Below are 60,948 nucleotides of genomic sequence, written 5' to 3'. Positions count from 1 at the left end.
GTTCTTTTTTAAGGCACTCCCCCAAAGACAGTCCCAGTAAAAGATCCAGGGCAAAATACAGCCCATTCAAAGGAAAAAATCTTTGACACTTTGATGTAAACTCAACTGTTCCACCACTGTTTGCCTTTACCCAGAAGGGTCCTGTGGGCAGCAGAGCCCAGGTCCACAGATGCCAAAGGCCACCCCAAGTTTACAAGTTAATAACTCTGGGCAACTTCAATTCCTACAACAATCAGGCCTTGGAGGACCCAGGTGCTTACAGCAGTGTCAAGTTCCTTGTTAATCCTATATAAAGCATTTCTGTTTGTCACTGAGTCGCAGGGGAATTGAAAAAGAGCTCTTGTTAGAGCAGGGGGAGTCCAGTCACCAGCCCAACCACCCCAACAGGACCAAGCCACCACACAGCAGTGTTCTGTCAACCCACACTGACCCCTGGTTAAGCAATGCCACCCCTCTTCCAGGTAAATAACTTGCTTGCTTTTAATTACACTTTAGAAAACCAAAAAGGCACCAGTTTACATTTAAGGGTTGTACAATCCACACAGTGTCAGCTTTGAAAATGGCACCAATCCACTTCAGTTCTTAAAAGAAAATGAGCAAAATAGCATCCTGTAAAAAATAAAAAATAAGTAAAATCACTGGTTTACACATCTGCACCTGTGTAGCAGATTTACAAACAAACTCGTGAGACAGATTTTATTCCAAACTGAAACAAAAGTCTGATCCTGACAGTTACCAAGTGCTCAGTGCTTCCCACTAGAGTTGCCAGGAGCTGTAAAGCCTCAGTGTCCTTCAGGGCACACTCAAAGTGGCATCAGCATAAAGTCCCTGAAAAGAACAAGGGAGGAGGGGAAAAAGAGGGTAGGGAAAGAGCAAACAACTCTGCAACCTTCACAACATCACTATGAAGAGAATGCAACAGAGAAGAGAAACATTGCTGCAACTGGGGTTCAGTGCACTCCACTGACACTGAACACTGCTAAACTCTCATTACAAAGCTTCAGCAGGTAAGACACCTGGTTTTATTCTGGGTATTCTATACAGAAACTTTGGGTTTAGTGGATGCTTCGAGGTCCATATGGCCATCAAAACATTTCTGAAGGGAGCAAAGAAAGTGAGCAATTTCTATAAAGTGGAAGCCGCAAAGGATTTTACTTCCTTCTAAGTATTTGTAATTAAAATTATTATTTTTATTAAATTATGTCTGAAAATACAACAATGTTATTTCTGGCTTAGTCCTCAGCATTACAATGGCTGGTGTGTGCCCCAGGTTCCAGCAGAGTTCTCTCTAGTTCAGTAGAAAAGCAAAGAAACACTAATTCCCTGAATGCAGAGTGCATAAAAGTACAGAAAAAATAGCAGAGGATGGAGATGCCTCCAAACTACAGTGACACATTCCTGCTCTCCTAGCCCCTGACATCACACACTGGCCTACTTCTGCCCCACTGGAGTTTCAGGAATAGCAACCAAGACATGAAGTTGTCCCATTTAGCCTCGTGCTGCACTCCCTGTGGGATCAAACCCGGCGGTTTGAAGAGACAAAGTGGAGAGCGCAGCCATACCACCATCACCAGAGTGCACTGGCACAGAAACAATGAAGTTACAAAATTTACAGGGCCAAACCAAAAATTTTTATTAGCAAACAAGTAAAGACTCATCATCACTGGTATTGATTTCAGGGAGGGGAGCAGAGGGCTCTGACATTGGCACTTCCACAGAATGGCAACAAGCCGCGTGAACACCCAAAGGCTCCTCCCGGTACGAGTTAGGGCAACATTGGCTTTGTCCATCCACATGGATATGAACATTCACAGGGCTGTCTGGATAACCAGACTCCCACTTTTTTAAGGGTAACCTACATGGCTCTTCACTCAGCGGATGACTTCCACTTAAACTACTGTCCTCTGGGCCAGTCCTCCTGGATGCTGACCCTCCATGGATCGTTTCTGTAACACTTTCAGACAAAGGATCCCTGAAAGCCTTTCCTGAATCCACTTTACTGGGCTGCTTAAGCTCTCTGTCAGAGTCAGCACTTAGAGGTTTATTGGCACGTCCAGCCTCGGGCTCTGCACGTGCTGCTGTGCAAGTGCTGGGTGAGATGCTGGCAGGCGATGGCTCTGTGATTTCAGTCTCTGGCTGCAGGCTGCTACATCCAGCTTCTTGTGGGCCCCTGGCTTGGCCATTTGCCTCTTGAGCAGGTCCTTCTGGGGAAGCCGGGGGGCTCTGAGTAGTGCCATCAGCACGGTTGATGATGCCATCCCCCAGTGTAGTCTGTGAGGTGCGGGCGGGTGTGAGGAGGGGGATCTGCCCTCTGGCCCGAGGTCTGTGGAAGAGTCTGTTCCAGAGCCTGCCCAAGCGCCGCCGGGACGAGCTGCGCCTGGACGAGTGGCGCCTCATCTGCCTCCTCATGGCCGTCCGGATGTTCTGCAGCACAGAGGCCTGTAACACAGTTGGAACAAAATATCATTGCACACGTACTCCAAAGACTTCCCCTAAATCCCGTTCCCCCCACTAATATCTCCACTTGGCCAGAATTCTCAGGCTCGATCCCTACGCTTCCTTGGAAAATGTGTGTTTTCTAACAAAAACCAAAGACAGATCTGCCTGTACCAAAAGACTCTCAAAGAACCATAGACTGGTTTGGGTTGGAAGGGACCTTAAAGATAATCTCATTCCAACGTCCCTGTACTAGACCAGGTTGGTCAATGCCCCATCCAGCCTGGCCTTGGACACCTCCAGGGATCGGACATCCACAACTTCTCTCCCTCACAGTGTTTCCTGTATGAGTTTAAGCTCTACCTGTCTGCCCAGGAAGGTACTTTTCCACTGGAGTAACAAACTACAAGTGTTTTATCACACTAGGAACTGTATCACAGTTGGATAATTCTGACAGGGTACAGGAGTTTTTTGAGAACTCAGCAACTACAGAGAAGAATGATTTAATGGCTTGCCACTGCAATGTATCTGTAAATGGAAAACAATCCCAGAATTTCCCAAAAATACTGCTAGGGACCTTACTTTCTTATCACTTCAAGTACATTCACAACTTCAGCTTGAAAAGCCTTTTTTCTATTTACTTTCTGACCTTTCTCTCTAGTTCATTCTGTCCTGATGTGCAGCAAAACAGCATGTGTTTATCTCACTGCTGTTCCCCAGCAAACACATTTAATATGTTCAAAACTACCCACAGCACCAAGCTGTGTAACTGCAGTCCTCCAGCTCCACGTAACACACACACACATTTTCATATTACTTCCGTATAATTGGCACAGCCACAACTGAAACACAGTTCCAGATTGATTCTATGTCATTTATACAGTAGTTTGGCTGCTGAAATGTTCGTTGGCACTTGTGCCTGCATACTTGTGATGCATTGTACACAGGGAAATCTTCGACCGGGGGGATGAGTCCCTGTGCAATCAGCTGTCCATAGGAAGGTGGAGCTTCCCGCCGCACGAACTCTGCCTCCAGTCGTGTCATCTGGGTCTCGAATGCTCTGGAAACAGAACCAGAGAGAAAACATGGAAGAGAAGGAACAGTCAGTTTGTCCTGCCTGCCTCGTGTTAATGTGTAAAAGCACTGCCAAGGGGTTTTGTGCTAGCAGCAGAACCACAGACCTTCGACTAAGCTCAATGAAAATCTCATCAGGATGTGAAAATGAACAAGAGAACTCAGAGTACAGGGTATAAGCACCCGTGAATCAAACCAGCAAACTGTCTGGTGCAGCCTCAGGTTGCACTGCGTGGCAGTGAAAGTTTCTTCAACTGGCCAGTAACTTGTCCAGCAAGGGCCCAAAGGTTATTTGTGAAGAAGACAACCCTAAGACCTGGGAACAGTCACACAACAGGGGCAGTTTGCAGCCGCAGGGAGCTTTGGCTGTCCCGTCAGAACAGAGGCACTGAGGAGATGAGGGGACATCCTCCCAACACAGCACAGTGGCTGTTTTCCAGCTCCTTCATCGTGCACATTTGATCAGGAGAGAATGTAAAGCACACTACTTAACACACAAACAGTGCCAGCAGCAGGGTACAGAGCTGGTGCTCACAAGAGATGGGAACCAGAAAGTCCCTTATGACTCTCTCCCAGAGGGCAGAACTACACCTGCACAAACATCCAACACAGGCAAAGAAACACACCCTGCACATACAACAAGGCACACAGGACCAGGGAAAGGGGCACAGCTTGCACCACGGACTGCTGCCCAGAACAGGCCCCAACACTGCAGACATCACTTTTAGCAGAACTAAAGACTAAGGAGCGGAGGGGTTAGAGGTTGTTCAGTTCAGATTCAGTGAACACTTCACTGTAGCAGTTCAACATTCAGATTTTAGCAGGGGTAAGGAGTTTGTTGCAAGGAGAGGAAGAAGAGGAAATTACTCAAGACAGATTAAGTTAGATACAGATTCTGCCATGCTGCACAATAAATGTGTATTTCTCATTGATCACAGAAGAGCTGACATTCCCCTCACTACTTCTGAGAATCTTAATACTCTTCTCTAAGCCTAATGCATTGACTGCTATTTAGCTGTCAGCAAGTCCTTGGATTTGATTTCACAGTATTTTGCAAATTCTCTGGTAAGCAATCAATTTTTTTCTCTTTTTAAAAAATGGAAAAAACCACCCCAGCTATGGAAGCATCACCAAAGCAAGATGCTTACCTGTATTCCCTGGTCCTCAGAGAATACAATTTAAATGCACAACCCAGCGCTATCACCAGCAGCAAGCCACACACGAGACTCCCAATGAGAGCAGCTGTGATGACCTTCCTGGGAACAATCACCAGGCAGTTGTGTTCATCACTTCCATCCTGGCAGTCCTCTTGGCCATCGCAGCGCCAAGTCTCAAAGATGCACAGATTTGTCCCACAGTGGAAGTTTCCTGGCTGGCAAGTAAAGCAGTTTTTTTTCATCTGAGCCATCTGGACAGTTCTTCTGGTTATTACAGCGGTCAAGTATGGAGTAACAAAGCCCACTGTTTCCTTCACAAGGGTATTCGTTCTTCTGGCAGGCAGGGCAGTTCTCCTCATCCTTGCCATTTGGGCAGTGCCACCAGCCATCACAGTGCTGCTTATCCGTGAAACATTCCTCGTCGCTGCCACAGGGGTGCTCCCAAGGGAGGCAATAGCCTTTCACCTGATAGGTGGCATTGAATCCATGGCCGGTGCTCTTGGAGCGGGCGTGGTACGAGACAGTGAGCTGGCCCTTGGACGACTCCACGCTCACCGAGTGCCTGTTGTTGTGGTGGGAAAACGTCTGCATGAGTTTATCCCCCCTCTCCCCGATGCCGTCGTACACCCTCACGTAGTCGCTGTAGCCCAGCTGCAAATCCAGCTGCAGCAGAACGTGCCGGTTGTCCTGCGTGTCCACGAACCACGTGCAGCGAAGGTCCGACCTGCTGTGGTCGGCACGGAAGAAGTCCGGGGAAGCAAAAGAGCCATAAAAATTACCCAGCCTTTTGCCACAGGAAAGATCAGGACAATTGTCTTCGTCCGAGCCATCACTGCAGTCCTTGACTGAGTTACACCTCAGCTCGTTCAGCAGGCATTTAGTGGAGTGGGCAGCGCTGCACTGGAACGTTCCTGAGGGGCAGATGCTGGAGGGAGGGTCTGTTGGAGGGACAGTGCAGTTCCTCTCGTCCGAGTTATCACCACACTCATCCATGGAATTACATTTCCAAGTACTGGGAATACACTTCCCGTTTGCACAGCGGAATTCATCCGACTGGCACACAGCCTGACCTATCTTTCCTGTGAAAGAGGACAAGAAGAAAGAAGTCAGGATCAAAACTTTTGGAGCTAGCTGATGGAATTTTTTAATGTCTACTGTCCTGCATGCCACAAGTCAATCAGTCAGGCCAGCACACTTCAGGAACACTGCTTAAAAGCCCAGTGTAAATATTGTTAGTGTTACCATGCTAACACTTTATAGTCATCACGACTGGCCCAAGACTCCTGTCGAAAAAAATAATACTACCATCTTCAAGTTTTGCCAGAGGGAGTATAGGAGAAGGCAAAAAAACTGTAAGGTTTTACCTCTAATATAAGAAAGGCGAAATCCCTGAGCCTGTCCTGAGCTTGATGCATCTGAGTGAAAAAATATCCAAACATGGTCCCTCGCAGAGATGAAGGACGGAGGAATGGAAGATCCACACACTTTGTACTCCTCCCTCTTGGAAGACGGGCCGATCATCAACCAGTCTACTGCACACTTCTGAGACTCTTCCAAGTCAAAGTTCTTAAAACTGTTAGGAACAAAAAAAAATACAAGTTACAGAGAGGCCACGCATCTGGAACAAAGCCAAACAGAGAAAAAAACCAACTCCAACAGCTGACTTCCTGTGCCAAGCAGTGCTGACATAAAGACATCACATGCAAAGACAATGAAACATCTACAGTACCTTGAGTATACAGAAACAAAGCACACCCCCCCCATCTCCCAGGCATAAACATCATGCCAAGCAGCTCCAAAAGCTGAAAGAGTGATTCCTTTTTTACTCAGTCCTTAAATAAAACTGCTTCGTAAAACACAGAGATGAGGAAAAGCAAAATTCCAGAATACATTATACAGAAGATAGATTAATTTTAGCAGTTGTTTCCAACCTTAACAGCTATGAAACTAGGGATGACAGGGGTCACTACTGCCTTGGAAAAAGAACAGTAGGAAGCAGTACAAAGAACCCTAAAGGGTTAAGTATTAGAGACACAAACTCACTCTCTTCAAGCTATGCACAGGCAGGGAGAGAGCAAGAAGAGAACAGGGGTGGAGATAGAACCTAAAATCTAACACCATTATTTTTTAATTCAAAGACTAAAATATTCCCTTTCTGGGAATGCAAATGCAGAGCAAACAAGACTGTAACCTTTTAACAGTCAAATTTCCAGCCCTTCTGCTGACCAAAGCCCAGTGATTTTTCAGTAGTAGCTTATCTAGTGCAAAGAGGTGCCCTGGTTGTTTGCAGAACGCTGAACACAACCAGATAATACTCCCTTAACTTGTGGCTCAGGAACCACACGTGGTATTTGTGCTCTGATGAAACAGATTGAATTTGCATTCAGTAATCTGCAATGGCAACAGCAGATTGCACAGCAAATCACACTCAGTAGGAAAGGGCACACTGCTCAGAATACTTAGAAATGAATTTTGGTCCTCTTTCATGTCCCCTTTCAGCTACACAAAATTTACCTGGTGGAAGTTTGTGCCTGCCCCATGCAAACACCTGGACAGAAGTTTCAGAAAGGCTGAAAAGCTGCTGTGAAATACAGACCTCCCCCCACAAAGGACTTTTCACAAACATAAAAGACAAAGTCTTTGAAAAAGATAAATGGAAAGGTAATTTTCTGATATCAGTGTGTATTTATAAAAGGCTGTCAGTGCCTGCCAGATCCTGCCCTTTGAAGGTGAAAGGGAAAGAACAGCAGCTACATAAACTAGCCAATTTATTTAAGCAGGAGACCCAGCCTACAGCACCTGTAGGTTCTGCCAAGCACTCCAGCTTAATAACCCTCAAAAAAACTTATCAGCAAGAGCATAAGAAGTGAGGGAGCACTGAAAGTGTTAAGTTAATATGGAAATTAAGAGATGTCCAACAACATAAGTGCAGGTAAGGACAATCCACCCAGAAATACGTCTTTTCTCTTTTCTAACTCTTTTTCTCCCACCACACTCTATGTGCCTTCCCAGCTGGGAAGAAATATTCCTACAGCACTCAATTCTTTGCTATAAGCAATCTCATCAAGCTTCTGAAACCAGCATATTTTGTAGGGAAGTTTTAGATGACTGTGTAGTCAGAATGAAAAGACTGAAGTACTCAGCCATGCAAAGATAAACTAAAGAGTATTTCTGTCACAGGTGTTCAGCAAAAAACGTTTTTAATGCCCAAGAAAGTGTATGAAAAGCACTGCAGCATGAACAGGAATTATACAGAGCATCAGGGAAACTACAGGCACCCACATCAAGTCTGTTACAGGAGATGTGAGGCAGCATCACTGAGCTACCACACTGGCTTTGCACTCTGAAATTCATTTTGGCACCAGACATCACCTAGGGTTTCTACGTGAAGGATTGTTTGTAGGGATTTCTTGTCATAAAGACATTTTGAAAAAGTGTCAGAAATACCTATCTGCCCAAGAACAAAACTTTTTAAGAATAGGTTACAGTCATTAAAGAAATGGAAATTCAAAACTTGGAAGGGGGGGTTGAGAATGAGTAGAAAAACTTCTGCTTCTGCAATACAAACAAGATCATTTACTAAGTCTTTTGATCTCTTACTTCTGCAATTATTTTAGATGTACCAGGATCAACCTTAAAAATATAAACAAATTGTTCTCCTATCCTACCCAGTTCCCAGCACTTCAACTGGGTCCCACAGCCACTGTTTTCCCCACTCTGCCGAAAAGAGCTACTTTTGTCTATCAAGTAAATAATTCAGCCAGGGCAGAATTTGCCTATATAATAAGCTGTCTGTACCTTACAATAAAATGCATTTCTCTCTAGGAAAAAAACAAAACAAAAGGTTTAACACTTTTAAGATTCACAAAGAATACAGAAAAGTCAGCTACAAGCACATGCCTTGCTTACAAACTCTTTTTCAGATGACAGCAATAGCTGTCGAGTATAATTAATATCTTTTACTTGCACCTTGAAAATTTAGTATTAAATTTTTACTAATTACTAATAAACATCTTTTTTTGGTTTATTATAAAAGGTGTGGAAGAGGAAGAACCTTTAGTCCCACTTTCCAAAGCAGAAGACCAGGCATACAGAGGATAAGTGATTTTCCTGAGTGCCAGCTGTGGGTCTCAAATAGATTCAGAGCAGAATCCCACAGTCCTCCACTAAAAAAATCCAAACTTTAGCCACAAAGCCAACAGAGCAGAAGGGTGATGAGGCAGAAGAGACTTGCAAGGAAACACCATGTTTAACAGATTCATGCTTCTCCGAGATGCACGAGCCACTGAAACAAAATACCTTGGTATTTGAAAAGGGTCAATACAGAATATTCACAAGAACAAGCTCTTTTACAAAACCAAGTATATCTTAATCCCAAGTGCCCAGGAGTTTCAAACACCACTGAATAAACACAATTTCCCTGAAATACATTCTAGGTCCAGTGCAAATAGATACCATAGCAGTTATAAAATTTCTTCTTCTAAGGGCAAAAGCAAAGTCAAAGGAATTATGTTCCACCTCATGCAAACTAATCAACAGATATATTTTGAACAAATTTTCCTTTGATTAAGGCACTGTCACTTCACTCCAGCATCCTTTTAAGTTATACTGTCCCCACTAGAAGCAATTTTTTCCTCATTTAAATTGATGGTGATTTTACCCAAGACCAAAAGCATGATATATTTGAATGAGCCCTCACCAAAAAAAGCACTCCTTTGCAAAAAAATACAAAACACTTATAAATACATATAGTTACTTTTCACTTTTGTAAAATTTTTCACTTTGTGCCTTCGTGACAACGAGGTTTTGTGTCACAAGTTTCTGCCATACTACTCCTGACATTAAGTATATAACTGATTTATTTTAGCTGAGAGTCCTGAATACTGTGCTCAACCTCTGCTACTCCACTTCTTTCATCATCTGTAATTAGATCTAGTGCTGCTGCTGTTACAGTCTTCTGAAGAATAATTTAATTCTGCTACCCACAAAATAGAGCTCAGGGACATTTATTTATTCAGTTGAACTTTCTCAAACTGGAATGCAAATTTTTTCTATCAAAAGGATTAACCCAGTGGTTGAATGAATGATGGTATGCAGTGGAAATAAGGGACAAAGTCTTGGGCTTGTAGGACTATACAAACAGTCTTTGGAGCTAAGTCTGTGGTTGTTCTTGAGGGAAGGCCCTTTGCATCCAAAAGCTGCATTATTTTTTGTGACTAAAACAAGAAAGAGGATCGAGCCCCAGTGAAACAGAGCACCCATACCTCATGCACTGAATTCCAGCCCTTGCACTCCTCAACTACAGCCTTCCCCACCTGCTCCAGACATCCCCCTCCACCCAAGAGCTTCACTTCTCTGCTTCAGCATCCCAACTGGATGATGGAGGGAAGGAGAAGCTGGCTCTGCTCCGTGCCCAGAGCACACAGCCCCAGCTCACAGGGCAGGCAGAGCAAAAGCTCTCCAGCATTGGTATTTCCAGCACTGGAACTGCACCACGAACAAAACACAACTCCCACCACAGAACATCCTGCAAAATGCTCTGGCCCTCAGGCTGTTCTCACTGCTGCCTGTGGATCTCCAAAACAATACAGGAAGAGGGAAGGAGATTGGTATACATGACCAAAATTACTGGACCAAGTTTTGCAGCTTTTGCCTCTTCTGAAAGATTCTATTCAAAAGCACTTACTCTAGTTATCTTGCTCTTGGAATGTCTCTTCCACAGCTAATTCCTTTAAAAATCCCCTAGTTTTATATAAAAGTACAAGAATTGTCTAGTAAACACTGTCAGTATTCAGACTTTGAGGATCAAAACAACTCAGTGTGAACTGACAAATGCAGCACTAAATCTTGTTTTTATGGAATTCTGCAGAAATCAGTAAATTCATCTGATTTTTCTTTCAGTGGTATGATACTGAAAAAAGAGTTACCTCCAACAGGGAGCAGAACTCCAGGAGCTTACAGAAAATTACAGGGTCAGTCATATATATCAGTTCTTGCCTATGTACTCAAATGAAGTAACAGTAGCCTACAAAGTCCTATTAACTGACAAGTATTTTATGTTGCTTGAAAAGAACATCATTAAACCAGATTATCATAAACACACATTAACAGTCTGTACATACAAGAAAAACCTGCAAAACTTAATGCTTAGCAGAGCTAAACTTTTTACCCTTTGCACTGAAAGGAATGGTACCACCTAGGAAAAAAAAAGTACTTCCGTAAATAATGTAGGGAATTCTCTACACCCCTTATGGCAGTTTAAGCATGAGTGACTAGAGATTAAAGCAAAAAGAAAAAAAAACCCATTCTTAATAACTGGAAAAGGGCAAACATGGGACGCAAAATCTGAATGAAAGTAATTAGTAAATAAATGAAAAAGTAAATGTCCAATTTGGCCCTCTAAACTCCTTTTAAAAATTGGAGAATAAACATTATGTAGTAGAGCACAGTCCCAAAATAAAACAGAACCAGCCAATTAAGCAAGAAAAGTTACTTCTATTTGCCAACTTCTCAGAGCAAGTGCAGACTGTGAACAACTGATGACTTAATTGGCTCATTAAAAATTTCTGCTTAACCAGTGAAGCACAAGGATCTGAAAGTCAGGAAAGCTCTGTTCTGCTCCCAGCTCCCAAGCACCAGCTAACTGTGTAACCTCAGGCAGGAGACACTGGGCCTGCTTCTTCAAAAGCTGAGCACATGCAACTGAAGTGGATATTCTAAGGGTTTTTCCAATTAACTTCAAGTTCTGAAACCCTGTGAGTTTGGTAAATAGGCTCTGAAACAGCCCCTTTAACCATCCACACAATTACAGACCAGCAAGCCTTTACACGAACAGGTCTCGGTTTTACTCAGAAATTGAGACACAAATCACAGGATCACAGGTTGGAAAAGACCTCTGAGATCATTGAGTCCAATCTGTGACCCAACCCCACCTTGTGACCCAGCCCATGGCACTGATGCCACATCCAGTCTGTCCTTAAACACCTCCAGGGATGGGGACTCCACCCCCTCCCTGGGCAGCCCCTTCCAGTCCCTGATCACTCTCTCTGGAAAGAACTTCTTCCCAATGTCCAACCTAAACCTCCCCTGGTGCAGCTTGAGCCTGTGCCCTCTTGTCCAACTGCTGGTTGCCTGGGAGAAGAGACCAACCCCCACCTGGCTCCACCCTCCTGTCAGGTACCTGACAATTCCTTCTTCCAAAACCAATGTCATGAATCACTGAAGAGAAAGCCAATGAAGGTGATTCCCCCACCTCAATGAATAAGAGACAACTTGAGTGCTTCACTAAGCAGATTGCTTTTCAATACTCTCATTTGGAATTCTGAGCATGGGGAATATTTTACTCTCAGTCCCATAAATTCCAATAATAAAATAACAAACTTATACTCTGCCTGCATCAGGGTTTATTACAACCATCAGGTAACAGCAACTGCCAAACAAAAATTATTTTGATCTTTTTCTCAGATATGAGGAAACATACACCTATAAAGCCTGTAAAGGATGCTACAAAGGCAGTTACTGCATATGACATCTTTATCTGATCTTACAGGATTTTATGTAGTCCTCCATGAAAACAAGCATAAAAATAGAGAAAATAGGTGGGAAAAATCAAGTAGTTTCCAAAACAATAACTAAAAGACTGATTACCTGAATTTAAAGAGACACAACATAGCCCTGGAAAACAGTGGCTACAGACTTGTTCCCAGCTGTCAACAGAACCATTCCATCAGACACACAAACTTGGAAGAAAGGACTGAAATGTGTGTAACTAATAGAGAGGTATAAGCATAAAGAACATAGATTTCCTGTTCGCGGGAAATCTCCCTCAAGGATTTCTAAAAAGTAAACTATAAAGCAAAACAATAAGCATGGAAATGAGAGGATAGGAAGAAAATCAATACACCCACATGGAAGGTAGGCATTAAGACAAAGCTGCTAAAGGACATGCCCACAGGAGCCAGCACCTTACATCCACAGAGAGATCTGGGCACTGTTCTACTGAAAGCTGTTGAATAAATAGGTTTATAAAAAATGACCACCGACTGCAAATGGTTTAGAAATTAAAAATACTTTCAATTGCAATTTTATCCCTTAATGACTCCTGCTGTATCTCATTATATATATATGTATATCCCTTATATAACACTGCTGTCTTACTGTCAATAAGAACTCAAGATCAAAGGAAATGCATTCAGCCTAACACAAGACAAAGGAGATGGGGTTTTTTGGAACCTTTCAAAATCCATATGTTAGCGTAGAAACTGTGTTTGATTTTCCCAGGAAAATTCAAAAAGCTGCTCTTATGTATGGCCTTACCAATACCCTGTTAGGACAAGAAGCACACCCAGCTACTCAGAGGAAAGAATGTTTGTATCTGAACCCTCTCAGCTTGCCTATGTCAGGTTAGCCTGGGTAAGTCAGCTGCTTCTTTCATGTCCTTGGCATCACAAGGGCTACAGCCTGGTAAAGAAACCCTCAGATGCTGCAACATTTTGAATTTCAGACACTGCAGTGAGTCATCCCAAGTACATTTATAGTCAGAAACGTAACACCACAACACTACTCCCTGGGATGTAAACACATAGCTCCCATTGTTTGCATGTGCAGAGGAGGGCAGGATATGGATGTGTATTCAGCGACAGAAAACAAACCCATTAAGGAGAAATCTTTCAGATCATATTGCTGTGCACACGTCTCAACTGGATACACACCACTACCAGTTTCTGCACCTCACTTTCCTTTATTTCCTTAGCCTCTGCTACACTCACACTTGCAGAAGAGAGCCCTAATTCTAACTGGGAGCTCTGAGATGCTTTCACAGCACAAACTTCAGTATCATTCTCCAGAGCCAAGTCCTGTGTCTCATTTGTATGCTTTCTCAGAGTTTCCCACAATCTCTGCTTTGAAACAAATTCCCCAAGTCCAATACAATGTAATGGGGTTTAAAAGCCTGTTTCTATTTATGGATCTCAAATGCTGGCAGGTACCTACTTCATTACTTTTGATGAGTAGTTCCTATTTTGAACTACGGATGGTGGAGCCCTCCTATTATTCCATCTGTGGCAGATTTGTTTTTAATTGCTGAGCATCTGCAGTTGAAGAGGTTTGCAGTCCTTTTAAGCAGCTGAGCAAAGAATGAGCAGATGGTTTCAAATACAACAGTACTGAAAACAAAAAAACCCCTCTCCTAGGGTTTGGGGTCTTTTTTAAGCAAGAAATTCTTGGTTTGAGGATTCAACAATTAGCCCAGAGAAATTAAGTAAATTCACAGTATGCTCATATTATAGCCTAAACATTCATAACAAACCATTTGTAATATATTTTAGTCTTTATTGAATAGCATTTTTCCAGAATTGAGCTAAAATTGTGCCACAAATGCTATTATTTAATTTGTTAGAAATAAATATTAAGCACAAAAGCAAGTGTCTTTTGGTTAACAAGTAACAATAAACAATAAGTATCTTCGACTATTTATTAAATATAGCACCATTTCAAGATGTGAGAAAAAAAGCCATTTTTGCTGTAAGAATTTTATATATCGCACTGGGGCTGTTCTAGGTTTTATAGCCTTCACCTATTCCTACTTATAAGTGATGAAGAGAAAGGGGGCTATTTAATGTGAGTAAATATATCACTGTTTCCCACCCCCTCATCTATCAGAGGTACATGAAGTCGCACACGGGCATTGTGAAGATAAATATATTAAAAGCCTACAGGTGACTTGTATAATAATGGATGTCAGGAGTAGCCTACACAAACAAGACACAGTGAAACATTTCTAAATGAGAGAGGTGCCCAACCTGTAATCATGTTCCAGTGTTATCAACTTTGACCACCCAGCAGCTCTGACAGACAACCTCACACTGGTATAGCAGGTAAGAACTCGCATTTTCTTTCATTTCAGCGAAGCAACTCTTTACCTCCACAGAATATCAAGCCATACCTAATTGTTATCATGTCTCCATGATCTCCTTGAATGTACCAGCTGCAGTTTATGGCTGGAGGATAGTTCAGTGGCCAGGAAGGACTATAGATGACTCCTCGTCTCTCTGTGTGCTGTTCCAGTTCTCCACTGCAAGCAGCTGTTAATAAGGGGGGAAAATAATATTGTTAATGCTTTGCCTAATCAACAACTCACATCAGCTAAAAGAGCTTTCATCAGTTTTTGGGGATTGCAGGCAAATGAGAGTCAACACTTTTATCCTCTCACTGCTTTCTTCCCTGCCCTGGTTTTTAATTAAGACACCCGCAGCAAGTGTAGGCAACACAACCTGCACTTCAATGCAGGACTAATCAATAACCCTGTGTGAATCTACCAAAGGCTACAATCAATATTACTGCACGATCTGCCAAGAGGCTGTAATACAGAAAGCCTTCTTACCAGCTCCTCAAAGCCTGGGTAGGTCACCCAGCAGCTGAAGGAGATTCATATTCATTGTAAAGTAGCTAGAAGCTCATTTTGTTGTAACATGTTCCTGGACATGTTGTTTATTCTTCTATCCATATGACAGACCTGAAGAGTTTGTAATGGTTAAAAAAATACCATCACCCCCCCCAAAAAAGTAAACTGGACTCTGATGTCAAATGTTTATACTGAACATTACTAAAGTCCTTTAAATTCCTTCTGAACTCACATAGATGGGAGACATTTTCCAGACAGGGAGAGGAGGAAACAGGGCTAAATAAAGCTCAGCATTTTCAAAGCACTTTTAGTTCTTCCTATAGAAAACAGCAGGTTACATCAAATACTTATAATTTGTAATTAAGCAATTCAAAAATGAAAGTGAAATGTTCTAAGGAAAATTTGGAAAGCTGTTCTGATGGGAAAACATACTCTTAGCAGGCTATGAGAGGGGAAATTCTCTGTAATGCAATAGCTATTCTTAACATTCTCCAAAACTATTTTTTAGACTATTTTTAAAACAAATTACTATCTAGAGCATGACTTGTGGACTGCAGCCAAATATTCCAGTTTTTGACAGAAGCTTACATTCTTGCAGCTGAAAAAGGTAGCAAGATTAAAAACAAGGTTGCCTGCACTTTCAGGTTCCTCATACACCCCCCCCCCCAAATAAACTGCCTTATAAATGACAGGTTTGCAGCACTGCTTGAAATCCAGCCACATAAAGACATCATTTTCAATTCCCAGCTGGGGTCAGATTTAGCTGCACTGGAGGGATGGAGGGAAGGAGTGCCTGCAAAGCTGCCTGGCTGCAGTCGAGTCAGGTGGCAGGGCTGCCTGCAGAGCTCCTGGCTGGCGCTGGGGCTGGGCTGCAGCACGTCCCCCCCAGGAAACCCGGGCCTGGCACTGCCCTGTTTGTTCACAGCAAGCCCTTTGGAAGTGAGAACCACAGGAACATAAAAAGCATGAGGTAACTTACCTGAGGCAAAACATTAAAAAAAAAAGCCATTGTTTTTATTCTCCGAGTAGGGCATTCCACTGAAATATATATGCATATAATTCCTACTAGTTTCAAAGGCCACAGCATACAGACTACATAAATACACAAAAACATCTATTTTCCAAACAAACGTTTTGCAGTAACGAAGTTACAAAAACAAGAACATTTTTGTTGTCACAGAGAGACTCCACTCTAGGTGCAGGAAAACACTAAGATGCAGATGCAAGTACAGCATTATAAAAGCAAATGTAAGATCCACAAGATTTTTCGACTGTAGTTCTCAGCGTGTTTAGGTCTAGAATTGTGCTCCTCCAAATACTTGTTACTGCATCAACATATCACAGCAGCAAAAGAGGACCTAGAGAACCACATAAAAGGAGCTTGAAAGGGCAGCATTTCCTCACTGCCAGGTTACTAAAACTCCAAAATGGGAAGGAAACAGGATGCACAAAGCAAAATAGCAAACACGCCAGACAGCACTAGCCAGAGCTTCCAGTAACAGCTCTGCAAATATTTCTGTTGCCCTTGGACCAAATACTGTTCTGAATTAATATCCCTTATCCATAGTAAATGCACTAGAACAGAATCACAATTGCACAAAGCCCATTTTAGTTCCATTCTGAGGAGGTGCCATTGACTGGTGGTTCCACATGAGCACCTCCATTGATGCACTCATCAGTGCAGTTAAGCAGAGCTATTATTCTCCCAAATACTTGTTTCTTTAGGAAGTAATTACAAAGATCGTGAGCAATAGTTATCTGAAGTATCCCAGGGTTTTTTTAAGTAACACTGAAGTAGCATTTTTTCTTTTGCAATAACGTCCAGTTTCCTAATGTGTCAGCAGAGGAACTGCTGTAACATCCCACTTCAGGTTTTCAGCAAAGAACACTTTTTCTTATATAGCACTGCACATCTGACACAAATGTGGGGCGTGGAAAGAACCAGCACGAAGAGAAACAGATTTTTCCTTTCAACAGAAGAACTGTGGCTGTGAAAATCTCCAGACATAGCAGGGTGAGGGCTGCACTGACACTATATGCCATTTTGGGCAGGTCATCTGACAATGGCTATTGTTGCCCAAGGCTTTACCCCTCTGATGCACAACAAGCATGTCAAACTTGCCCCACTCAAAATCAAAAGGACAACTGCTTTGCTCTTGTGAAGGGTCCTGATTTGAATGGACCACTAATCTGAATTCATATTGTATTAATTACACTATTTTAAGGATAAAAAACCTGTTGGAGCAAACTGGGGACGCACCCCCCCCCACACCTCCCAAAACCAGTACAGCCTTTACCCAAACCTTACTTAATTGCCTTGCTTTTGATGCTTTTCTTTTCCCATCAGTGCTCATTACTATGGGATTTGCAAATATCAGTTGATCTCCTTCCTAACCAGTCACCTGCTTCCCTACTCCTTGAGCACTGGCAAGGTGAAGTACCCAAGTGCTGCTTTCAGAGGCTCTTCTTTCACCTACATCAATTTTGTAAGATATTTATGTACTAAACACGGCCTTCAGTGCTGGCAACAAAACGGTAAAACCACACCAGGGCACAGTTTTATACTCTTGGAGCTTCAGTATTCCCACTTCCCTCCTCAGCCCCCGGCCATGAAGTCTGCAGAATCACACACAAGCCCAAGTACTGTGTTATTAAGCTGGGCTTAAGCATGACAGTGTGATTCCTTAAAGAAAACAAACAAAATCCTGTTCAAATTGCCAAGACATCTAAAGGAAAGGGAAGTTCCTAAATAGAAAGGCACAGTCCTGGATTCTGAAGGTCTTATCATCAGTGACAACACACAAGAATAGCAGCGATAACACTTTTTCAACCATTGTTCTGTGTCCTTCTGCAGCCTCTCTGCAAAAACCTGGAAGAAAAGTGAACCCCCAATTTACTAAAAGCTCCAAACTGCCAAGTTTTCCACACTTAGCATTACTGGAGAAACAGAAAATAATACCAACCCCTGGATTGGCAAACCAACTCACCAAAAATCTTACTGAGATGGTGTTTTTAGAGAAAAGATAAATTCTGGGGACAGACAATAATAAATCTTTCATAAATTTAAAAGAAAACAAAACAACAAAACAAAAACCAACCAACCAAAAAAATCCCAAACTTGAAATAAATGCCAGAAGAGATTTGAGTTCAGAGAGTTTCTGTCAAGCAGGCATAAATCTTATTGAGGCTCTTTCTGTAATAATCAAATGGATTTCTTCCACTGTGAACAGCAGTAGGTTCCCTCTGCCAGTTAAATATGGCACAAATACATGCAATAAAGTTTCCAAAAGTTTTACATTAATAATACTACTCCTATTTTTGCAAGAGCACCTGTAACTAAACAGACATCAATCTTCACCAAAGGACAGTGCTGTGCAGGAATAAATTTTCAGATAATCCCAGCAGAAAACAAAACCTGCAACTTCACACTTCTGCCATGCCCCAGGGTCTGTCCCAGTCTCAGGGGACACATCCCAACCATCTGCTCTGGGATAAAAGATGGTTTGCACCTGCCACAAGGAACCTACTCTGGAAAGCAAATGCTTGGCAATATACATTTCCTCAAGTAGCTGCCTTGGAGTCAGCACGAAACTCTCCCCAAGTTCTCAAAAGGCTCTCCCAAGGAGGGCTTGCACACATGGTTTAATGCAGGTCCCTTATTCCTGTGGAAAAAGAGGACTTCAGGCTCCACTGTACATTGCCCAGTCTCCAGCTGGCTGCTCCTGCCCCTGATCAGAACCAGTGAAGGCACAGTCCAAGAGTTCGCCTCGCTGAGCTGACAAAGTCTGAGCTCACACTGCTGGATCAACAGGCTGAACCAGCTCCCTGTGAGCCCAGGGAATGGGGGCTCTGGGACAGCACTGCTCCCAGGCAGCAGCAGCTTGCCTGGCTCAGAGGCACTGAGTACTTACAACCTCTAAACACAGCCGAGATGGTGCCTCCATCTGCCTTCTCCAGAACTCACCATTTCTGCTGTTATTTGCTTTCTGAGAAGAAACTGCACGACAGCTTATCACAGAGCCCAACTCTGCAACAAGCTGCTTTGTCAGGACGTGTTTAGGTCAGCAAACATTCCTCCCAACTTTTATCTGGGCTCCTCAGGAACATCTCCTGGTGAGACAATCCCTGGCAACTTACAACTGTACATCCTAACCTGCCATCCTCCAATGCACAGGTGAGAGAAGCTGCACGTGGGTCACAGCACTGCAGTGACCTTTCATGATCATTTTTGTCCCCAGCTCCAGTTAAACTGCCAGGAGACAAGGTAACTCCAAACTGCACGAAGACAAGAAAGCACAAAGGCTACAGTACTCTGAGGTTTTCAGCATACCGGAAAGAATAAAAGCCAGATGTTACAACTCTGTTTCTAGCAAAAAAATCAGCATTAGAAAGCAGCAGAGCCAACTGCATGAAGTATTACATATTTCAGGCCAAGGCAGCATCACCAGTCCAGGCCAGCCACTGTATAATTACTTAGTTTACACGTTGTAAACTCATACATCACACAGCCAAGAGATGCCAAACTCCATCAAAAGCCAAAGAACCATTCAGACAGAACAGACTATGACACAGATGACACTCTGCATTTTTTCCAATGCAAGAATGGAAAATACCGTGTGGCAAACAACACATGTCCTACATGGCTCATCCACACTTCCTCTAAGCTAAATTCAAGGAAGTTACCTAATCATAAAATCATTACCTTCTGATTTAAACCTTCTTAATTGATCTACCTCCTTAGAATTATTTTTATGTTTCCCTATATCCTTTCCTACTATTCCCCTTATTTGGCTTTTTTAATTTAAGTTGCAGCCTCTTTGGGCACAAAGTGAGCCTACACCAGTGATTGTGGATTGACAGGCAGAAGAGGGCCCTTATCACTAAGGGGACCCTGATTGCAGTGTTCCCATAATGTCAGTAAGTCACAGAGAAGGAAATTACACCAGGTGCTGCAAATCTGGTTGAATTTCCAAGTCAACATTCATAAGACTTTTTTAATATTCTTGTTTTAGCTCCCCCAGGAATGGGCCACTATCCCTGGCTTGATATTCCCAGACACATGTTCTAAACACAGTTTTCCCCTGAACATATCAGCATGTACCATTCTTTTCTAGCACAGTGACACTGCTGGAGTCTACAACTCCAGGAAGACCTAAAAGTCCTAAACTTCCTAAATTGTCATTGTTAGTCTCTCTCAAACAAAGGTCATGCTGTTTCATTGAAAGATCTCTTTGTGTGGGGAAGAGACAGTAACAGCTCAAAAGAACAGTAAATACAAATAGGAAAGGTATGCCTTACCTAGTGAGGTAACAGCACTCTCGATTTTCCCAGTCAGGAAGAGATTCACTGTGTAAAGACAGAAAAAGAATGTTCAGACAGGTTCCAGTGGCACAGGGTGGCAGTCAGTAGTTAACCATTCCTAGGTGTTTGCTGGGGTGTTAACAGAAATGCATAGCAGTTTTCCAACAAAACTCTGCTCATCTACACAAGCAAATCATGTAATCAACTATTATCCTTCATTGTAGCTAAAACACAGTCAACACACGATGTTAGGTTAGTATCTGTCAAACATGCTAGGAAAGAAACAACTGCCAATCTCTTCTAAATGTCTTCCGTGGGATTTTTTTTCACTGAGAGAGACAAGAACAATTCCACTGAAACATTCATTATCACAGCTAGTGACTTTACCTGCTTAACTGCTGGAAAACAACTAATGCCATTTTTATCTTCAAATACATCTCCCCTGAATAAAGCGAAGTTTGTTCCTCTCAGGTAAATGTCACCTTAAAAATCAACTGCTAAAGCTAACATGATTGCCTTGACTAAGCTAAAGCAATGAACCTTTCAAAAAGCTCTACTGGTACAATCAAAACAGGATGAGGCAGTACTTGCAACACATACCCGACTTGCAAATTAATTTCCAAAGACTCTTCACTTACTCAAAAGTCTCCCTCCACGGTTTATACCACTAGAGTGATCTGCTAAGAGTAGTTATTGCCAAAAAAGAAAATTTGTCCTGTGTGATTCTTACTCCAGAGGTCAGTATTAACATGTAGTTCCATATTAGTTTTCCCATACATTCTTTAAGGTATTTCTCTAACAATTACAGCGTGTTCCACTAATTGCTCTCATTTCAATAGTAATCTGTGCTCTACAAAGAGAGCCTATTAATAAAGTAACAAATGTTTAAAAGAATTAGAAAGGTTTAGAAGGTTACCAGAAGACTTAATTGACAACATCCCAGCCCAAGCACTCACTCTGGCTTTATTTTGTATGTGTTAAGTCCTAAATATTTTAACAGTCGATCCCTTTGCAAGCATTTAGTAAAAATCAACAACAGAAGAGAGGAAGAGAAGCTGTCAGTGTTCCCAATAGTCACTTCGGAAGCAGATGACAATTAACACTATTTATGCCTCAGAGTGGGCCCCCATTGTCTGCTCCACTGTCCAAACACACCACAGAACAATGAGCCTTGCCCCACCACCTTCTGGAATAACTTACACCAGCACAAGAGGAAGAAAAGTACAGACCTCTAAAGAGGTGAAAATAAAAAAGCTAAAAACGATCCCTTAGCTTGCCAGTTCTGGTTTTCAGTTTGTGGTGGATTTGAACTACCACCACACTGCAGCAGGTGCCTACAGCTGTCCTCCCCTGACTTACACCTGGCTGTCCACAGCCTGGATTTTCTCCTTCCTGAAGCCAGAGCTTTTTGCAGACAGCGATTCTGGGAGGTGCACAAACTGCTACGGACCTCAGGCTGAGGCCAGGCCCAGCAGAACAGAATGATTGGTGTTACTTGCCACAGAAGTCTTCGGGGCTCTGCCACAGGGGCAAGGACAGCAACCTCTCCCTCCTTCTAAGTGGTCGTGGTCCTAAGAGCTTTCAGGAACACACAGAGGAGGGCAACTAAATGGCAGCACACGTGTGCTATGGCCTGGGAAGAAACACCTGAGCCACAGATTTGTGCTTAAAGCATTAACGTGACGTTCAGAGGACCTTAACAGCACCGATTTTATGACATAATTAATGCCCATAACATTTGTTCTCTGACAATGACGATGTAATTATTTCCTGTGTTTCACAGCACTAGCTCGCTCCCACAGGTCAGGAAGCCTACCTAGGAGCAGCACTGCCATCCTGCCCCAGGAAACAGCAGGGCTCTGCTAACTCCTGCTCTGTGGAGCAGCACATCCGTTTGTGACAAGCCCTGGATCACAGCAACAACAGCAGCACAACATTTCCTCACATGGTTTTAAAGCACGGCTATTCTGGTAACCATAGTAATACAGTCATAAGGACTGAGAAGAAATTAATCAGTGATTAAGACACAAAATTATATTCATGAGAATTAAAATATTTTGTCTTGCTCCAAAGAAAGTACATGAATATACTCTGCATAACCATTATCACCACAAGTGACAGGAGTGTCTGAAGGTACATTGTATAGCAAAGTCCAGGTCTGTACTACCATCCTTTCTTCATGTTTTATACCTGAATCCTCCCTCCCAAAAACCATAAGAGGACATGGGCTCTGAAGCAGAGGTTCCCTGGCACAGCTGATGAGGGGCCCTTATGCCCTTTAAATGGAAATATGTAGGATAAAGACATGGGGCATGACAAAGTGGAGTTACCCAACTCAGAGCTATGTTACTGGGGACTGGGAAACAGAGAGCCCTAGGTTGCTACCAGAAACACAGTTATAGGCAGCTTTGCACACCAGACCTGCCAGATACCTAAGAAGGACAAGCCCAAAAAAATACTCTTTTACCTCTGCAAACACAAAACTTCTATTGGCTGAGTTGCAAGTTCTTTGCTCTCATTTTCAAACCCTTTCATACTAAGAAGTCAGCAGTCAAGAACAGTTCTCTACATTTTAAATCAGGCACCTTCCCCAGCTACTGAATAAGCTTACAGTTTGCAGTATGTGTTTTGCTCACTCTCAGTCTCACTCTAGACCATCAAATCAAACCACAAGAGCACTGTAAACCAGCATTTTCTGAAGCACTCAGCTCTCAAAACTGTCAGAGGCTCAAAAGAAAGAACAGCCATTCCCTGCTGGTTTTCTTGTCTCTTGTCAAAACAAGACCCTGTCAAAATAAAAACAGGTGAGAGACTAAGGTGTATTAGAAAGTTTTATAAATGCTCTTTTTCTTAACTGTTGGGAAGCTATGGGAAAGTCAGAAAAAAACCCAGAAGTGGTTCAGTTGGCTTGAACTCCCTGTAGGAAACTTCCTGTGCCAATCATTTGGATTGCTAAGTAATTCTCAGGGTGAGGTTTTCAGCTGGGAAAGAGGTTTATTTGGATCAAAAGGGAAAATTTACATCTTGGCACCTCCGAACCAAATGACAGCTACCAGGCTTTTCCCACAGCCAGAAGGACAGACATCAGCTTTGCTGATCTGATTCCTTCCCGTGAAGGAAACTTTCTATGTCCTCCAGAATCTCTCAAGAATGATAAACAAAATGGCTTCACAACAGAAGAGTTGAAACAAACCCAACTCCAGCCTTGGGAGCAGCAGTTTACAGACAAGGTCAGGCAGCAATGGTCAGTGGCAGTGCGTGGATACAGACACCAAACACACACACACAGGGAAACAAAAAGTAAAAGAAAAGAATGGCAAAAAGCAAGAACCAAAAACAAACATGAAAGGAAAGGACACACAAGTAGGAAGTAAAAAACAAAAATAGTTAAAGTAGCAGCATCATATTCTTATGGGTTCACTGAAGCAGAATACCTTACAAGCTTCCCACCTCTCATGTTTCTCAACTTCCACTACTGTCAGCTGTGCAAGGAATAGGAATAAAACATTCCAGCTGAAAAGAAGAGCCAGACAGTGAAATTCTAGAAGTCATAGAAAGCAGAAATCTACTAAACTTTCAACCTGGCATCACCCACATCTAACTACAAGAAGTGTTCTCATTTCAACTCTGGAGTTTACATAATCTTTTATTATCTTATTAGTCATTTTAATAAGAACTGTGCTATTTCTGTTAAATAACAAAAGCTTTAACAAAGGTCTGACTGAGCAACAAAAAACAAAACAAAACAAAAACCCACAAAACAACACCCAGAAAAACCCAAGAAATTTGGTGGAAATTTGGTGGAAATTTGTATCTTTTTCTAATTTTAAATAAACAATGTAGCAGACGTTATCCTCACACTGTGCACATCTCTGAAATCCCTTTAAGAGTCTTCAAAAAAAAAAAGTACTAGCTACAAAGGATGTTGAAACTGTTTTGGAATTTTGCTAGCTTTTAACATCGTACTTATGCTAATTAAAATAGATAGATTTGAAGTAACCAGAGCAACTTTTAAACCTCAACTTCCTACATTTCTCTAGGCAAGCACTGATGTTACAGAAACACTTCTACAAAAAGAGAACAAGCAGCCTGGTCACGGATATACCCACTTCTGATCGTTTATGTAACAAACAGTAACTTCCTCTGAGGATTATTAAAAATGAACTCTAATGCACGTTATGAGCAAGTAGATGTGGGTTTAGCACATTCTGGATGAAGGAGCTACGCCAGCTTGCCCTGTAAGTGTGAGGAGGGCTCGGTGCAGCCCCAGCTGACCCACCAGAACCCCTCAGGAAGGGGGCAGCTTTAATACCTCCTGATTTCTCCGTGTCCCTGTCAACACACGCGGGGTGTTGCAGTCAGAGGTGCCAGCGCTCCTCCCCGACAAAAACCATCCCCCGACAGACCGGGCTGACAGACTGGGAACCAGCATCGCGCTGCCATAACTTAACACCTGCTGCGAGGCAGCGCGGAGAGCATCGCTCCGAGCAGGAGGGCGGCGAGCAGAACATGGCAGGGAAACGGAAGGGGAGAAAGTGTTTCTCCAGAGCAGCGCCGGGCAGTCCCTCGGCGAGCCCCGCAGGGACTCACGGCCCGGGGAGCCACAGGCATCAACTTTGTTGGGTTTTTTTAGCGCCGTGCGGGGTTACGGCAGCGGCTCCGGAGCCAAGGGCAGGGCGCTGGGCTCCGCAGCGCCGGGGCTGCCCCAGGGACCCGGAGCGGAGCGAGGGAGGGGGCTCCACCGTGCCGTGCTCCCCGTGCCCGGGCACTGCCCGAGGGCAGGAGGGGCCCCGCAGCCCCCCGGGGTGCCCGGACCTTCCCCGGCGGCGGGAGCGGCCGGGCCGCGCTGCCTCCCTCCCTCCGTCCCTCACTCACCCAGGCAGATGGCGGTGAGCGGCGCCAGCGCGCCCTGCCGGAGCTCCGCGGCCGCTGCCTTCTCCATGGCGGGTCGCCGCCGCCTGCCCTTCAGCGCGGGGGGGAGCGCGGCGGCTCCGCGCCCGCCGGGCCGGGATCACGCCGAGCCGCGGGCGGCCCCCGGAGCCCGCGCCGGGAGCGGGGCCGGCAGCGGGGCCGGCGGTGCCCGGCGCGGCAGCAGCCCCAGCCCCAGCCCCGGCCCCATGGCCGCGCCGCCGCTCCGGGGCAGGTGGCAGAGGACGGAGCGCAGCGCCAGCGCCGCCGCTCCCCACGTGACAGCCCCGCCGAGCGGCTGCGGCGGCCGGGCCGGAGAGCGCGGGAGGCGGCGAGGGGAGGCAGCGCCGCCCCGCTCCGGAGCTCCGCGCACCGCAAACCTGCGGGGCCGCCGCCAGCGGGCGGGCGGAGCGCGGCCCGGGGCGGGAAGGAAGGCGAGGGCCGAGCCCTGCCCGGGCTTCCTGTGAGGCTCCGGGCGCCCCGCGGCCATGGCGGGCGCGGCCCCGCGCCGGGCGGGGCGGGACGGGACGGGACAGGACGGGCGGCAGCAGCGGCAGCAGCAGCGGCAGCAGCAGAGCCCCGCGGGCCGAGCGGGGCCGGGCGCTGCGGGAGCCGCGGGCCCATGGCGGGAGGCCGCGCCCAGCGCCGCCCGGGCCCGCCGGCCCCCCCTGCCGGGAGCCCCTTCCCTCAGAGCTCCCCCCGGAGCTGCGGGAGGCGGCTGGCGGAGCTGGCTCCGCTGCGGCTCGTGGGAGTGAAGGCGGTGACGGGGTTTAGGTCGGCTGTCACCGGCGATGAGCCTCCCCAGCAACCCGGCTGTGCCCGGAGCTCCCCCGCTCCCATCACCCGGCCTAAGGATGGGGACCCGGACCCTCCCGGGCCCTGCCGAGCGTGAAACAAGTCATATGGTCATCGAGCAGGGTAACGTACCCATAGCAAGGCAGTGCAAGTTGGAACAGTATAAACGACCTAAACCCGTCCTGTCCCGCTGAAAATGGACAAAGCCTCGTGTGTTTACAAGCAGCAGGACTGCAAAAGTTAAGTGGGAACTTCATGAGCAGAATCTCAAAGCAGTGGGAAATGACGGGTGCCCCTGTTCAGGTAATGAACAGCTACAATGAACCAGCTCTACCTCACATGTTTCTGAATTTTTCCTTGTTTTCAGTTTGCAGGTGCTCACATCCTCCCCCGAGAACCAGTCCCGGCTCTGCTGTGGTTGGCACAGCTTCTGTCCCTCGAGGAGCAGCCCCCGATGGCACTGCTGCACGGCTCTGGCAGGAGTGCTGCAGCCCACTGACCAGCACTTTGATTTGGATACCAACAGCGATGGAAAACTCAGTGACAGCACCAGTTCTTAAACCACACAAATGAGGCCTGTGCTACTGGGCATCGTTTAATCCTCCAGGGCAAAGATGAGGTCTTATGCATTTCACTGTGAACACGGAAAATCTTCCCTAGGTGCTCTAAAAAAATTGCAACTTTACATTCTGTGGCTGTATCGCAGAGACATGCAGTCTGTGGGTATTTACAACAGAACCTGTTGGACCACCAGATTAAACATTAATTAGTAAAATGAACATCATAAAAAAATCACATTATTGTACCCGGTTTCTCATTAAAGGGATGCAGTTCCCAAGTAGAATTCGTATGTAAGGGGCTTCCATCTGGCATTGAGGTCTGGCTGTGCCAATGACACACACACAGGCTCACAGACACTGGCACAGCCTGCAGGGCGAGGTGTGACTCAGTTATGAGAACAGTTACTCTGTCATCAGCAGGCCCAGGTTCAGCTCTGGCTGGACCTGGTGGAGTGATTCGTGTTGAAAGGGCAGCATTCCTGGGGAAGAATGAGAAAAGCAAGAGACAACAGTAAGAGGAATTGGGATGCTGAGGTAAAGCTGAGGCGTTTGCTGACCTTTAAGCAGCACACACACCATGAGTTAAGATTCTCACTAAAGAGATGCAACAGCATAAATTACAGTTTCTATACTATGTTGAAAGCTTTGTGCTGTTTCAAACTTTGGATTGTCATCTAAGAGTCAGGTTTAGATGAGGTGCTGCCCAAATAAATTAAATTAGCAAGAGCTAATTTAAATAAGCAAGGTTAAATAAGCAAGAGCAAGAATGCTCATACCCTGGTGTAGTGGCAGAAGCGGGTGCAGGAAGGGAAGTGAGTGGCTGTGAAGGGGAGCTGCGTTTCTCAAGCCCATGACAGGTACATCAGCTGTGTACATCATTAGGCCTCTCATGCCAAAGGTCCATTCGAAGCACACCCAGGTGCACACTGGGGCAGATATATTTCATATATTTGTTAGTTCTGTGTGCCCCATCAAGGAAAACAGCTGCACAATTCTAAGCATCAGTTCGTGCGCTTAAAAATATTGAGCAAAGCACACTTCATTTGCCTGGGGTGCCATGCAATTTAAAAATACTCATTCAACTATGATCCTCATGTGTCCATAAGCTCATGAGTGTAATACTAAACACACAGCTCAGTTAAATACTTTCAAACATGTCTACAATAAAACCACTCCACACAGCTATGCTCGTGGCATCATATATTGTTTAAAATTAGCAGAAATCAGCAGATGGTTTCAGAGTCGGATTCAGCCAGGGAAATGGAGAAAAAGACCAAATTATAATGTGGGAAAGGAAACACCAGATAAGAAAGAAAAGGCAGAAATGGATAAGAGAATGCCAGGCCAGGCTGAAACTATTTTAGGGCAGCGGTGATGACAGATGCTTTCTGGAGCACCTACGGGAAGCAGATGTAGATGGATGTAGAAGGTACATTAAAGCAGACTCGGGTTCCCTTTTGCTGATTCTTACTTAATAGCAAGAATGTCTGGCAGAGTGGTGAAACAGAGGGCTGAGGGCTTTACTGGATGCCTGGAAACACCACAGTTCATCAAAGGACACCTCACAGCTCACAGAGATATTGCTTTGCACCTTTTTATTCCAACAATATATATAAAGTGTGGCTACAGTTGGATGTCAGGGGTTCAGGAGATCCTTACCCTCACTGAGCTACAGACTCGGGCCTTATCTTAGCAGCCCTTTGATGGAATTATTATGATTGTAATTCACATTTTCCTATCACTCTGGGTCTTAATGGATGCCTAATGGATGATTGGCCTGAGGATCAATAGTATCACGTCCTGTCTCCTTGGGGTGAGAGAAGTAGGTGTTAAAATAAATACTTCTGCTATGCTAAAGATGCAGAAATAATAAGTGGGTCGATAGAAACAAAGTTTGCCCATAAGTGAGAAGCCCCCACACTCAGCACAGTGGTGACCTGACTGTTCTGCAGACACAGCCTGCTTGCCATGTGTCTGTGCAATTTTAAGTAGCACAATAAACCACACAGCATTTTTCACAACTAAGTTCTTCCTAATCTAGCCAGACAATTCTTAAACCTTTAATGGACCCGTGATTGCAAAGTCATTGCATCTGGGTTTTTGAACAGTAATCTTCAAATTATGGGTCTGTAACAGCAATAATGGAATGTGTCATAAAAGAGGTTTTCCTCAATGAGTCTATCACTGTAATAAAAAAAAATGTATCTAGTCACCTCTACATTGTACATTCACCCTTTTTATTATAATTATGAATAAAGTGCATCTTTCATTTCCATTAAATAACACACTTGCATCTCACTGAAACAGTAGACTGTATAGGACTGAAAGCAAAATACACATTCTTTTTAGCAGGCTCTGTCCATGCCACTAACTTGTTTGTAAGATAAAGCCCACTCAGTTTAGAATTATACTTTTGTGTTCATGTAGGACTAACTTAAAATTCTGAGACCTGATTTTCAGTCACACATGGGGTTTTCTTCACAGAAATACATGTGCATATTAGAAAACTATATATACACTGGAACTATAGGCATGTTCATTCATTTTGATGCTTTTGACGGAACTGGATCACAAAATAATGATGTAACACCACCAAAATAAACCTCTGATAATGTTTTACCGAGTATAATCTAAGGGTGTTACAATTAATTTTTTTAAATATGTAGTAAAGAGATGAAGACATAAAATAATACAGCTAAAAATTTTAAAATAGCTTGGAACCTTATCCTGTCTGTGTGTCTAATACCTTAGTCAGATTACATGTAATTTTATTATGTTTTCTACGTCAGTTCCCCCACATCTAGTTTTTGTAACTCAGAAAAACTTATGTTTCTTTTATGAGCATCTCTATCTATGGATTAATTTCATTGAGATTTCTTTAAACTAAGACTATAATTTTACTGGTTGCACAGGTTCTTTCTGTGCATTTATCTCTTTTTCACTGTATATCAGTTTCAGTACCTGTACAGAGTTGTGCAGATAACCAAGCCTGCAGTCACATGTATTTTAATCACTATTGTTCTCTTTTGAAACTTGGCATTAAAGTTGGTTAGAAAATATTAAGTGTGGGAACATGCATTATTTGTCTCAGCCTCATATTGTTTACCTCTAGTTTTATTGCACCACTGCTGGATTAGGTTTACATTTAATGACAACTACACTCTCCCCTAAAGGGAAGAAAATTCTCAAGAGTACTTTGCTGCATCAGCTTGAACACTATTCCTGCCTTGATCCATTATAGATCATTACTAAACTTCACAGTGATTTTCCTTCCTATTTTTTTATTTTTTATTCATGAATTCTATGTAGAGCTGAAAAAAAACCCCTGTTGTAGTTCAATTCATTTTATGAAATGTGATGGGAATAAATATAAGCAATTTGGTATTACAGGAAGGTGAATTCAAATTGTTTGATGGAGAAATACTATAATAAGATCACTGATATATAGGCACTTTTCCAAAGAGAGTTCAAAGCTGTGATATTCCTCTCTGACACTTTGAAGGTTCAATGAAATCCTGAATTTGTATCAAGCAGACCAGATTATAAGTAGCAATTACATTAGAGTAACTGCTTGAAAAATAAAAAAAAATCGTTCTCTGTTGAAAGGGTTTAGTTGTCTTTGTAACTACTATCAAGGCAGCATTAATTGCATATTAATTTTTTTATACTTGTAACTTAGCTCTCTTAACAAAACTGAAGGTCCACACAACCTTCTCCATTAAGTAAATTGTGTCTCGTTTTTATTTAATGGTGTTATTGAGATCAGGGTTTTGAAACATACATCATAATTACAGAATAGGATTAGAATTGTCTTCCATTTCAAATCCTCACAGAAATAATTGGAGGAAGTTTATCAGGGTTCCTCATCAAAATCGTTAAGCTGCACTTTATCAATAAGCCCCACTGGACAGCAAGTCATTCCAGACACCTGAAAGAAAAAGCCAGACCAAGAGCAGCACTGTTTTATTTTTCTTCTCTTTTTGCCTATAAATATTTTCAGCATGATTTGGTTTTCAAAGTATAATCTGCTTTGTGTCAGCAGTTATGTCACCTGTTGCAGGAGGCTCTGGTCCATCCCAGGCCCACACCTGTTACCTGCAGGACCTCCCTCAACTCTGGTTCTGACCTACCGAGATGCTAAATTGATTTCTCTCTTCTACCCATTCCTTCATATCTATTAATGAGCTGAGTCTGGATGATTTAATTTAGTTTATGGTAAATCCTTTTGTGCCTTGGTTGTATTAGGGGCTTACTCGCTCTGGTAGCTGGAGTCATAAAGGATTTACTATTCTCCTTGACATACAAGATCTTTGGTAAATAAGGACTAAAGTAACTCAGAAATAAGTCTCCTGTGCTTGTGAATGATAGAAGAGCAATGCCAAAATATGGCTGGGTTGCATGTCAGGTGAATTAATGTATTTTCAGATTCCCCTTCTCATACAGAAATCATGGGAAATAATAGGCTTTGCTGTCTTTATTACTTTCATTTTTTTCTACAGAAGAAAATGGAACAAGCTATCAATACATTCTCAGTCAACACACCCTAGCTGCATGAATTACTACAGACTTATTTTAGAATTGAAGTAGGAGATCAAACAGATTGTAATTAGAACCATGAAAGCTCCTCTAAGTCACAGGATGAACACAGTGAATGTGCATTAAAACTATCTCCTAGGGAAAGAACAAACATTTTCTTTGTTCAGAACGCATGTTGTTATCAGAGCAGATGAAAATAGCCACCTGAGGTTGCTCAGCAATGTGCTTCTAGCCTTCAATCCTGTTAAAAAAAAAAAAAAAAAAAAAAAAGGAAGAAAAAAAAAGAAACAAATAGAAATTAGTTGAGACGTTGCGTGCAATCAAGCTTATCTAAAATTGAACATGCATGGAAAAGCAAAACATATAATTAAGACTAGACACCTTGAAATGAGTTCAGTTTAGTCCAGTTCTGAACTAGACTCTCAGCACTGCAGCAATTCCACTGTAAACTGAATAATAGTTATAGCCTATACCATCCAGTATATTTATTATAGACTATTATCCAGTATATTTATTATAGACTGCATTTTCCTTCCATCCAATTACCAGTTCAGCAGGAAAAGCACAACAGAGAGTAAGAATAACCAGGCTTCTCTCAATATTTTTTCTTTCTTTTCCTGCTACTTGCTGTGTTATCAATACCTAAAACGTAGCCTCCATGGCCATTCTTCATTAAAATTAGGCCCAAAAAACCTTCCCCAAAGGTTTTATTTGGCCCTAGAGAATGCAACTTGTGTTCCACCTGTCCCAGGGGTTGTCACTAAGACTGATTTATGGCTTTGTTTCCCTTATTTGTTTACTACAGTTATGTTTTTAAAGTTCTAGTGGTATGTCTGTGAGTATAAATGCCCGTTAAACCCATTCTGCACAAAGCATTGCACTTCTTATTCACTGCAATACCCCAATTAGTTTTAAAAGTCCTCATGGTTTTACAGTACGAGAGTATCCTTGAAATCAGCTAAAATCATTATTACTTACAATTCTTCCAAATTTTTTTTCTCAAAGTTCTCAATACAAATTCATAGTACAGTGATTTTTGGGCTCATACAATAATGGGTATTTTTTGTGTAAACAGTGTCCCAACCAAAATCTGGTAGCATGTCATCAGGGCTGGTGGTCTGGCAACTAGGGATAAGAAATTATCCCTGCCCTGAAGGTGTAATATTTTCATCTCTGTTCCTTGCTGCTTACACTGTTTTTATTATTATACAGTGTACAAAATTTCTAAAAAGTAAAAGTTGTCGGAAGGATGCAAGTGAACTCTGATTAATATGAAACCCTGTTCGACAAATGAGCGTGCTAATTCAGACCATATTACTGAGAGAGATGAAGAAAACAAACAAACAAATAAATAAAAAAAAAGAGGATAAGCATAGACCGTGGAACAAAATGACCCTGAGAGATTTGCAGAAGAATCAAAGCTGCTTCAACCTTCAATGGAGCTTAAAACCATGAATAGTCAGATTTTCTTTTGCATAAAGAAAAGCCCCTGATCTGATGTACCCTGTAATTATGACACAGTCTGAGCAGCAGGGCAGATCCTAGTTGTGTGTTCTAACCAAAGCACGAAAATAAAAGGACAGTCTGTGGTAAGTGGGCTGAAGAAGGTGAAGGGAGAATCATTGCAACAACTGAACGATGAATGAGCCGGAGCAGCAGCCCTGTGGATTCGTACCCACGTAGGCTGTGTCTAGAGAGAAAACAAAAAGAAAAAAAAGACGGTGAGCATGAGGATCTCCAGTGATTTAGGGGATCAAAAGTGTTCTAGGAGAGCACTGGTACTTGTTTTCCCAAAGCTTTAACCGTTCGTATTGTTGTGATACAACATCCCGTGGAAATACAACGCCGGACAGGCAGCAAGAGCTTTGTCAGAAACCGAAAGACAAAGCCAAGAAAAATGTGAGACAATTTCTGCCCTTGCACCTCCCCTTTTTTTGAAGGTTGAGTCGTCTGAGCTCCTCTTTCCTGGGCATCAAGCCCTCCCAGGGGATGGACGGCGCTTCCCTGGGTTGGTTATTTATCCTCGAGGGCATCGGTGCCGAGGCTGCACAAACTGCTGCCCCCAGAGGGCAACCCTTCCCAGAGCCCTTCCCAGAGCCCTTCCCAGAGCCCTTCCCAGAGCCCTTCCCAGAGCCCATCCCAGAGCCCTTCCCAGAGCCCTTCCCACAGCCCTTCCCAGAGCCCTTCCCAGAGCCCATCCCAGAGCCTTTGTGCCACTGTCAGAACAGCCCACTGATTCCCTGGGCTGAGTGGCAGATGAAGGTGCCAGATAGAGAAGCCAACTAAATGAATGAAAAATATTATTTTAATGGAAATAAAATTGAAAAAACCCCTGCAATAGAACCACTTAAGATAATCTCCACCAGTATCCGGAGCAGGAGGCAGATGAACAGGAGTGTTACAAAATGGTACCTACTTAAAATCAGAATTACATGAAGGTAACTTCAACCTTCCTGAATAAATAATTTCTGTACGGAGTTCTCACTCTGGGAAATCTCAGATCAATCAGATGTTCCCGAGGACCTAGGGGAGAATCCTGCAACAATAATAAAAAAATCCCAATTTATACATGTATATTCATTACACGTTTATGAATTCTTATAAACAGAAAGCAATCAAGCTGGTAGACAGAACCAGCAGGGTCACAGGTTCTAAATTAGAAGCAGCTAATAGAAAAGTTCTTTGATCTTGTACAGAATTGAGGGGAGTCCAGGGTAATGCAATATACATAGCACAGAAATTGCCGTGATGCCCATACTGGCATGTGCATCCACAGCTATCAGTGTTCAAATAGCCTTCGTTAGAGCACTTTTTTCCCATGGCAGCACATTATTTGGTTTGTCCATGTCAGGGGAGGTGCTGGAAAGATTAAAACAGCTTTAAAACCTATTTGAATAAAAGAAGAAGATTTATTTGTACTTAAATTTGTATGCAGAGTGTCAGAATCACTTATAGACTTTTCAGACACTTATAGATTTTTCAGTTACTGACTCACCCAACCAGTTGTTTTGGGAGTTCACTGTAATTAACTTTTATGAATCTGTAATTATTCACAGACCATCTTGGTACAAATGAACAAAAGTATTTGTATTCATTTGCGTTGCCGAGTACTAAAAATATGGCAGCTCACATATAATTATCATGTAACTTAGGAAAACCTATACATTTTAAAATATCCCTTTACTATAGTAACTTGTCACTTGTCAGCTTTCATAAATAGCAATAATTACAACAATTGTTATTTTTTAATCTTACCTATGCCATGCTCTTCTGCTCTGACTGCCAAAAAATTATGGTGGGTATGCCCATAAAAATGGTTTTGTACTAGCTTGAACAAAGATAATGATTCAAAGAGATATTTAATACCATTGTTTCATTGATCCATTTCCACAGGGATCACAAATTCAACTCTTCTTGTCTCTGCTATTGCAAGGAACTGTTGTGTTCTGCTGAGTTAACCTGTTGCATTCACTGAACTTCACGTCAGAGCAGTGCTCCTGGGCTAATTCAAAACAAAAGGTTAATTCAAAACACGTCAGTGACACGTGAATCTTCACAGTTTTAATATTACCAAAATATACCTTTGTCTCAAAAATATTTGTGTTTACTGCATGAAGTATGCTCTTCTTCCTCACAGGCAATTTTCACTCCAGCGGTCAGGAATGTTCTTCCTGAAGTTCTTCGCGGGGAAGAACAGATGCAGAGCAAAGATCTGGATGAATTTCAGATTGCACAGTACCAACCAAGAGCTCTGTGGCCACATTACTTATGATCCCTGCCAGGCAGGCCCAAAGCCAGTGGTGCCAAGACAGCCCCAAATCTATTTTCATGCTCTCCTGAGGGCCCTGCATTCAGAACTGCTGAAATACAGAAGCCAGCAGCAGCTGCATAATCAATTTATGTGAAATTGTTTTGAAATTATTGTCAGAGATTCAACAAAATGGTATCAAAAGAACTGACTGAATGCTTCCCTTATTTCTAGTCATGAAACACTAAATTTGGATTGCAGTATCTAAATGATGGTGTTAAGGGTCTTACCAGCACCTTTTTTGGGGAAATGTGGTACCTCATAACAGCCTTGGCCTCTAACAATTCCAAACTTGTGTTTGCAACTGCTAAATCATTAATTCTCCCCTCATCTTCCAGGTTCTGTTTCCACAGACCACAGCCAGAGAGAACACCAGAAGAAATCACAATTAACCTCATGGGAAACAATGTTTAGGAGCACATGAAGTTCACCCTGTTCTTGCCATCCTGGAACAGGGGCAGCTTTTGGCCATGGCAACCAAGGCAGTATAGATAATATTGTACAGGGGTCGGGTTTGATTTGCTTTAAAGGTAGGGAAATAGTGGGATATTGGTACCCTGCTCAATTAAGAAATGGCATCAATACATATTTATTATACAAAGATAACTCAAATTGCCTTGAGAAACACATAATAAAAGAGCATAACCCATAACAGGGAAAAAACTGAGTGGTTCTGTTTTGCCTGAAAATGGCATGCAAAATAAAATGTTAATTTAAAAAAAAAATTAAAATCTAGTACTGAAAATAATAGTCACTTAGGGCTGGCCAAGGAGACCTGACTTAGCATCTTATTTGACAATTTCTGTTACTGACAGGAAATATTTATTCTAACAGAAAAGTACTAGTTATAATATAGTTCATCAGAAATAAACATACAGAGTTAAATGAATAGTTTATATCAGACTTTTTTTCAAATATTAAGCCATATTCATAATAATTAGGGACACTGTAATAAATTCTAGGCTGTGACATTCTAGCATGTTCCTTCAGTGAGATATGCCAAACTAAATAATAGATACGAATGGTCATATTCTTTGTATTTTTGATAGTTTTAATTATTACATTTTCTCAGAGGAGAAAAAGAGAGAAAGATTTCTGAAACTTTGTTTTGAAAAACAAATCATCTGAAAACAATAGCAGGTCAACATTTACATCATTAAAAATGCTGTAATTCAGACAGTTTCAAAATATTTCTTGTGTTAAAATATTACCAAGAGATTTTCAGAAAAAGTCATCACTCAACAGTTTCCATTGACAACAAAGAGCTCAACACACACAGTGGCAAGAATAATGTAAGGACTAATTGTGTTTAGTCATTTGTAAGTAAAGAATAACCATAAATACCACAGCAGATAAGGACAGACCTTGTTGTTTTGATGGCACCGCACAGTTAATAACACAGGAAAAACTCTACCCACACAGCTTGGGCTGATTCATCCCTTCCTCCCTTTGTTATGAGTCAGATTCTTTATTACCTTTTTGTTGAATGAAAAGCTCACTATGGCACAGTCAGTGGGAGTTTTGACATCAGTGAGGTCACGGCTTGATTACCTCACCAAGTAATATTGAAAATATCCTTGTGCATTTCAACCTGTGCAATCTAACATCTCCAGAATTAGAAAAAAGCAGTTACCTGCAGGAATTATGCTGCAGGTGCAACATCTGCACCTCACAGCTTTAATCACAATGAGAGGTGTACAGAGAGTGCAGAGAGACCACAGCCATTAACAAATACCTTCAAAATATACTAAGTTTCAACTCATTTGAGGATTGAAAGGTTCTTTGGCCAAAAAGGAATGCTACATGTAGGAGGCCTCATGTTGTGGTTTAGGAATGGTATTTTTTTTTGAGAGAGAGAGTTTTATATATACATATATATATATATATATATATATATAAAAAACTATATATATATATAAAACTCTCTCTCAAAAAAAAATACCATTCCATATATATATACAGCTTTATATATATACAGCTTTATATATATAGTTTTTTATATATATAGTTTTTTATATATAGTTATATATAATGTTATATATAGAGAGAGACAGTATGTATATATATAGATGGATAGATAGATGTATGTGTATATATATATAGTGTATACACACACACACACACACACACAAGCACAGGTATCATTCCCTTAGTCCATGGCTGTCCCTCCAAAATGTCTGTTATGTGGCAGAGAGGGCTCACAATCTGACTGTAATCTGGCATAGTCATCCTCCAAAAACCCACAGCACCTAGGAAAGCCTGTGTTTCCTTCTTGTTGATTGGTGAGGACACAGCAGCTATTTTATCCTGCCATTTTATTCCTGAAAACTGAATTTCCTGGGCAAGACCTTACTTTGTCAAAAGACCTTACTTTATGTCAAAACCAGCCTTCAGGAGGATCTGGATTCTCTTCTCCCTTCTCTCAAAAACGTCCCCTGCTGTGTTGCCCGACACGATGATGCCATCAACGCATTCCAGGTGTTCTGGAGCCTCACCCGTTTCCAGTGCAGTCTGGATCAGCCCATGGCAAACTGTAGGGCCGTGTTTCCAGCCCTGGTGTGTTGGTTCCAGCTGTACTGGATGCCCCTCCAGGTGCAAGCAGGCTGTGGCCTGCACTCTGCTGCTGAAGGAATGGAGCAGAACTCAGTAGCAGTGCCGATGGTGGCACCACTGGGCTGCCTTGGACTCCAGCTCCTGCTGAGCCCCTGCATGTCCAGCACAGCGGCATCAGGGGTGGGGTGTCTTCATTCAGGCCACGAGAATCCACTGTCAGTCTCTCCTCTGCACTGAACTCACACACTGGCCATATAGGGCCATTAAAGTGGGAGTGAGTCTCATCTCCTGGCTGGGGGTCAGGGTGTCCCGGTTCGTGCGCTGTTGCCGACGTTGCACTGCTGTGGTACCTGTTGTTCTTCAACCCTCAGCAGCCTCACAGCAGAGGGGTCCTCTGAGAGACCAGGCAAGGTATTAAACTATCTGCTTTCTTATGTCTCCACAGCAGCTATCCCAAAAGCCCAATCCTTTTGAATCCTTGAAACACCCTCTCCTGAGGTAACCCATGGCAAGGATATGTAGGGCCTCTGGGCCAGTCACAATGGCGTGGGTTTGCCATTTGTTCCCAGGCAGGCTCACTCCAGTACAGTCAGCTGTTGGGATCCCCCTGTCATCCCAGAAATAGAGATGGATTCTGCCCCTACATATCATGATGGCATCAGGGTACCTTGTGTGCTGGTGTCAGCCAAAGCCCTGTTCTCTCGTGGGTCTGTTGTGCCACGGGATTCACGCACTTCAATAACCCCGAACGTCCCTTTCCCCCACCGGGCTGGAGACAGGGCCCCTCTAGTCCTGCTCATAGCACTCGTTGCTCACTTCTTGTAAATATGAACTGAAGGTCTTTTCAAGAGGACAGGAAGTACCATCAGCCCTCCTATTCTGCCTGAGGACTTGCCCACAGGAAACCAGAGCCACATTTATCCCTGAAGAATTTCCAGTGGTGGATCTTCCTCTTCTCAACTCACGTACCCAGGCTGCTGGGGCAGAGGTGTGTTTTCCATCCCATTTCCTCGTGTCCTCTCCTTGGTCATGCAGGTAAAACCACAGGTTACCTCGTGGTGTGTCCCCTCTCTCTCGAGCAGGGGGACACTTTGGTTTGTACTGGTGGGACATGAGACTTTTCCTCTTTAGGTTGCTGGAAATCCTTAGACAGTCTTTTCACAGCTGAGACACGGGCACGTAGGAAGGAAGAGAGACTTTCCTGATCTTGCCTAAGTTGGGGAACCCAGTTATCCACTCTTTGCTCTCCTTTTTTCCATGAGATCACTGCCAATGAGTTGGTGTACGACAGTGGCATGCTCTGTAGAAACTTTCACTCCATGGGTTGTGTACACTGGCCCTCATCTGGATCTAGAGGGGACTGCTTGTTTTTTGAATCTTTAAAGAGTACTTCCCTATTGGAACAAAAGTAGAAGGATAAACTGAAAATAAACTGAATTGTAATGGCTTCACCATCTAAAAAAACCAGACACAAATTGCCAAGATAGGCTGTTGTACGTTTAAAACACAAGAAGTGAAAACACTCGTACAAAGGCAAAATTCTACACCTGAGCCAAGCATAGCTAATGAAATAACATTTTTGAGAGTGCTCAAAGAACACCTCCAAAACTGCCTCACTTCTCCTATCAGTCCCACAGAACCCCGTGTTTTGTCGCTGTGGATTTCAGCCTTTTAGGCAAAAAATTCTCCATTTTGCTGCAGGAAGGCACACAGCTTGCAATTTTCTAACCAACTATCTCCCTGCTTGAAGAAACTGGGGATTCATTCTGACCTAAAATACAGTCAAGCTTTCAACAAGTTTTTTTCTGTTCAGGTGTTCTTATGAGCTGGGCTGCCTGGAGAATGGAGCAGCACAGGCCCTGAACAAGAAGAACCTAAATTGCTCAGTGTCCCTCTCTTCCTCTCTCTGCTGCTGCCCTCTGTTGTGTTTTCTGCCTTTTAAATGACACTGTGGGATATCTGTCTCCAAGTTCACAGGCCAGTTTTACTTCTGTGAAAGTCCAGGCTGCAAATATCAACAGCAGAATGTACAAGGGACTTCTCTGCAAGTCACTGTCTTCTCAGTCAGACACTGATGTCACTGCTTACTTTGTAAGAACAGATAATAAAAACCTTCCAACAAGCCTGCAAGCAGCAGGTATCATTTCTGCAAATTACTTACAAATTAAACCATCCCTATTAGTATTTTCTACAAGCAGCAAAGGAATAACTGGGAAATGTCTTTGTTTACTGCTGACTGCAGTATCCCAAACAGTTCCCCTACTCCTCAAAGTTCAGAGCTGACATGTCACACTCTGGCAAATCCTTTCATGACACATCCATCACATTATACAGGCATGACACATGTAGCTGGACATGCCTGTCGAAGCATGACACATCACAGGAGAGCGTGTGGGGAGAGCAGCCCTACAAACTGGGGTTAACAGGCGCTGTGGCTTCACTTGATGTTTTTATCAAATGATTTCACCCAGATCCTTGTGAATAACATGCAGGCAGCAATGCCAGCTCCCAGGCAAACTGGAGATGTCTCCCCCTGAGCCTATAGCCCCTGTCGCAATAAAGAGCTACTAAATATTTGACAGCCTCTAATACTTCCCTTCTTCAGGCGACTGCCCTTACGATAAAAGATGTCTCCAATATGCACGATCTGCCCGCAGGAGTCACTTCACTTTTTCCTCTTCACAGACACGGAGAGATGAAAAATCAGACTCGATCAGGTGTGCACGTGAGAGCTGCAGACCCCGAGCTGGAAATCCCCAGAGGCCAACGGGATGTTCTGGCAAAACATCACCCCACAGTCGCCCCGTGTTCACGTTCTGCCCCGGGTGTGTGCTGTTGGCCATGGCTACAGAGAGCACAGTGGGCCAGATCCAGCTTCAGCCTGATTCACTTTGACTCTAGGTACTTTCTGAAGTTGACTAATATTTAGCCATTATTGTGATAAGCTCTGGATCCAATTTCACGATAATGAAAATTATTAGTCACACTGGCACAGGAGTTAAAGATCTTCTGGAGCAATTGTGTCACTTTGAGAATTCCTTAAAATGCCAGACATCGGCTTTTTATTTCACCACTTCATATATTTATATAAATGCTAAGCTGTTGAGATATTACTTCACATGCTGTTCTTCAGTAGCACCTTGATAGAATCTCAGCAGCTGATTCTCAAGAACAGGTTAGTTTTGTGCTTCTAATTCAGCTATAAATCAATAACAGGTACAGATCCTGGAGTTTTGGCAACTGTCTAGGGTAAAAGCTTATTAAAAATATACCTACTAGGACAACTTAAATTTATTACCCTACGGCTCCTCAGAGGTACTGTGTCTGCTGTGATTAAGTCAAATAAAGTGTGGCAATATATCATCTTTTTTGACCACCTTACACATGCAGCTCATTTATTAAATGTTCACATCATGCCAGTTAGACAGCAAAAGAGAAAAGCTGTAGCAGCAGCAGCAGCAGCTGAGAACAAAGCTAAAATCTAAGCTGACACCTCTCAAAATTTAATTTCTGGTCTTTAAAAGTCACTTGGCTCAATCAGGGTTCTATAAAACAGTGTTATTTCAACAATTTAGTCTCCTAATGAAAAAATGAATATTCCCATTAGAACATATTTTCCACTGATGCAACTGCTGTTAGTCAACAAGAGGAAACGTATTTTATTTTTGAATATACAGGCAGGTAGATTCATTGTTTCTCTCTTTTTCACCTCAGTAAATTCACTAAGGATAAAGCATGAAAAGCTGCTAGAACACAAATCTCTCTTCCAATTACATGCATAAAAAATATGTTACTTATTCATCCCAAGTTAATTTTTAAGGCTTTCATAAAAGCCTGGTACTATGATCTTTTCTATTCCAGATGGAAGGTGTTTTATTAGACTAATTCAAGACAAGACTTCACTTTCAACTCATAACAACTGAGAATGTCACACGAAAACCAGTAAGCATGTTCTGGCCAGAGCTGAGAAGTTCTCTTGGCTTGCATTTTCCATGTTTTGCGTTTAGACCATACAAGAGCAAGTCAAAGGTAGGTATCATAAGAACAGCCACTGAATACAACACATACTCATGTACAACATACTAAATGCAACATGTTTAGCTACAAAAACTCTGCTTTTCGAAGCTGAAACTCTTTTTGCTGAGCTTGAGACCACATTGTATGACTGACACGGGGATCCGGTTGCAGACTATGCATGAACAATCCAGAGCCTCCGGAATTCTTTGGGAATTCATGTCTCATGTCTTTCCTCCTTGCCCACACGAGCTGGAAAATTAAGGGAAACATGAATAACGATTGAGAAACACCGTGCATTTTAGGAACCATTGAAGAAAATCATGGTTACATTACCTACGTGTAATATCCACAGAGAGAACCCAAACAGTTACAGCTCAAGACCTTATACCGCTGACTTATCACGAATTTTCAAAAGCAAACAACACACTTGCTACCGGCAGTTAAATTTTTGTTTGGTTCCGCCTTGACGCGATTTCAGAGATTCATTATCGCTCTGAAGCTGTGGGACAGCCCCGTCCCGTCCGGGTAAAACAAGTGCAGAGTGAGGAAAAAAGGCGGTTTTCCCCGCGCAGGCACCGCTGGGATTCGAACCCAGGATCTCCTGTTTACTAGACAGGCGCTTTAACCAACTAAGCCACGGCGCCGGGCGGTGAACGAGGCGCCGCCGCAGCCCCAACACGGCTCCGCCGCCGCCCTCTGCGGGCCGGGGAGGGACGGCCTGGGACGGAGCGACTGCTCGCCTTGGCTGCGGCACGAAACACGGAAAGACCGCAGGGAAAAGATATAGGAATGGAATGTCAGCCTTTGGGATGCGGAAATGAAGCCGCAGGGTGCACACGCCCCGCCCTGCTGCGTGCTCTGATCCGCACACACACACACACACCCACACACCCCCGGCCGCAGGGTGGGGACGAGCGCGCGTTCGTACGGGCTAAATAACCAGGAAAAGCGGTTTGGGTGGTTTTTAGGGAGCTGGTAAGAATGGCTCACAGCTCACGGAAGCGGTGCTGCCCCCAGTGAACCCCTGCGGGGCGAAGGAGGGCAGCCCGCACCGAGCAGTGCGGGGGAGCCGGGTCAGCACCCACACGAGATGTTGCCCAAAAGCGGCACTTAAACCTCGGAGACTCGGTGTCATGGTTTGTGAGGTTTACAAGTCAGGCACTCTTTAATCAACACCTGAGCACTGGCTGTCGTTTCACCAAGGTGCACGCCCGGGTATTTTCGCTACTGCTCGTGTGTCACATCACATGATTATTCATTTTTCGTTCCCCGCATTGCTGTTACATATTCCTGATATTTCCCAACATATATGCACGTCCTTATAAGGTCTCTGAGGGTCTTCATCAGGGGTCTTCAGTGGTCCTTCTGTCTGAAGCCCCCCAAAGTTCTAAGTAACGTCTTGTGAACTTCTTCAGGACAATGCACGTGGTTAACAAGTAACTGGGTGTTTCCTGGCTGCCTGCCTCAGTTCCCTCCTCATTGTTTTACCTTTAAATCACTTAGCTCAGCTATCTCTAGTTTTCTCTAGTTTCTGTTGTAAATACCGTCAGTTCTTGTTACATTTCTAAACCCCAACATTAGAGCCAGCCCCTAACCCAAGGTCAATGGGAAGGATCCCATCAGGTCCCCCATCAGGGGCCTTCCAGTACTTGAAGGGAGCATTCAATAAAAACAGAGAGAGTATTTACAAGAGTGATAGGACAAGGGGGAATGGCTTCAAAATGAAAGACAGTAGGTTTAGATTAGATATCAGGAAGAAATTCTTTACTCTGAGGGTGGGGAGGCCCTGGCACAGGTTGCCCAGAGAAGCTGTGGCTGCCCCATCCCTGGAAGTGTCCAAGGCCAGGTTGGAGGGGGCTTGGAGCAACCTGGGCTGGTGGAAGGTGTCCCTGCCCGTGGCAGGGGGTGGCACTGGATGGGCTTTAGGGTCCCTTCCAACCCAGACCATTCTGTGATTCTATAATTAGTCACCGGGAGTGTAATCAGAACCTGCAAAGCATAGAAATTGCTGTGGCAATTTTACAGGCACCCAAGACATATTTACAGCCAAATTACAGGTGTTAGTCCCCAAATAACTCCCAGAGGAGAGCAGACACCCTTGCCTTAGTCCAAAATAGCCTTTCAGCTTTCTCATCAGGTACCTAAGAATGGGGACTGGGATAATTGCTCAAACTACAGTGGCACAAAAGCCAGAGAAAAAGGCAGATAAATCTCCTGCTTATGAATTGTCCATAATTACCACACTCTCCCCCAAACCTACCCTGCACACAGAAGTGAACCTACTGCTGCAGGTGAGAGCAGTGCAGGGCTGGAAACAAGCACTAAACACATAATGGGCAGAAACCAGCAATAAGTAAAACTTGCTGCTTTTATTAAAACCAGAATGTAGGAATTAATTTTTCCTTATTTTTCTCAATTTGGGAAATAGAGTATTAATTCAAAAGAAAACTTCCAACCTGCTCACGCCACTGATGTGAAACAAGCCAAGCCTCTACAAAGCTACTGCTTTTCTTTTCCTGTTTCAGTGGGAAAAATTGGAGCTTTGATTTTCCAGCTGAAAGGAGAAAGAAAGAAAGAATGAACACTTTCAATTCTAATAGATTAATTATTCTAGGACTAATCTTTTCTAAAATACAGAAGTTACTTCTGTATTACTAACTACATTAAAGCCAAATTAATTCATCTATAAAATATGCATATTTTATGAGATCTGTTTAAAGAAAAAACAAAACAAAACATGAGGAGCACAGACACAGCATTTTCTTTTAGCCTCTGTAAAAAAAAAAAATTTAATTAAGCAGCAAAGAGGGGAAAGATTGCTGGAAAATAACACAATTTACCACCTAATACTTATTCAAAGCCATAAATCTGTACAAAAATAGTATGCCCTAGAAATAATTTTCATTAACCTTCACATAATTTAAACAAGGGTGGAAAAAAACCCCCTAGCTACTAAGATTTCTTTGTATTCCACAGCTTAACTGCATTCCAGGCTGTCACATGTCCAGTCCCAAATATTTTCTCCGGTTTAAGTTCCTTTTAGAAAGAAAATATGAAAAGGTTGAAAACCCTACTTTTAGGAATAAGGCTTCCAAATATTTTGAGATATTACATTTTTTATTAATTGGTGTGTATGCTGAATAGGGCTGATCCTAATAAAGGACTTCTGCCCAGACTCCTTGTTGGAGGGAGCCTTTATTACACAGAACTCATTTGTGCTGCATCATGCCAGACATGAACTTACTCTCAGTGCCTGAAAGCTCCTTTACCAGATATTTGTGAGGGGTATGGCAACAAACTGGACAAAAGTTCATGGTCTTATTCACTGTTTTACTCAAAAAAACTCTTCCTGGTGTCCACTGACAGCAAAGATTCTTGTTTGTTGTTGTAAAGAGGGATGGGTCATCCAAAGAACAAAAGGAAACCTGTCAATAATTTGCATAGAAATGTATTTTCTTTGGCAAGATTGAAATAGTGTATTCATTTAAAATTGTTTAAAGTTTCCCAAAGGACAGGTAAGCAATTCAATTCCTTAGCACCATGCAGCATAAGTAATATTTCTACTCCTGGGGATTTTATTCCTCACCTGATACATCACAGCTATTAAATGGATTAGTGCAATGTGTTTTATTATTCTTCATACAGAATACTGTGGGTAGAGCAAGGTTAGGGCAAAGTTTTAGCTTTCTGTGTCTATTATATACAGCTGTACAGTCCCAAGACTACCAGATTAATTCAAAGATCAGGAGAAACAGAAGGTGGAAATGCCAAATTTTTTCTCACTGGAGAAGCCAGACGACAGAAGGAGCAGTTGGATACTGCTTCAGAGCCACATTATTGCAGGCACAAGAAATGTTTCTTACATTCTGGTGTAAATGTAACAAAGAATGGCCTGTCAGTCAGACAGTCACTGTACCTGATGTGCAGGCACAGCTTTGTGCACTCACACATCACCTGATATCTGAGATCCCTGAGTCCGTGGTGCTGAACTTGACACAGATCGTGCTGCCCTAAATTCATTTCTGTGGTGAATGGTTCAGTCTTTTTCCTGAATAAAACCACATTTTATGTGAATTCTGATTTTATTTTTTCAACCAATACAGTATTGTACTTTACTTTTTGGATGGCTTGATTGGTGTCCAGTTTTCAGCTGTTCTGTCTTGGTGGTTTGGGGCTTTTCATGTTTGCTCTTTTTTACCTGACCATTATCTGATTAAAGGAGACACATAGAAAGAAAAATTAAAAAAAAAAAAAAAAACAAAACACAAAAAAACCCACACACAAAAAAACCCCCCAAAAAACCCCAAACCAAACCAAACCAAAAACAACCCTCAGATGGATACATAAAAATAATATTAGATTAAATATTAACCTGCTTCTATCAGAGTCAACATAATTTGATTTGTAAATTGCTATTCATGAAATTATTTACAGAAAACAATTAGATATTTTTCTAATTGCTATACTTGAAGAATTACCAAAATGCAACCAAAGAATTCCTGTACCAATTTTAAACATATTCTCAAATTTCTGTTTATTGATGCTTTCAGGAATGTACACATTTTCACTGCTGACACATTTATAAGACTTATCTAAAAACTTAAAAAGCTGCTCACTGCTTTTAATACCTGCTATTCAACAAGAAAGTCTGATAAAAATATTACAGGAATATAAGAAAAATAAGGTTTTTTTAATGCAGTTTCACTTAATGGTTACTGACAAGGAGGAAAATATATAAAAGCTCTCTCAAATCCCCAACCCAAACAAACTGAGGGACTGTAATGAAAAGCATGTTTCAATAGCATTAAGCTTAATATTCTTTCCTTCCTGACACCTCTTCAGAATTCATGTTTTAGAAATCAGAATACATAATCTCAGCTTCAAAACACTCCTCAGAATTCTTATAAGCTGATTTCTGTCCAGGAGAACATGCCTATTACCTGCCCTGGTTTAGTAGTGCTCCTGTAGAAGTGGCCTGTTACTCTGCAGGAGCATCAGGTGTAGAAAACCAAAATATGTGTATTTTTAGAAGTACACACGTGGCTGTGCTTCCTAAAAACAAAAATGCACCTGTATATGAAAATTGATGTCCTTGCCAAAAGCACTATTTAAAAAGAACTGTTGCTACTACATTCCACTTCCAAAAAAGTATTTGACGATTTTTGCAGAGAGAAAAACACGACCAATCTGTGTTTTCAGACTAGAAATCTGCCAGCTTTCCTTTAACACTGAAATTCCCTTTCTGCATAAAGTATGACGTGTGATTAAACAGCAAAGTGATAGAACTGAGCAATTTTTGAGCCTCTTGCTTTTCTGGTTCCTGTCACTGAAGGAATACGATCCATCTTTTCAACATTCCACAATCTCAAAGTAGAATCCTGAGAAAAAGATGTCATATTGCATATTACCAAAAGAGGGATTGACATTATTTCCATAAGGATGAAATCTTATCTCAGATGAGCACCTCCAATATGAGAGCTAAACTCTCTCACAATTACATATCACATCTTTGGAAACAATCTGTAGCAATCTGAAACTGCCCACATGTTTTAAAATAAAAAAATAAACATACTTAGAAAATTCTTTTAAAAGTTTTCTGTATTTATTGGAGGTAAATGCTGATTACAACTTAGCACTTTTATGAGCAACTTGACCATTGTTTAATTTCATTTAAAAAAAAATAAGCTGAAAACTAGGGCTGACATTTTCACTTCCATTTAGAAGCTGGATCCTGAAACCACATCAGGAATTCATGGTTACCTTCATAGAGTCATAGAATGGGTTGGAAGGGACCTTAAAGACCACTGAATTCCACGACCCTGCCATGGGCAGGGACACCTTCCACCAGCCCAGCTTGTTCAGAGCTCCATCCAACCTGGCCTTGGGCACTTCCAGGGATGGGGCAGCCACAGCTTCTCTGGGCAACCTGTGCCAGGGCCTCCCCACCCTCACAGGGAAGAATTTTTCTTCCTGATATCTAATCTAAACCTACTCTCTTTCATTTTGAAGGCATTCCCCCTTGTCCTGTCCCACATGCTCTCATAAATTGTTTCTCTCCATTTCCTGTTTTTCCTCATCACAGCATCTGTCACTCAGCCCCACTGACCCTACACTAAAGCAAAATTTAACTTTATCACCAGGAAAAAAACCTTTATTATTTTTAGTATAATAAAAGCAACTATTTGAACCATACATCCATCGTGAAAAGCAGTCAGAAAATTCTAACCTGACTGCTTCATGTCCACTCAAGTTAAAATGCTGCTGTGAAGTTCATACTTCCCTGAAAGCATCAGCTGCTCCCATCCCTGGTAAGCAGCACACAGAACAACAGCCACACAGCTTCTCTGGGTTTAAGCTCCATTTAAACATAGGTATTTTCTACTTTTTTAACAATTTAATGAGGAAATGTTAAGAGAGAGTTGGCTTGGTACCTAAAAAAAAATAAATTCTTGGGGCTGTCGATTGTGTGAGAATGGAGGGAAGAGCTGTGGGGACAGACAGTGGCTTCCCCCCATTCTAAGGGAAGAACCCCATTCTGGAAGCAGGCCAAGCCAAGCAGCTGTGTTGGATATCCTCCTTCTGACAACACAGCACAGCTGGCTTGAGGTTAACAGCATTCAGTTGGCTTAAGAATGGAAGCAAGTTAAAATACAAAATGAATTATTTACTCCAACTGGGAGGCTGCCCAAATGCGAATGGTATTAACAGATAACATTCCTACAGTTTAGGAAGGCACAGAGTCATTTTGAGAGGCAAATGCCACACCTGAGAAACAAAATAACAAGAGGAACATATATTTTTCCAGCACAGAGTAATCAAACACGCATCCATATGACATGGGTTTTGTAGCAGAATCTTTCAAACGTGTTTTTAAATTTAGTTAGGAGCCCAGAATATAATTATACCAAAGCACAGATACTAAACTGGAATTCTCCATAGTTACAAAGATATCAACATTTAAACAGATGCCTTCTTTTTTTTATGGGAATTCAAGTTAGCTACAAGGATTGCTGTGGATGGAAATTTGGAGTAGCAGTATTAGACTCTGGAGGGTAGGTCAGCTTATGTTTAAGGTAATCAGTGTGAAGCACAGGTTTATCAGCTCTCCTACATAAAAATGAGATTTTACATGTGACAGCAGTTGAAAGCTGGTTTTAAGCCCAAGGTTTTGGAGGAAAGTGGTCTTTTCTGAGCTCTTCCAGGTGGCAATGTCCATGAGTGTTTAACTAAGCCTCGACTGGCATATGCAGAAAGTAAAAAAAGCTGCATTAATGCTGAGGAACACATCTGGTGCAGGCTGAGCCCTGGTTGGGACCCCAGAGACACGAGAGCCCGGGAACCTTTGCATGACAAAACCTTTGCCTGACAAAGGGCACGAAGAGCGGTGGCACAGCCGGGTGAGGGACTCTGGGGCACAGGAGGAGCCGGGGCTGGGGAGAAGAGCTGAGTCTTAGAGGCTATAAAAGCCCAGGGGTCCTTTGTTTGGGTCCCTCCTCGGAGGCACCGCCTCGAGATGGTTTTGTTTTACTGCGCCGTGGATAAATGACTTTATGGAAAGGGGCATCTCAGGCTCTGCTGAGGGAAGCCACTAATATTAAGATAACACACCTTCTTGGCTAAAAAGATAGGAACCAAGAGAATCCTCATGTCCTTGGTTCAAGGGAGCAGGTTCATGACACTGAAGTTCTCCTGTCTTTATATCCCATATTTTAAGTTTGCTTTTTAAGGATGCTGTGCACGAGTAATGACCATCAGCAGCAAAGCAGCACCCTGAGATGTCACTGCTGCCCCTGAAACACAGATGAGGAACACGGGGAGAGTGAGCTTTGGTAACCTGATGGTTACAAAACCTGTGACTTAGAGATCCCTGTCTCCAGCCAGCAAAGCATCATGAGCATATTCTGAATTTTAACCACACTAACGATTCTGTGAACTGCCCGGAGCTGCTTAAAACCTCACAGCCAGCACAGGATTAAATCCCTTATTGGATGAGGTCATTTTGCAGGACTGAATCCAAGCTATTATGGGATAAATGACCATGTGGGGTTTTTTTTGTTGAATGTAGCTTAAACAAGAAATTGTTCAGCAGCTACAACAAACTCACATTTTAATAAATTACAAATAAACAAAAGGCAGCCATTTTTTCATTAAATAAAAAGCATCCACCTATCTCTGTGCATAAATTTCAACTCAAAGGTTCAGAGGAAAAAGATTAAACAATTCCAGATCAAAGTCTAAATTTGGAAGCAGTCAGAAAAGAAATCTGGGTGAGGACTCCAGTGCTTCCTGAAATCTAGAGAGAGGGAAAGATTATGAGCATCTCTTACAGGAAACAATGCAGTCGTCGCTGCAATTTCACAGAAACATTACAATGTTCCAGATTGAATTTCCCCTCCAAAGGAATTCCTGATTCCTCAAAGACAATTTCACTCCAGTGTCTAAAGGCAGACTCTCTCTGATCATTGCTTTAAGAATGCAGAGCTGAATTGGGGGAGTTTATTTCATGCCATCGGTACCTTTAACATTTGACATCTCTGCTGTTGCAAACTCGAAATGGTACCAATGCCCTGAACTGACTTAATGCTTTTCCTGAGCTGCTGACTTCAGAGAGAGTTTGTCAGGTGAAGGCTCAGGACAGGGTACTGAGCAAAGCTTCTGGCGCTGGACATGACCTTCTCTGGGAAAAACGAGCTGGAAAAACAATCTCTGATCTCTGGATGGTGTCACCTGACAGAGACAGTTCTAATCATTGCAATCCATTTGTTGCTCTTCTTATTTTTAAATCTAACTGACTTTATCACCAGGCTCTGATTTGCTGTGGCTAACTTGACATTGATAGGACTGCTCAAATATTTTGAGGCCAGTTCTTCAGGAATGCCAAACTCCCTGACCTGAGTGGAAGCTTCACAAAACTGAGGTCTTGGTAGCAAAATTACCTTAAAAGGGAAATTATTGTTAAAAAAAAAAAATCATTCTTGGTCTAATTTAGGCCCATTATCTCTTTTTTGTAAGCCTATGCTGAGGAACACTGGATGTAATGTCTTACAGATGAGTCCCTTTTGCCTTCCTCAAGTAAGGATATTCAAGCTGAATTAATTAATTTCCTCAAATTTTTTGTAAGAAATTAAAAAAAAGAATAAGAGCTGCATGCACAAGATGCAAAAGTCATAAGTCTTACCTTGGAGATGTGCCACTACTGTTGCACAGATTGCATCAAAAACATTCCTGGTATTTTCCTTGCCTGAACCAAAGACCCCACACCTCCTATCACAGGAAATGTTACATGAAGTTACAATGCATCCATGTTTTACTGTCCACTGAAGAGAAAATAAAAGGTTTTAAAAACATGCTTGAGGGTTTGAGAGAGTTTTACAGCAGATTTTCTATAACCTATAAGCAGATTCAGAAAGAATGCCTTAGTCCTTTGTTTTGGTAGAAGCTGATGGATGTCTTTATACACAATTTTTCTATTTTTGTGTTAGTAATAAACTTAGAATTAGATAAGGCCACCCTGTTCAAATCTTATAATGTTAATTTAATCAATCTTAAATGTCTCTTCTGAGACTGGTTATTATTATCATACCCATGTGTACCCAAAAAAAAGGGAGATATGTTCAGACTCACCTGAGCTCAAGCAATTAGCAGCAGCAAAACTAGGACTAAAATCAAACCTACTTACCCTAATTCTATTTTACTGTGCTAACAAAGAAGGTTGTGTTTTCTTGTTTATCAATAACAAAGCAATAAATAAGAACTTTGCAGTTGTACCTTCTGCAAGATGCATTCAAAAGGATACATACAAGTATTTTTCCTGTTGCCATACCCCAGGCCAGTGTTATCAGAGGTTGATGCTGCCACTCTAAAAATTACATGAATGAAAGCAGCAAATCGATGTTTTCACTTACAAGAAGACAGTTAAAAAATAAACGACAACATTTAATTCTGACAATGATTTGACATTCTCACACCCACTAATTAAGAACAGATTCTTAGGGGCTACAGCAAAAATTACTGCACAGCTTAGCTGAAAAAGGGATTATTTATGTTTCAGTGAGAAAGTAATAATAAAAATGTCATGTACACAACTTGCAGTGCAAGCAGTCAATTACATCATTACAATACATTTAATTGCTTCTAACATTAGAATAAATCTAAAGCCTTTATGATGTCTTTTCTTTAATGAATGTGCTCTTGTCAGTGGGTTCTTTTTGATTTTTAGTGGTTATGTTGCTGGGTAACCCCCTACCACAAACCCTGCTCTGCACAAACACAAAGCTGCATTAGACATCAAAGCTATTCAATAAAGTTTACTAAAACTGGCAGGTTTCCACTAAATGGGGGCTCAAAATTTTTTCCCTCCCCTGGTTTTATTAAAATATTCCCAAATATCTAAAGTAATATTTATATTGAAAGTCACTAGATGTGAGAAACATTTTAGTAGTATTTTGCCTTATATTTCATCTGAGAAATTTGATGCCTTAACATTCTAACAACTAAAAATACAACCATATTACTAAAAACTTCTTATTTTCTCTATATGTGTGTAAATTCTGTAACCAACACAATCTCTGCTCCTAAACAGAAACACTTAAAGCAAAAGACCACACAAAGTTTATGAACTGGCAGCATTTTGGATTGGAAAGTTGTTTCCAGGGCTGTTCACAAAGGTATTTTACTTGCTGTTCAGCAATTTTTCAAAATAAACACAGTTGCAATGGGCAGTGTAGCATGTGTACTACTCAGTGATCAAAAAATGAATCAGTTAAGACTACAGTCTGATAAAAATTGATTTAAACTATGACTTCGTGACAAAATATGGAAGAAATAATATCCCTGGAGGCACTGCATGACCCACTTAACCAAATGTTAATATATGCTGCAGTTATTTTAATTATTGTGTCCACAAATTGACACTGGATCAAGATGCATTTCTTTTTATTTGATGAGAGAGGCTCAGTGGAAAGGCCACAGAATACTGAAACACAGACAGAAGAGAACTTTTCTGAAGGCATAAATCTCACTGACAAACCAACCCCTGAACTTTGGCTAATTCAATGTTGTTCTTTTATACAAGTGATATATATTTATATATCTCCTTTAGAACATATGGCAAAGAGAGACTTCCAGCCCTGTGCAGAATTTAAAAAGTCCTTTGCCCTAAAAGAGGCTATAATCTGTCAAAATATTCTAACATGCATTTAAGATGCCAGAAGGATTCCTGTTTAATTCATCAGAGTAACTCACATCTCAAAGTATCACGAGATCAGTCATCCTCCCTTCCTCTAGATAAACCATCTTCTATTTCCATGATTAACCCAATTATTTCGATCAGATTTTTGTTTGTGTAAGTAGCAAGAGGTTTCAGAATCTGTCTGAAAGCTTAAACTTCCTTTATTATGTGTTCTTTTGTGTGTCTTCAATATGAGAATAAAATCTTGTCCTTCTGACCACTACTGCCCTTCTCGACATCAAGGCTCAGATCTAGAGCTGCTTCCTCACCAGCACTTTCATTGCAAGGAGCTCTCCTGCTCGCTTGGCAGCTCCTAATAACAGACAAAACTTGAAAGTAAATTCATTTTTCACTTTTTCACTTATTTTCTCAGTGTGTATCAATGTACTAACTGACACCAGAATCATTAGGAATGACTCTAAGATAAAAGAAAAATAAAAAAAACCCAAACAGATCAAAGCTGCTGTGTGTTCTTGTTCTATATTTTATGAGTCAAAAAAGTCTTGCAGTCAAAACTGCCCTTCTAGACTTACCCAGGCTTTGGCTGCTGCTTGTGCTATTAATCTTTGTTTTCCCAAAGACATGTGGACTGTCAGTCCACAGAGATGCTGTTTGTTGTCAAGAGGAACTTCAAATACTTTCTCAGTGCACTCAGTCATTTGATATCCACTCTTTCAAAGGGGAAAAAGAGAACCCCAAAGTGAAATTCTCAGGGCTGGCCCAGCCACCTGAGATCAAGTCTACCATACTCTCCAGAATTCTAAAATGACTTCAGCTGTTTCTGCAGGGGAGAAAATTAATGTCTTAATACATCTTACATAATTCTTGCTGTCATAAAGTCCCCAATACTCAGGCAAATACTTTTAGATAGATTCTGAAAAATAAGCATTGCTCAACAAGTGTTGAAGAAACCTTTCTTAGATAAAGATTACAAAAATTCCATAAACAGAAATTAGACACTTCAGGCAAGTGGCACATTATAGCCTTGCCAGCAAAATGAACATTCATGGATTTATTGTACTTAAAAAAATTAATGGATTATCTTCTTATTTTCAGGTCTTGATTTCAGTTCACTTACATGCAAGACAAGCTGAACGGCATTTCGCTAAAGGCAGAAAAATGAAAGTTCCAGTTCTGAGTTCACAGAATCCCAGAACATGCTGAGTTGGAAGGGACCCACAAGGACCATCCAGTCCAACCCCTGGCCCTGCACAGGCCCAGCCCCAAGAGTCACCCCCTGTGCCCCAGAGGATCAGCCAAACCCTCCTGCAGCTCTGGCAGCCTTGGGGCTGTGCCCACTGCCCTGGGCAGCCTGGGCAGTGCCCAACCAGCCTCTGGGGGAAAGAACCTTTGCCTGAGATCCAACCTGAGCCTGCCCTGACACAGCTCCAGCCATTCCCTGGCTGCTGTCCCTGGTCCCCCCAGAGCAGAGCTCAGTCCCTGCCCCTCCTCTGCCCCTGCCCAGCAATTGGAACTGCACTGAGGTCTCCCCTCAGTCTCCTCTGCTCCAGCTGAACACACCAAGTGCCCTCAGTGTCCTCACACGGCTTCCAATCAAAGCCCTTCCCCATCTCCGTGTCCCTCCTTTGGACACTCTCCAATGGCTCAATCCCTTCCCTACATTGTGTCCCCCCAAACTACCCCAATGTTGAGGTGAGGCCTCCCCAGGGCAGAGCAGAGAGGGACAATCCCCTCCCTGATGCCCCAGGACAGGGATGTCCCTCCTGGCTGCCAGGGCACTGCTGACTCAGGGACAACTGGCACCCCCAGCACCCCCAGGGCCCTTTCCCAGCTCTGCTCTCCAGCCTCTCATTCCCAGTCTGTCCGTCCATCCGGGTTTGCCCCATCCCAGGGGCAGAATCCAGCACTTCCCCTTGTTGAACTTCCCATGGTTGGTGATTCCCAGCCCTCGGATCTGTCCAGGTCTCTCTGCAGGCCCTCCCTGCCCTCGAGGGACTCAACAGCCCCTCCCAGTTCTGTGTCATCTCCAAACTTGCTCAGTGTCCCTTCCAGTCCTACATCCAGGTCATTGCTGGAGATGTTGGAGAGCACAGGGCCCAGGAGCTCTGTGGAACCCCACCAGTGACAGGTCACAGTCTGATGTCACCCCAGTCACTGTCACCCTCTGTGCTCGACCCCTGAACCAATTGCTCACCCACCACAGGATGTGTTTATCCAGTTGTGGGCTGGACAGTTTGTCCAGAAGGACCCTGGGAGAGACAGGATCAAAAGCTTTGCTGAAATCCAAAAAGATCACATCAGCTGCCTTTGAGACAAAAAAAGTTCGGAACTTTCAATGTGACAGTTATTAAGCTGTAAATGTCATGACTAACACACTGAGATAGTTATTTTTATATCTCCTATCTATAATATTTGCTTAAGACTGCCAGATGTCTGTTTACTTTGGAACTCATTATTAAGAACTGGGACTTTTTTCATTCCAGATTTCTTGGTTTCTTTGAGCTGGCAATCCCCAGCTCTTGGATAACATGGTGCTGCTAACCTGAACATTGCCTGGACTTTTGGGGTTTTTTCACTATGCCTGGAAAAAGGGTTGGGTTATGGTAGAAACGTACTGCACAGCAAGAAGCCAACATTTTAGACACTTTATAAATGATTTCATTTGAATTCTTATGACATTAAGGCACTACTGTGACTCATTACCAATTCTTAGATGAAGTCATGACTGCTTAATGTACATCAGAGCCCAAGACCTGCAATCTACTTAGCACAGACAGGTTGTCATTTGCTTGCATAACACATAACTGTATCTCTCCAAGCCTTCTTAGAGACTTAATTCAGATTTGATCACCTGGAACCTCAACACTTCCCCTATTTAGATCTCACTGTTGCTTTGCCCAGAGTGGTTGGAATTTTAAGGAAATCCCAGCTAATGACACAAAACTTAGCAGAGCAAGAAAACAGAGGTTGAGACTGAAATAAAAGGAAAAAGCCAGTGACAAGTATGAAAACACCACGGTTATGCTGGTAGCAACTGTTTGATCCCTGATTTATCTTTCTCCACAAAGAATCCCACACATAAACAAGTCAGAAAAAGGAACTTCCAAGAGAAAAAGAGCAAGCTTTGTGCATCAGCTTTCAGATTTAAAATATTAATGAACTAGAGCTCTGATTCGGTGTGTGCTACACATGCTTACAAGAGTCACTCTTTAATGTCAAGGAACGTGTTGGAAGTACGAAATAGTTCTATTTATCTGTGACTGCAAAAACATTTACAGCTGCTACTTTTAAACTTCAGTAAATATCCTCAGGAGGCTCTCTGGTGATTCAGTCCATCTTCATGCCTGTGAAACACTCCTTGTCTGATTTCAGCTTTAAGATTTTTTTCTTTAATTTCTTGTTGTGTTTGGAACACATGCAGAGTTTCACTGCACAAGAGCACGAAAGTATTTTTGTGTCTTCACAGCAAAAATGGCAGGAGCTCACAGGATCACTGTGTCCTCTCAGAATTTTAAACGCAATCTGGAAAGGAACAGAGCAACATTTAGGAATAGTTTTCTTTGAGATTATTTTTGACAGTTTAGTCCATGAGGGGGAGTACAAAAGCAGGAAGCAGAGGAGAATATACCTTCAGTTCCACTTGCCTGAGCAAAGCTGACATTTTTTCCTTGGTACTACTTTGGAGCAGATTTACCAAATCTGGTTGAGAAAAAAACCGTTGATGGATACAGATTGCAGTTTTGTTTTTCTAGAGGTTTGGTTTGGTTTGTTTTCCCAATTCTTCTTCCTCTCAAGTCTCTCTTAAGTCTTTTCAATGCTTGTTTCCTTGATTCTGGTCCATCCAAGGGCGGCACATCAAACTCTTAGGCCACACATTTTAGACGAGACTGTTAAAAATTTTGTCAAAGGTATTTTGAAAAGGTTTCTCTTCAGTCATTTGGGAGTTTGCTCATGACTGTCCAACATGTGTTGGTGTGAGCAGAGCTAACAAACCCCAGCTGCCACGTGCATTACACACACAAAGCAACAAGAGAGCTTTCCAACCCTTGGCCCAGAGCCCTGTGACCACCCCCGGGCACAGAGCTCAGCTTGCACCAGCCTGCCCACCCTCCCCAGCCTTCCTGCACCCTCAGCATGTGCCAGGGCTGGTTTGGGCAGCAGTCTGTCCCCACAGCTGCTCCCCACTGCCATCAGGCAGGTCAGTATTATTTCAGAGTTCATACTGAACACGAGCCAGTGTGCCCAGGTGGCCAAGAAGGCCAATGGCATCCTGGCCTGGATCAGGAACAGTGTGGCAGCAGGACCAGGGAGGTGATTCTGCCCCTGGACTGGGCACTGGTGAGGCCACCCCTGGAGTGCTGTGTCCAGTTCTGGGCCCTCAGCTCAGGAAGGACATGGAGGGGCTGGAGCAGGTCCAGAGAAGAGCAGCGAGGTCCATGGTGAAGGGACTGGAGCACAAGTGCTGTGAGGAGAGGCTGAGGGAGCTGGGGGGGCTCAGCCTGGAGAGGAAGAGGCTCAGGGGAGACCTCCTCACTCTCTACAGCTCCTGACAGGAGGGGGGAGCTGGGGGGGTCAGGCTCTGCTTGAAGGCCACAAGCAGTAGGACAAAGGGGCACAGGCTCAAGCTGCCCCAGGGGAAGTTTAGGTTGGGTATTAGGCAGTAATTTTTTAGAGAGTGATCAGACATTGGAAGGGGCTGCCCAGGGAGGGGGTGGAGTCCCCATCCCTGGAGGTGTTTGAGGGACAGACTGGATGTGGCATCAGTGCCATGGGCTGGGTCACAAGGTGGGGTTGGGTCACAGGTTGGACTCAGTGATCTCAGAGGTCTTTCCAACCTTTCTCTGTGGTTCTGTTCTACAATATGACAACTGGGGACGAAGAGTGGCATAAACAGTTTTCTTTGTAACTACATAAAATAAGGCAGATTTTAATCATAGTATTAATCTTGTAGCACATTAGCCTTAATAATTTGTGTCAAAATGACACAAATGTCCTGCACAGGGCCAGGAGTTGGACTAGATGATCCTGATGAATCCCTTCTAACTCAGCCTATTCTATGAAAGTTCAGTGGTTTACAGCTGTTACAGTAAATGCTATATACAATTTGGACAGGTAAAAATAACTCTAAACACAGAGAGGTACTGCAAAACTGCAATGTGAAATTCTGCATTAGCTTCATTAAAAATACTTGCACCCAATACAAATTTTACATTGCCTTGGTTTTTAACTTCTTAACTCAGACTCTCCAGCACTTTAGAGGTCCTAGGCATATAAGAATATCACCATTCTTTAACAACATTTAAGTTTATTAAAATGCTTTGTTTAGTGAATTAAAACAGAGCCTGTGGTATTTCAGATTATGCTGCCCAGAAAGGGGTCTTTTCAATGTTCTATAATCCATACATTTTGAACACATGAAACATCACAAAATAAAACATATGCACATGTACTTTTGAAGAAATTCAATATGAATACTGTATCTATAGTGCTTCACATTATACACCACTGATCTACCATCATGGAGGAGATCAAACATTTGAGATCAAGTCACACAGTACTGAGGAAAGCAAGGGGCTTCTTCAATACTGGAGTTGTTTTAATCTAAAAAGGAAAAAGAAAAAGGAAAAGGTCACTGCACAGTAACATGCAACATTAAGAACATCTCATTACTTGAGCAGTCTCTTAAATCTTAGTTTGAGAGATCTGAGTATATGAGATAAAAACATTTTCTCAGTGATGTGAGACATGCAGATGTGAAGATTTCCAAGAGAACTGCCTGTACAAAGAACTCTGTTTTGTGCAAAATGCATAAACCCATATTTTAGCTATTCAGAAATCCAAGCAGTAGTTTGTTTTTTAATAAGAAAACACCAGTACATAACTGACTCTCAGTTGCAAAGCAATGGAAGGCACAGTCCATTCAAGTGCCACTCTTCCCTTTGGCACACGTCCATTCCACTGCACACCTTGACCCCAACCACACTTTGCCATTAGGTCAGGTGGATTTATTTGAATTGAATCTTAGCAGACAACGTTGCTTTCAATGTTTCCAGGTAAAGAGAAGTAGATAAAGTTGTAAAAATATGAATCCCAACCTGCACTTGTTCAATTTGTAATTCCAATTCAAAATCCCATCCAAAAATATCAGTCATCTTTAATGACAATGTCCATTAACTAACAGGGCTCTGTATTTAGTGCCCTTTACCTTAAGAGGCCTCTATCCTAAAACTAATTACCCTCTAGATTAGGATGTCTAACATTTGTAATTTTTCCTCACCGAAGTGAGCAGCATTTAACAACTAATAAATTGATGTTTTAGTTACTCACTGCAAAATTTGCAAGTGTTTAAGTAACCTTTCTGTTTACCTTCTTAGAAGTTCTTTGGGTGACAAGCCTGTGGTATCCATATCACTGAGGCTGTCACTGCTCTCTGTAGTATCTGAGCTGCTGTCTTTTTCTGATTTTTTATTCTTGTGTTTTCCTTTGTTTTTCTGCTTCTTATGTTTCTTTTTCTGCAAAAAGAAGAGAAATAGTCCCTTATTTCCTTGTGAAAGACTTGGATTTTTCTGGATGTCGACGACAGAAAAAAGTTGATTTCAGTGTAGACTCCAAGTTTGACTGAAACAGAACAATTACCAGTGACTCTTTTCCACTGCTCAGACTGAGCTAAAGAAAATATAACCGAAGACCCTTCATTTCATCTAAGCACTCAACTCCCTCTAGAACAGAAGTTTCATTACTATTATTTGTATACAAACCAAGAATTATGATGCAGTTCCCAGAAGGTGCCTGACACCTCCAGCACACAGCATTAACCCACCCACAGTACTGTGTCTGTAGCCACGTTGTATATATGGAAAAAGCAGCACCATAGTGGGATAACTTCCTGGTTTCAAAACACCCAAGAAATTCTGTTGCTTAAATTCTAGTCCCAGTATATGTATTTCCTGCAACCTGGCATAAATAATAACAAAATTTTGACTGGCAGATCAAAGAATCAACAGACTGTTTCTTTAAATAAAATACCTTTTCTTTTTTGCGTTTATGTTCTTTCTTTGTCTTGTGTTTCTCTCTTGTTTTCCTATGCTTTTCTTTCCTACGAGGCCCAGGAAAGCTTGCTGGCACCACTGTTTGCTGTTGCCAAGCAGCACCTAAAGCACAAAGCAAATGCATAAACAGTAAAAAAAAGGACAAAAAAAGTAATTTGATTATTACATTCTGTATTACTTTTAACCTAACAGAATAGTTAAAACAAACAAATGAAACTCCTAAGCTTTAAAATGGAAATGAAATGTCTAAAAAATCCTAACTGCAACATCCTTGTTGTAATTAAATGCCTTTGTGTTTAAATTATGTCATTAAATGTGCAGAATTTACACTCTAAAAGCTCACAGAACCCACCAGAAGAAAAAGCTGGAGGCAACTTTGGTCCAAATTCCTCTGCTGCATCCAGTTCCTGCTTTGAAGTAGACGAAGAAGTGCCAGGATCAGCTGCAGCAGCCACACTCTCTATGAAAAAAGCCAAAGAATTCTATACTTGAAAATAAGAAAACACTTTTTCCAGCAAGTGTTGAAGAAAGTTAAAGGAGGCTTTCTAAAAATCTTTAAGAAAGCAATCCTGTACCTCTATGGATGCTCTGGCCAACTGGACAGTTGGAATTCTGAAACATGTCAATGTACTGTGGGGTTTTTTTCTCCTTTAGATCCAAGTTTGCCTTTTACACTACACAATTATTAATTTATCAGTGCATTTGTTTGCTTTTATTTTTTAATGCAGAAAGATTTTTCCATTACTTAGAATGAGTAAAAAACTCCATGAGATGCATAAAGTTAATAAAGGCTAAAAGTTAAATGTTAATAGAACCAACTGTGACAGGAAGTGAACAAAGTATTTCCATTTTAAGTATGCTCTAGCACTAGATGTTTTCTTCCCCCTCACTGTTTAACAAGCATATTCCACAGGGCACTTTGCTTGTAAAATCTACACAAGACAAATGGCAACATAAACAACACTATAACATGCAAGGCCTTATTCAGTGCTGTATTATTCACATTTTCTATGTGCCCAGTCCCACCAATTCCAGATGATCTGCACAAGAGTGCAGTCCTAGAGTATGTGATTCATAAGTTAACCTTTTACAAGGTATTTATTTTATGTTGCATAAAAATGAACATCCATTAGGTACTACCTTGTACATTAGAGGAAGAAC

General features: G+C 42.4%; 3 protein-coding genes and 1 non-coding gene across 6 annotated transcripts in view; 1 reads left to right on the top strand and 3 right to left on the bottom strand.

The window, feature by feature from the left end:
- Positions 1–1,608: 1,608 nt before the first annotated feature.
- Positions 1,609–25,346, bottom strand: LRP3 (LDL receptor related protein 3). The gene is given in 8 exon segments (XM_032701324.1): positions 1,609–2,439; positions 3,364–3,496; positions 4,659–4,903; positions 4,905–5,746; positions 6,032–6,240; positions 14,611–14,749; positions 20,368–20,415; positions 25,246–25,346. Coding segments are annotated over 8 exon segments (2,487 nt in total). The 5' UTR covers positions 25,313–25,346; the 3' UTR covers positions 1,609–1,635.
- Positions 25,311–26,865, top strand: LOC116793593 (translation initiation factor IF-2-like). Its single transcript, XM_032701541.1, has 3 exons — positions 25,311–25,513; positions 25,564–26,312; positions 26,448–26,865. The coding sequence occupies exons 1-2, from the start codon at positions 25,311–25,313 to the stop codon at positions 26,168–26,170; spliced, it is 810 nt and encodes a 269-aa protein (XP_032557432.1). The 3' UTR covers positions 26,171–26,312; positions 26,448–26,865.
- A 15,252-nt stretch (positions 26,866–42,117) lies between these two features.
- Positions 42,118–42,191, bottom strand: TRNAT-AGU. Its single transcript has one exon. It is a non-coding gene; the product is annotated as a tRNA-Thr (tRNA).
- A 15,689-nt stretch (positions 42,192–57,880) lies between these two features.
- Positions 57,881–60,948, bottom strand: part of GPATCH1 (G-patch domain containing 1) — a 13,766-nt gene continuing 10,698 nt past the window's right edge. For all 3 annotated transcript variants that reach the window (XM_032700763.1, XM_032700765.1, XM_032700764.1), the window contains exons 17-21: positions 60,928–60,948; positions 60,139–60,247; positions 59,765–59,885; positions 59,105–59,250; positions 57,881–58,339 (exon numbers count right to left, since the gene is read on the bottom strand). The exon at positions 60,928–60,948 is cut by the window's right edge. In XM_032700763.1, the coding sequence (XP_032556654.1) occupies positions 58,318–58,339; positions 59,105–59,250; positions 59,765–59,885; positions 60,139–60,247; positions 60,928–60,948 (419 nt within the window). In that variant the 3' untranslated portion in view covers positions 57,881–58,317. The remainder of the gene's footprint in view (positions 58,340–59,104; positions 59,251–59,764; positions 59,886–60,138; positions 60,248–60,927) is intronic.

Source organism: Chiroxiphia lanceolata, chromosome 13 (assembly GCF_009829145.1).
Source record: "Chiroxiphia lanceolata isolate bChiLan1 chromosome 13, bChiLan1.pri, whole genome shotgun sequence".
NCBI classification, from domain to species: domain Eukaryota; kingdom Metazoa; phylum Chordata; class Aves; order Passeriformes; family Pipridae; genus Chiroxiphia; species Chiroxiphia lanceolata.
Note: the sequence above shows the minus strand (reverse complement) of the source record. Positions and strands in the feature narration are given on the sequence as shown.

What these genes read in the sequence shown, in the direction of transcription:
- LOC116793593 (XM_032701541.1), top strand. Translation starts at nt 25,311, where the DNA reads ATGGCGGGTCGCCGCCGCCTGCCCTTCAGCGCGGGGGGGAGCGCGGCG. An exon ending in GCGCCGCCGCTCCGGGGCAG is followed by an intron (nt 25,514 to 25,563) that starts GTGGCAGAGGAC and finishes CCCACGTGACAG; the next exon opens with CCCCGCCGAGCGGCTGCGGC.